The following is a 60,181-nucleotide window of genomic DNA, read 5'->3' as shown; positions in this document are numbered from 1 at the left end:
GCTCCTTGATATGCTGTCAGTTGTCCCCCCGCCGCCATTTCTGGTGCTGTGTCCTGTACCCGAAGGTAGCCGCAGAGTGAGACCTCCGCCCCGCTCTCCTGTCTGTTACTACCCCGCTGGCTCGGACTGAACGCGCCTGTTGCCCCGCCAACACAACTCTGGAGGCGTGGTCGTCGATCACGTCCATTGGTTGAAGCCGAGGCGCGTACCCAAGCACAACACCGCTGATTGGCTGGAGCGAGCCAGATGCCCGAGAGCGCCAGAAAACAAGCTTGAGCGGGTGATGCTGAGGTCTCCCCAGCACGGCACAGCACAGCACAGCACAGGGGGTCCACTCACCGGACAGCAGTGTTAGAGGACTGGAGGCGTAGGTTCGGGAGGACTACCCGCTTATTTCGAAGAGGGAAATTAGCTGCTATGTTGGTCTGAAGAAACCGCGCGCTAATACCGGACACAGAGCCGTACCGGGACATTTAATTTCTTCAAGAGCAGAAATGGTGAGGAATGGTGCTTTCCCTCCAGTGGTTTCCAGCTTACCGTAACACTTAGCTTATGATGGTCAGCTGAGCTAGGACTGTTAGCTAAATAACTAATTAAAAAAAAGACTTTAAACTACTGACGAGTAACCGCAGTATATTTATTCCCTTTCACAGGCCCAGCCACAGCCCATGTGTTAATTTGGATCAATTTGAGTGAATTTTCCGTTTGCATGTCACATGTTAGAATTAACGTAATTTATTAACGACATGTAAATATACACTAACCCCTCGACTCGCGACATCTCCTGCTATTGAGTATGCTAGCCACATCAAGGTTATGCTAGCAATAAACCAAACTGTTCCATAGGGAAGACTGGCTGTTAGCTATCTCGCAGACGTTAGCTTGCTAAGGGCTAGTTAGCAGATGTTCTTTGCGCCAAATTCAGCTGGCCACTAGTCTAAGTTTTCTGCACTGGCTGAAACTTCCCCGACTTCACCGTGCAACTCACTAAAATATCGGCCAGATAATCTGTTGTTGATTTTCTATACGTCTCTACTTTTTGGACTGCAGTTTTCCCAGATGGAAGTTGAATGCCTCTCATTGAAAGACCTCAAAAGTCCAAGGAAAAGTTTTACGGTGGAGTTGGAGGAGGATGGAGGCCAAACTGAACAAAAGGTGAGGTGGATTACTGCTTCATTTTAGGTGCGGTCTGAGCACTCTAACTGTTAGCAGGTTTGATATAATGCAACTGAAGGGGAGCTGCAGAGTCAGGCTAAAAAGAGGTTTCGACAGGTTTACGTGTTGTACTGGTGCTTTGTAATCTAACTTGTGCTCCAAAATTACCGATTTTAAGCCCTTGAATTTTACCCAGGGTGTATTTGTCTTTTAACACACAACTATGTCTATCACAGGAAAACATCTGGGCAGAGAGGAGGAGATCCACGCCACTGAAATCTGCTGAGTCCACTATCCCTCCATTGTTGATAAACAGAAAAGGTGCCACCCCTGACCTGGCCCACGTCACCCCCATCAAACACGCCGTCGTGCCTGAGCCCTGGACACCCACGGCCAATCTGAAGATGCTGATCAGTGCGGCGAGTCCAGACATTAGAGACCGAGAGATGAAAAAGGTGCTGTTCAGACCCATAGAGAATGAGAATGAAAAACCAGACAGTCCAGATACTGTGACGGAGGATATAGAGGTGGAAGACTCTTGTCAGGTAAGAAATGCGAAATGTTGGCATCTGCCAAAGAGGCTAAGAGCTGAACTACATTATCAAAAACCACAGTCTCTAAAATAGTAAATAAGGAATTAAATAAGTTCTCATTTAGTCCTTGAAGTCAAATTTGTGTGTGTGTGTGTTCTACTAGGGAGAATTCAATTAGATTGCAGTTATTGTTTATTGGTATGTTTAGGGAAATGCTCTCAAAGGAACCCAGAGTTTCCACAAGAGTAAACACACTTTATCCTCACTTTACTTACAATAGCAGCTTCTCTCTCAAGAGAGGGAGTTTCCAAAGTACAAATGAAATCCCTCAGTTATGCCTGTTAAAGTAATTTTGTATATAAGCGGCAGATGGAGCCCAATTCGCCCTGAGCTTGTGTGATACAGTTGTTTAATCCAACATGTGAAAGTTTTTCCAGCCTCAATATCTCTTTAGAGACTGTGATAATTAATTCTGTGAAATGTGTGTCCTTGAAGATATGTTACATGAAAGCAATTTAAGGGTCTGAGCTGGGATGTGTGTTACTTTACTGTAATCACGGATGATGGCGATGCAGAAGGTGGCACCAAAGCCCCCTTAGCCGATGTACATTTCTTTAAATTAGTGGCAAAACACTAGACGGAGAAATCGTAATCATTTATCTATTTATGAATGTCTCTGTTTGTCCAGTTTGAAGTTGTGGATGAAGAAGATGAGGCAGAGAAAAAGCCGAGCAGGAAGCAGAAGAGTCTGGGTCTACTATGCCAAAAGTTCCTAGCCCTCTACCCTGACTACCCACCGCCACACAGCCCCATCTGGATCTCACTGGACGAGGTGGCAACCAGTCTGGGTAGGAGCCAGTAATGTGGGGACAAAAGAGTTTTGACAGGGGAGGTCGATAACTGTGACTAGTCCCAGCTCATGCCTGTGTTGCTTTTGTAAACACCTAATGGGAGTGAGATGATAGTGGAAAGCAGCTAGTGTCCATTTCATGAGCATTATAAAGTCTTGATGTTATTGGATATAGGGGCGGTTGCTATGGAGACCTCTGTCAGTCAAACGTATATCATTCTGTATTTAAATGAACGGTGCGGCGCCGCAGTTATAACTTTCATTCGTTTTAATCAAAAAACTAACAATTTGGTGAGTTTCGATTGAAGTATTTTTCAAGAGTGTGTGATCATTTCTCTGTCCTCGCGCTCATTGTCAGGAGTGGAGCGGCGGCGTATCTACGACATCGTCAACGTGCTGGAGTCTCTAATGATTGTTGGCCGTATAGCCAAAAACAGCTACACCTGGTATGGACGTCAGCGGCTGGAGGACACGTTGGAGGAGCTGCAGCGAAGGGGCCGGCAGCAGGGCTACCACCTCCAGATGGAGCTGGCTGCTGAGACCAGGGAGGCCGGGCCGGGGTGCGAGGATGATGGAGGGGAGGGGGACGCTGGCAACGGTAATGGCCAGAGATATAAAACCTAGAAGTGAAGACTTTAGAGAGTTTAGAATTAAAAGCACTCTCCAACAGATGTGTCTCCTCTCTGCCGGGCCCCTTTCCCCTTATTTTCTTCTCCTTGCACCTTCAGTCTTTTCCATCAACTGCCCTAGTAGCCATGGTAAAGAAGCTAAAGGTTCATTGTTGCACTTATAGGATAAGAGGATCAGTTAAATTTCGTACGCGTAAAAATTAAATTGTAGGGTTCATTTTGCAAGCAGCTGCCACCAAGTTGACAAACAGCCTAATGATCATTCCCCTTCAACTGTAAACCTGCAGGAAGGAAGACGAGCCTCGTTTCCATGGCGACCCTACTCACTCACACACACAGACAGCTTTTCATTAAGAGGGTGTGTGTCTGTGTGTCTGTGTGTATTGACTTGGAAATGTGGCTGGATAATAGTGTCACTCATGACAAAGAGGTAGTTTACAAAGGTAAAGCCAGATGACGAGCTTTGATGTTCATTAAGTGGTTAACGTCTTGCTGCTATTGTTGTGGCTGGTTGAATGTGATGACCTCAGGTGATATAATAATACGTGTAATGGCTGCCATCACAGCTGAGCTGCAGGACGGCAAATACCTACAAAAGAAAAGGTGTTATTGAGGCGCCAGCCGCACATTGAAGCGTGTGTAATCTCATGGTTTGTGATCAGAAAATATTTTTTGGAACCATCTCACTTTAGCCGAGACCGAACACCAAGATGTCATCGCGAAAGACAACATGAAAGCTCCAAACTCAAATGGGTATTGCAATGTGGAAACTGATACCACAAATTGTGCTGATACTCAATTTCTTTAGATTTGAGGTGTCCGTTTGATGAATTTAAGGCTTTTGTTTTTCTCTGTAGTAATGTTCTGGAATGAATCTCCATTTTGACACATAATGATATTTAACATAAGCTCATTACAGCGTCTAACCTTTAGAAGAGGCTATGTGGTAAACCATTTTATTGTTCCTCAAAACATCAAATCTTTCTAATATTTAAAAAAAAAATGACCGAGCTCATAATTTCAGGCCTAATCTTGCAACCATTAAAGCTTTGAGCAGTCGGATAGTGATGTTTCAAATCTATATTGATGAAGTTGTAATTGCTGCCGCCGCTGTGCTGATTTGCCTGCGAAACAGGAAAATCAACATATGTGTTAGTTAACACCACATACGGTAGCATTTGCATTTCACAGCTAAAACTCTTACGTTTTACGAGTACGCAAATGCTGATGTCTGATGCAAGTACAAACTGCCTTCTTGAAGAGCTAGTCATGTCCATATTTTGTTTTTAGAGCTTATGTAATACCTTGACATTTTTGAAATCTTATTTCTTGTTTTGTAAAAAGTCAGAAAAATCAGATAGTAGAACCAATCTAGTCGTGAAGGGTAAGTTTGAGTAATTGGTATTTAAAGATGGCAGCCCATTACAAATGGAGAGGGAGCTCATTTTCTGCTATCTATTATTTATAATTCATTATTTTACTAGTTAAAATTCTATTGCTTGCTGCAATGACTCAGTTTCCGTGGTGGATTCCGGTTAATCTATACATGATGTACGGATTTCTTTGAACGCTAAAGAAGTTTGACTGATAACTCCTTTGCTAGTCTGACGTGCCGCATGTGCCCATGGTGTTTGCAGCTGGAGGCAACAGGAAAGACAAATCTCTGCGCATCATGAGCCAGAAGTTTGTCATGCTGTTCCTGGTGTCCAAAACTCAGACTGTTACTCTGGACGCAGCAGCAAAGATCCTCATCGAGGAGAGTCAGGACTCATCGAGTCACAGCAAGTATAAAAGTAAGAAGTCCAACACAACCGCAAACATTTTGTGTGTGTGTGCATTAAAGACAGTGAATGTCTTGATAACGTTAGCTATCCATGAGCTAAAATCTGACACAAGTAAGATGGTATGTTCCATTAAATGTTGAGACTTGCACTAGCCACAATGTTGGGCAAGAATCACATACCCTCTATATAAATAGTATGTTCAAGGAATTAGTCATTGTATGTCCTGTTATAGAAATCTTGGTTCCTTCCTTGGTTCTGTTAAAACTAAACATCCCTGTATCTTCAGCTAAGGTGCGGCGACTGTACGATATTGCCAATGTCCTGACCAGCCTGGGCCTCATAAAGAAGGTGCATGTCCGTGAGGAGAGGGGCAGGAAGCCGGCCTTCAAATGGCTCGGCCCGGTCGAATTCAACAACTCCGCAAAGGCCGGTAAGAATTAAAGACAAGTTTTGGTAACCATATTAAAATATAATATTTCTGAAGGTGAAGACACTATGAAGGACCCCTGGTGCTCACTTTAGTCACATCACTGTCATCCTGCTGTTTGGATAAAAAGGTCTACAAAATATCCGATTTATTGCTAATTTTCTTACATTATTGCTGTCATGCTAACTCAGACCTTATCCTATAGGGAATACTGTGAATGTGGCAGCCATTACTCCGCCTGAGGCCACACAGCCAATGGCAGGCCAGGACTTCAGGAAGGCCAAGATGGGACGTCACGCCTCCTTCAACATCACACCAACTTCTGTGGCTGTCCGACGGCAGATCAACTCTGCCCCAAGCAGCCCACAACGAGAAATAATGGGCAAGAGACACTGAATTTTTCAATTACGTCCATGTTTGCTTGTAGTCGGTTTAAAAAGAATAGTTTACAGTTGAACATTTGTATATTCCTGTTTAATAAACCATATTAATTCCTCACACCTCAGCTCTGCCAAATCAGCCTGTGGACTATTCCAGAAAGACTACAAGCAACAACGCCGTGTGTCGACTGCAGTTTGGAAACAGCTCTGAGTGAGTTAACTTTTAAGCCAGACTCGTCTTGGTTTACATTGATCTCATCCACCACAGATTAACTGCACACAAGTTTCCTAACGTACTACCAGTATAATTGAAGAGAAGCCACATCAGCTGCCTGTAACAAGGGTAAATGGTGCAGAAGATGTTGTAGATAATAAATATTGTATTATTTATTTGGGGCGGGGTGTGAGATACATAATATTTCATACTCGCAAGTGTTTTCATATCCAGACTGCTGTGAATATGAAGTTATTGTCTCCTATGATAGTACAGTTAGGTGCATAAGTATTTGGACAGTAAGACAATTTTTTTAATTTTACCTCTACACCACCACAATTGATTTGAAAGAAATCCATCAAGATCTTAAGGAATTGTAGACTTTTAGCTTTAATTCAAGGGGGTTGAGATCAGGTGACTGACTTGGCCATTGACAAATATTCCATTCTTTGCATTGAGAAGCTCTTGGGTTGCTTTCGCAGTCTGTTTCGGGTCATTATCCATCTGTACTGTGAGGCACCGTAATATCAGTTTTGCAGCATTTGGCTGAATCTGTTTAGATAGTTTAGAACTATACACTTCAGAATTCATCCTGCTGCTTCTATCAGCAGTCACATCATCAATAAACAGCGGTGACCCAGTTCCATTGGCAGCCATACATGTCCATGCCATAACACTACCTCCACCATGTTTGACAGATGATGTGGCTGCTTTGGATCATGAGCCGTTCCTGTCCTTCTCCACACTCTTCTCTTCCCATCATTCTGGTACAAGTTCATCTTGGTTTCATCTGTCCAAAGAATCTGGTCCCAGAACTGGGCAGTGTTTTTTTTTTTTTTGATGTTTTTTGGCAAAGTCTAATCTGACCTTTCTGTTCTTGGGTGTTACCATTGGTTTGAACCTTGTGGTAAATCTTCTGTGTTTACAGTCATGAAGGCGTCTCTTGATTGTAGACTTTGACAGTGATACACCTTCCTCCTCCAGAGTGATCTTGACCTTTCTAGATGTTGTGAAGGGTTTTTCTTCACCAAGGAAAAGAGTCTGTGATCGTCCACTTTAGTTGTCTTCTGTGGTCTTCCAGGCCTTGTTGTTGTTGCTGAGCTCACCAGTTAATTCCCTCTTGTTAAGAATGAACCACATTGTTGATTTGGCCACTCCTGAATTTTCTGCTCTGTCTGATAGGTTTTTGTTGTTTTTTCAGCCTAATGACGGCCTCCTTCATTTGTTTCAACACCTCTTTGAACCTTATATTGAGAGTTGCCATGAGCAGCTACCAAATACAAATTCAACACTTGGAATCAACTCCAGACCTTTTATCTGCTTAATTTGTCGTGAAATAATGAGGGAACAGGCCAAACCTGGACATGACACTGTCAGTAAATTGTCCAATTACTTTTGAGCCTTTTGAAAATGACGGACTAAGTATAAAAATGGCTGTAATTCCTAAACGGTTAATGTGATGTTTTTGTTAAACCCTTTGAAATTAAAGCTGAAAGTCTAAACTTCAATCACTTTTTTGATGGCTTCGTCTGAAATCCATTGTGGTGGTGCACAGAGGCAAAATTACATGGCCGTCCAAACACTTATGGACCTCACTGTGAATGTTGGCTTCCTCAGATACAGTACGCAGTGGTTCATGTTATTTCTATGGTTGCGGCTAAACACAGCTGCCCCAAGGCAGTGACTGTTAAGTATTTTTCGGGGGTTGAGATGAGTGTGGAAATAGTTTCTCAGACACAGCTGTCATTTGGCTGTTGGTTTTTAATCCACTTTCTGACTAATTCTGATCTTACAGTTCAGATGTGGTGGAAACACAAACAAGACTGCATGAAAGGGATTTTTCCCTCCTACTTCAGTCCCTGAGTTTAGTTCCTTTGATTATATTGTTCCTGGAACTATTTGGTCAAAGTGCTACTTGGCAAGTAATATATGAGACAGAGCTCAAGAGTCAGGGTTGCAGGAAGCTGTTGTGGTTTGAGACTAGAAAAAATGGGGACCCAAGCCCAGCCCACTGCAGTATTTTCTCTATTTAATGTAAGATGAATCTTGCTTCAGCTTGCGGATAAACAAATTCCACAACTGGCCGAAGCCCGTATTGTCCAATCAAGTCCAAACTGAGAGTTGAAGCTTTAATTCTAATAAAACTAAAAATTGAAAACTGGCTGATTTCTTGACTTTTCTTGTTTCTTTTCAGTAACCGTCCCAGTGCAGCACCGCAGACTCACACCCTCAGCAGAGGCAGCAGCAGCCAGCTGCCTCCGTCCTCCACCCAGTCCACCCCACTGGCACCTCCCTTCAACCCCGAGCACTTCTTCGCCTCTTCCTCCTCTCCCCACTGCTTGGCCTACCTGCCCAGCCTGTCTCAGCCCTCGGTGGTCATGCTGCACAGGGCGCTAGACAAGCCCGACCAGGTGCCTGAGGGTCAGGGGTCACCCAGGTTGGAGTCTGAGGAAGGCAGGAAGAGAAGGAGGGAAGAGAGAGAAGAGGAGGAGACGGTGTGGAAAAAGAAGGGAATGTCAGTGTTAGAGGAATGTGACAAGGTGAGGGGATATTTGATTTGTTTTGGTTTGCTGACATGTTTACCAGTTTTATAGAGAAAAATACACGTGATGAGTGTTTGATATCGTTCATCACTGTGTTCTTTTTGGTTAAGATTGACTGGGACCAACATAGAGATTGTGGTTCAGCGCAGTCATATGATTGCATGGATTCTTTTTCTGTGCAGTTTTGCGTTCACATCAGAAGATCCTGTTATCAATTCAGGCTATATTCATAGCTGACCATTAAATTAAAAATATGGAATACTACATGCTTGCGGATTAGGATAACTCATCCTTGGGTCAAATACAGACTTATATTAGTGACGTATAGGATATTTGATAATTGTAGAACTTTGGCAATTCATCAGACTACACAGTCCTAGTAACTGGAAAAGTCCCATTTTTCATGGCACGGTGGTCTGGTTAGATTAGAGAACAGACTATATCGGCTGCACTTTTACATCAGGAAAATGACTTGGGAGAAGTTAAGTCCAATGTTATTAGATGGGGAGAGTCTTCATAAGTGCAGTAATGCTAGTTGCTGAGCCATAAATTAAAATCCATTTTGATATCAGATGTTATTTCAGATGGATTTCAGAACCGGACAGTTTGTTTTCATCATCCAGTCCTGCTTAATTTACTCCCAGTGTTTGTTTTCCTTCCAGGTGAGAGCTGAACCTCACAGGGAAGCAGGGGAGTGTTCGCAGATGGGGACCACCAGGACGTCTCTGAAACACCCAGCAGGCCTCTCCAGAGCGTTGGATGAAAGTCTAGGTGCCAGCAACAGCAGTGAGCCCGCCCAGCCGTCACACTACCTCTATGTACCCAACCATGCAGGTACATACAGCGCTCTGAAAACTCTGTCTGAAATATATATATGGACTTTAATCTGCCCCCTTTTAAAAATCCTTTAATATGAAATTAGGAAAAGTACAGCTCGAGCACAAAGGAGCTCTTTGTCAACAGATTTAAAAAAAATTTCGAGGGAGTCGCTGCTGTAACAGTGTTGGCAATCCTTATGCAATAAAAAAAAAAATCAGACTGACACAATAATGCACATGAATGTCCGTGGGGACGGGTTCCTATGATCATGAAAACCCAGCAAGGAAGATTATTTAGAAATTGCAAAATACAGTATTAGTTACCTGTGGGAACATTCCTACCACATTCATCAATTTTGGAAATATTTAAAAGTAGTATGGGAGTAATCTGAACACTGCCGTCACTAGATAAGTGGCCTGGGTTTCGATGCCTCACGGGTTTCTCAAAATATAGAGTGTGAAGTCACAACTGACAACAGAGGATTGTTGTATAAAATAAATTCTGGTGTTTATGTCTTCACCATGTATGTTTAAACCTTATAAAACCTGAAAAGGTCTGGATTCCAATCAAAGAAATGGAATTCTACAGCAGTCAAACTAGTTTTCTTGGTCAAAGCGTTTTTAAAATGGTTGCCTGGACCCCCTCCCCCAGAGGGTCCTGAGAATAATCTAAAAGGTACGGTCAAAGGGAATAACAGAACAAAGAATTTGTTAGAGAAAAATAATGTTTTCTTTTTTATGAGTTTTCTCTCATTTCCGCGAAATACCGGATACTTTCACTACTTTGTGCATCCAAAAATCCTTCGAGTGATACAGTCTGACAAGACAGAATCCCTCTTTGGTTGACCTGCTCTCAGTCCATGTCCACACTAAGGCCGTAATCTGTGATGTGGGTTAAAGGTAGACGGTGCTTTGTTTTAGCAGCTCTCAAGACAAACAGTAGAACAGCAAGGTTTGCTCTGAAAACATGCAAAGGTTTAGGAATTGAGTTAAAAAGACATTACATGTACTGACCCTGGCTGCAAAAATCAATACAGATGCATCAGATGCAAATAAAGATACATAATTCTGAAGACTCACCAAATGCAGCTGCCGTCTTACATGACTCAGTATAGACTGAACTTCAGTGAGATGAGGAAAGGCATGTCTTCAGCTGGGATTATCTCCGGATGTCTGGCAGCCTATCAGGACACAAGCAATAATCAGTAATCAAATTACAGAGTAAATGATCAAGAGTGGAATGACATGACTGTCTTTACATAAGTAAAGATAATAAATGGACTCAGTAAATACTCGCCTAAGTGCATTCTGGTAAGAGGGAAGGACAAAGACACCTGTGTGTAATGCTGACGGGGGGTGCACTTCATTTCTGTCTCCCTGGCTCAGTACAGGTCAGGTGACTTCGACTTCCAACAAGTTTTAATCACTGTGTAGTCCAGAGATAAAGCAAAATAAAACCCACAGCACTTCCTACCATGTCTTCTCCAGGTCTGAACAGCCTCAACTTCTTCATTCCTGCTGGTCAGCCACCAGCCAGCCTAGCGCTTCCTCCCAGCGGCGTTCCCACCCTGGCCCTGCCCTACGTCCTGGTGCCCACCGCCGCCCTCTCCCACTACCCCCTGGTTGCCAGGGGTCTACAGCAGCAAGGCTCTGACGCCCACGCCAAACTCGGCTTCGGTCTGCCCGCCGTGATGTCGCCTGCCCACTTTACGGTGGGGGCAGCACCCTACAGCCTGGCGGCAGCCTCGGAGATCGGCTGGTCGCCGGCTCCGTCGCCGTCCACCCCGGAACAAAGCAGGGCGTGCGGGTCAGCGGCGGGCGCTCCACATTCGCCCTCGGGACCACGACAGACCGTCGGCATCAACACACCGGAGCCGCTGGTAAGAGTTTCAACGAGAACGTCGGCATAATCAGTAGGAAGCAGCGAGCATTTCATTATTGTGGTGAACAACGGGATGCAGGGCAAATGTTCCCCAGACTAACATCACCCTCTCCCTCCACAGACTCCACGCACTCCAAAGGACACCGCGGCATCCGCCTCTAAGGCCTTCTTCCAGACCCCAGGCGCTCTGGGAAATGTAGTCGGCGCTGTGCCAGCTGCCCGTAGAAGAGGCTCTGCACAGAGAAGACTGGATGTTGGCCACGCGCCGACCTGCTAGAGACCCGAGGAGCTGGAATAGGTGGCTGACGACACTCCTGTGACATTCAGGTGCTGGCCGTACAAGTGAAAAATATGGTTTCAAGCCACCTGTGCTTTTTTTAGTTGATTAATGAATGAATTAAGGGTTTCCCTCTGAAATGCAAGAATATACATTTTAGCAAAAGACTGTTTGCTTAGACCCGAAGCCAACTCCGTCCTAAAAGATGGAACCTTTCTGGAAAGCGGAGGTGACTGTAAATTTTCAGCAACTGGCGAGTGCCTCGTTTTGAAATGAAACTCTTCTGTTATTGGTTGTTCCGTTAACAGTGGTTCTTACTGTGCACTGGATTTCAGTGAGAGAGTAAGTGAAGCGGCATTGCCAATGTAGCAGTGCCCTCCTGTGGTGGGAGTCAGCCACTGCTGTGTTTTTCCATTTCATCATTTTTCCCTCTCAGATGTGATCAACCTACCTAACACCCATCACCTGTGTATTATAGCCCAATCGCTATTTATATTTTAGCTAATATATGTTGGTTACAGGGACTGTAATGGAACATTAACTTTTTTTTAGCACTAAGTATTTGATGAATGTACATCTAAATTGAAGTGATCGTCTTCAGTTGGCCCCTCCAGGTTTGTCACATTACCACGGTATGATAGGAAACGTAATAGCTGCTGATCACCGCTTCGCGTGGACAGTAGCCGAGTCCAGACGCTGCTGAGGGAAGAAAATCTCTCAGGCCCGAAATGTTTACAGCCGCCAGGGTATCTCAAGGAACAGTTCCTGGACTCGTCGATGCACAGCAGGTGCATTCATTTACTCATCAGGAAGACAGACGTTACCGGCGTTGAGTATGTTTTCACTGAGAATTTGCAACCGTACTGTCTTTATGGTTAAAAACGGAACCCTTTAGCTCTGTTACTGGCAACTGAAGGACACCGTGACATGGGACCATGCTCTCAGGTACTTGAATACTCGTGATTTTACTAGAAGTAGATTCTGTGGTGTCAGAGTAGTGTAAAGATTTTTATCCGTAACTTATCCAGGGAAAGTAGACTGAGCGTACATGCTGTCTTTTTTTCAGCAACACCATTCCACATTCGTACAGTCCAACACATCTGGGAGATTTCCAGATTTCCTGCTGCAGCTGGGGGGGGGGTGCGCGCCTTGCCGAGAGAAGAGCGATCTCTTTATCGCCAGATTTTCTCAGGTTGTGCAGGGATTTGCACAGACGATCCTCTGCTAATAGACCCGCTAACTTCCTTCCAGACAACGCGGCCTGAATATTGGTGCTATGTATGGGAGTCGTTCAGGAGAGCTTAGCTATGTCACACCAAAGGGTGCACAGGTAGTCCGCTCTGACCAGCGGACGTGTACTTATCAGTGTACAGTTTTTGTGTCTGTAATTATTTTTTGTCATCCACTATTTCCACAGGCAGAGTGTTAAATGCTGCTTCATTGTTTCTAAAATAATGGTAAATGCACTGTTAGGTGTAGTAGTTGTGTCTGCTGATCTAACTTTTACAAAAGTCGGGGCTGTTCCTTCACTCTGGCTCTGCTCTGTAGTTACGGGACACACTGGTTTTCCTCTGTACGACTTTCACAAACTTTGATTAAAGCGTATGATGCCGACTAGTTTTGTAATGTGTGCTCTCTGGTCTGTGGAATGTGAGACAGTATTTCAGGTATTACGTCAGCAAACGTTTACGAGCTCGATCCTAACTTTTCAGAGAGGTAAAAGGGGGTCGACTGCGTTGGTCTGAGTGGAAACCGTTTCATTGGCAGAGCTTTAAACAGACCAAATGTTGCCGTTTAGTTTTACACCACAGTAGAAAAAAATCCAGCTTGATGAGCCAAATGTTGACAGATGGCTGCAGTGTAACATTTTACCAATTTACAGATGCCAGCAATACTTCAGAGCGGCCCAGCGCTCAGACGGGAGCAAGCCACGCTAATGTGGTCAGATGACACTTCTTCTCTGACACAAGTCCTTTTGCTGCAAATTGCTTTGTGCGGTGAAGCAGGGTTGCTGACTAAACACTAATACATGAGATGAAACTGGTGATCATGGTGAGGCCACGGCGTTAGAGTGAACATTACAAAGTGACTCGCAGAAAGGTTGGAATGCAGTAAACTCATCAGTAAGCTGAGGTTAGCTTCTCACACACACACACACACACCATCCGTCGGAGGACACAAAGCTTTTACGTCAGCTCTAACAGTGAGCTGAGGGAGCTGCCAGTGGATGTGTTTGGCAATGCCGGGCATTTATAACACTTAACCTCAGCAGATGGGACGATTGACTTTGTATAGACAGACAGACAGTTCAGCCAAGTACCTGCCGTGGCCGAAAACCTCTTCAGTGACGGCTGCTGTCACCATGGTTACCATGTCTCCATTTCTACCATTGCTGCTCCTGCAGCTACCACTGCTAGCACATCCACGCTAATGCAACTAGCTAGCACTCTAAATGCTGCTGAAACAACCTTTACACAGACGCGAGACAAAGGAACCAACGTCCTGAAGTGTTTCGGTGAGACTCTGACCTCTGCTGGACAGAAGAACAACACTCCTCAAAAGATACTCTCATTTGGTGTGTGTGTGTGTGTGTGTGTGTGTGTGTGTGTGTGTGTGTGTGTGTGTGTGTGTGTGTGTGTGTGTGTGTGTGTGTGTGTGTGTGTGTGTGTGTTCGCACTTGGATATGTCTTGTTAGGTTTCACATCAACTTTATATTGAATGTCCTGAATTTATAGAACTCAGTGTTTAATGGAAGAAATGAAAACTTCAACAAAAAAAACCACCAGAAGTTTCTACCTTTGGGAGGACACTCAGTGACATAATGCATTCCCCAGTCCCTTACCCTAACCTGAACCCAGACCTGATTCTAACCTGAGCCCTAAAACCAAGTCTGAACCCTCAAACAGCCCTTTGAAGGTGTGAGGGCCGGACAAAATGTCCTCTCAGTAAGGTACGTAACTCCAACTAGTCCTCACAATGTATAGCCATACAAGTACGCGGACACAGAGACATACCTATGCCCGTATACTCCTGTACATGTACACGCAGAGTTGTGTCCCCTCAAAAAGGGACAAAGGTTGAAACAACAAATCAAAGGCCGGTAGAAAGAAGACAGATAAACTAGAGTAATAATACGAGCAGAGAAGAAGAAACCTCATCTGGTGTTTCGCTGGTGGTGGTGCAGAGCGCCGTCTAACACCTGGGTCCAAAATCTCCCATAGCTGTTCAGTGGGGTTGAGATCTGGTGACTGCGAAGGCCACAGCACGCGAGTCACATCACTTTCACACTGATCAAACCACTCGGTGACCCCTGTGTCCAGGAGAAATTCTCACATTTTTCTTTTTATATGCCACCTGTCAAAGTTAAAAATGTCAAAAAACAAACAAAGAAAAACAACAAACAACAATCATAGAGGCCGTTGTTCTGAATTATGGCCGCATTTACTTTACCTTTAGTGCATTTTGCCATTAATACTTGTGTACTTTTACTTTGCAGATCAAGCTTCTCCATAGAAAATGTACGAGGAGCAGGATAGTTCAGCCTCTGCCGCTTTGATTCTGACGGTGTTTTCAATGTGATGAGTTTCTGATGAGGGACACTACCTGCTAGTCCGGAGATAACCTGAGCGGGACACGCATTCATTCCCAAGTACAGATTTTATTTTTGGCATGTTTGGGCTTTTTTTTTTCCCCCCCAAACTGAAGCCAAAATCAAACCTGATTTTTAAGTTAAAGGGCAGGGAAACAGCTGCACCTCCACAGATGTATCACCAGGTTTCGAGACGATCAGCCATGTCATTCATACTGTGCCTAAAAAGCTGGAGCGTTCCTCTTTCCTTTGCAAAGGAGGCTATATTTAGGGAAACGCCAACATCTGAAGTTCTTATCTAATGGCTGTGAAATACAGAGATTCACAAATGAAAACCATTTAATTTTGTGAACCCAATAACCTTTGACAGAGCCATAACGCACCCCATCGTTATTCTAGAAGGGCAAACCTCTTTCTTTTCCCTCTTAATGCTCGACTATTTCCTCTCATTGAGTCGAGGCTCTACTCTGGGATTTCCTCACCTCAGGCCTCTGTATCCATATAAGGGCCAGAAGGCTGGCGGCTCTACCTGCTTCAGTCTGTTTTTAATTATCGCTGCTAGAAATTCTTTTTTGGTGACACTATGAGGCCTATTAAACCCCGGTGTGTTGCCAGATTTGTGAAGCTTTTCCTCAAAACAAAAAGAGAGGTTCAAACCGAGCAAAAGTTAGGACGAGTGCTCGTGAATAGCGTCACCGACACCTCCTCTTATTTGATGATTGTAGTTTTGGCCCAGCTCAGACGCATCGGCAGGTTTTCACTTCAGGTTCCACCACAGCAGCTCAAACGGCTTAAAGTCAGGAATGTGGACTCGGCCAGAAACACCGATTTTTAGCCGTGCCGGCAGCGTGGCTCGAGGGACGGCCGTGTCGGTTGGTCCGTCAGTCCACGACTTTGGTCCTCACCAAAGTATCTCGGCAACTATTGGATGGCTTGCTGTAAAATGCGGCACTGACGCTAGAGTCCCAGAGGATGAATCATCCTGGCTTTTTCCTCAGTGCCACCACAAGGATACAGTACCATTTTTGGGTTTAGTGAGAAATGAGCAGGCTGCCACTAAATCTGGTCCCTGGTGACTTTTCATCCAGCTTCCACCAGCAGGTCAAACTTCATCACTCATCCACCGAAGTATCTCTTGGTGTTAGCGAACAATTAACCATCAGATCCGGTTAATTGGTTGATATGTTTTCAAGACCTTTGTTCCTTTGACACAGTACAGAATTATTTTCTATTTCGGTTTCTGCCTATAGATGTCAACGGCATTCATTGTGACACATCTGCAATAGGAAGGATGATGAAATGATGTCTTGTTTTATGTCCAATGGCCCCATCTCATATATCTACCGTGTTTCAGCCGCTGTGCTCATGATCTGACCTTTAGTCACCAGTATCGGCCTGTCGTCGTCTCTTTGGATTCGAGTAACGCTGAGACTAACACGGTGGTCAGCCTGAAGACACCCAGTCTGAGATTACTGCTGAAAACCTGCAGCTCCTCGTACCTTTAAGACTTTCATGGGGCATAATTTGAGACCACCCTGCTTACAAGGGGTTATTTTTACAGTTTGGCCTTTTAATTAAATGTAATGAACCACATGAGTCTGCTCTCCGCGCCGCCATGTAGTTTCACTGCGGTGAGACCTGTAGTGATGCCACGAGGAAGGTCGTGAAACTAAAGGTCACGGGTTTCATACCCAGCAGAGTCTGTGTCTGAGCCCGCGTTTGCTCAGGTGACAGTAAAAGCTGATGTGTACACACTGAGCCTGTTTGCAAAATAAGCTCCTCGTTTTTCTTGAGCCGAGAACAGGGTTTGTATGATGCAGTACAACAGTTGTCCTCGGGCCCCAGAGCTGAAGACATTGGGCTACTACCAGGATGTGGTCTGTGGAGGATGTGAGGAGCGCTGGACTGGCGAGTGTTGCGTCGACGCAGCACCAGAGTCTCTCGGACTTTATCTGCAGTATCGACCCTGAACCCCTTCGGCTCGCGGCTCCGCTGGAGCCACTTTTCCCTTCTTGGGAGGCAACCATGAGCCGGCCATCAGTTAGTAGACTCTGTGTCCAGCAGGGGGCAGAATAACTGCAAGTCTGGACAGTCTAACATGGCTGTGCTGCACAGACAGACAGAGAGACACTGTCTTCACCTCTCCTCCCGTAGTCCTGTGTTTGACACACATCGAGCACCGGAAAGTTGCGCTGACTTCTCAGCACCCAGTCAGTCCCCAGCCCCGTTTTCCTCGTCAGCTCCTGCACCGACCGGTCCAACCACAGCAGCCGCCCAGAAAACGTGTCCTCCGGGTCCCTGAGTCATTCAGGCTGACCGGCCAAAACCCCGACGAGCTAAAAGAACTCCGAAAACAGTCGAACATTTCCATCACACCCGAAGTCACCGGTTCCACCGAGTCACCGCTGTCCCCTCTGGTATAGGAGACGTAGACCACATCTTCATCCTAGGGTTCCCTCCTCTACCTGTTCTCATCCGATCCGTTTTATAACCACTGACCGTGGGTCTGTTTCCACGGGAATATAGGAGGGTTTCTAACCATTTCCCCAGGTCACGTATCAGGTCAGAACCTGACTTGAGATTCTAGCTGCCCCCGGGATCCTGTTGCACGTAGGAACGAGTCAGAGTCCTCTTTCTGAGGCGCACCTTCGGTGCCAACAGTATTCTAACAATTCCGACAGCAAGTGAAGGCAGCAGCGCCCCCCCGAAGTCCCTCCCCCCGCGGAGCCAGGGAAGGTGCGGGGTATGTGGCAGTCCAGCGCCAGCGGAGTAGAAGTCCGGACGCAGGCAGGCAGGCAGGAGTCCCGTCCTTCCTCACATCTGGGCTGCAGCTGCTTTTTGAGGTAACTCCCTCACTCCGTCACGCGGACCTCAGCCCGGGCTGCGTTTAATCGCGTGAGTACGTCGCGTCGGTGCCCGCCGTCGTTGGGCTGAGAAGCGACAGCAGCTGCTGTCTCCGGTCACCGGGAAGGAACCTTTCAGCCCCAACACGGTCCACTTTACCGGTCTCACAGAAGCCTCCGGGGTGTGCGATAGGAACGGGCGAGCAGTGCGTGAGTCCTCTATGTCCGGCTGACGCGTGTTTACCGTCCCTCGCACGTTCACGGAGCCGCATATTATGGAGACGCGAACCCCGAGACGCTCGGTCAAACGGACTTTATGTATCAGTCGCCGCTGGTCGACGGGGAGCGGGAGCCACCGTCGAGGTTGGCGCGGTGTGGCGACGGCAGTCTTCGGGACAGAAGCAGGGACAGGGACAAAGACTCGGTCTTGAGATCGCAGGCGGACGCGCATTTAAAGGTTCAGCGAATCACCGCACGGGAGAGCCCGGCGGTGACGACCCGTCCTCAGCCTCGGCCCGGCGTCCGACCGCCACCCCAGAAGGGACGCGGGCGGCAGCAGAAATGTCGGTCTCTGTCCGGGTCAACCATCATTACCGAGCCGGAGACACTCGTCTGTCCTTCGCGGGACAACCGCCGACATCTCCGCCGGTCTGCGCGCGCCTCGTCACACCCGCCCCCCTGCAGGAGCGTGTTTGGGCTTGTGGTCCTGTCTCTAATCCAGCTGGGGGGAGGCCTCAGCCACCGCTAAGAGCTCGTCAATGTTCGTCTCCACGGGTCGATGTCACGGCCGGTGACACGCGAGGAGAGCCGCGCGTCCTCGAGTCTGTAACTGCAGACAGACGCACGTGAGAGTCAGGGAGTGCGCACCTGACTCACACGCGCGTCTGTAACAGCAGAGGTGACCTCGCGCTCACGCCGATTCCCTGCCGCTGGTGGTTGCGGGTCTCAGTTCCGACGCGCGCGACTCCTCTCAGCCCGGTTGCGCCCGGTAGAGCTGCCGCGGACGCAGAGGGGCGTCGCTGAAATGTTTCCCAGCCGTCCCTCCCTGGGGAACTGCTCCGTGTCCACAGTTCAGACGAGGACACGTCAGGCCGAGCAGAGGAGGGACGCAGTCTCATGTCTTCTCTCTGTCTCCTGCCAGGACCGCACGCGATGCCGAACTGGGGAGGAGGCAACAAATGCTCCGCGTGCCGTGGCACGGTGTACCACGCCGAGGAGGTGCAGTGTGACGGGAAGAGCTTCCACAAATGCTGCTTCCTCTGCAGTAAGTGTTGCTGTCTGGGCTCGGGCTGAGCGTGAGAGACAGCGTTTCTGGTTTTGCGTGACTTTGCCCATGAAGGACTTTCAAAGCACGGCACGCACTGTTGCATTGATTTCCCAGGCTCGGACCCAGGTTGTCCTCGGAGGGACAGTCCCCGCTTGTACACAAAGACCCGCCTAACAGATGCATCGGGAGGTTTTTCTAAAGTCTAGAAAAAAAGACGAACCGAAGACCAAGGCCTGACCCAGGTCGGGTGGTCCAATGAAGGGACACCGCTCAGATGCATTATGGGAAGGGTAGGATTCAGCTAAAAGCTAAGATTTCTCAGCCTCCGTCTCCCGTGAGTCCCGCGAGGTCATGCTAGGGATGCAGAGACACGCCGGACCAGCAGCTGAGCTCACCAAGCGGACCGGCCCTGGTCCGGGTGTGACTGAGTTGACGTCGGTGTAAAACTCCCCGTCTGAGCTCAGTTACACTCGCTGACGCAGGTCAGGGCGCCCCGGTCTCGCCGAGCCTCCAGGACCCGGGTGAACGGGACGTTACGTCCTCGCGTGACTTTGCAGAGCCCTGAGCTCCTGTCATGCGATGCTGCTGACGGACACTGGTCCGAAGACTCTCACCCCTCGTTGCGTATTATTGAGGGAAAGGTCTCAGGGAGCGCATCGACCCGCTCACTTTATTAGTATCTCTAATGGAGTCAAATGCGTCTCTCTGCTGTTCTGTCCCGGTCTCACGCTGCAACGCCCCCGAAAGGTCATTTACAGAGCGAGAGGAGCGGGCTCGCTGAACTCGGTTTCACCTCTCCCCGGCTCATCGGGCAGAGCTCGCGCTGGCATTTCTCCCACAGGCCGTCGGTTGTTAGGTTCACACTGCGTCGCTGTCAGTTTGCTGGACGAGTGGGCGGCCCGCGCCGCCCCCGAACTGTCCTCGCGCTCGTCGCCGAGGACGTCCCGGCGAAGGCCGCGCACGGAGAACGGGCGCTTTCGTGTGGCTGCTATCAAGAGAAGGCCAAAGCAACCTGAGCCACAAAAGGGCAGTTGTGTGCCCCCCCCTAGCAGTTCCTTTACAAAGGCTGCTCTGTTTCACACCCCCACGGAGGAGATGGTGAACCGCGGGACTTGGTGTCCCTGGTTCTCCTCCTCCCTTTCCTCCAGTTTCTCAGCCTGACATTCGCCACTCTTCATTTCTGCGCACGGTAGGCAGCCACTGACAGGAAGCCCCGTGGGACTCCACTTACTGCGGCTTTGCCTTCGCTGTCTGTTAATACTCGATGCGGTGGCAATGCAGAACTAACAGCGTTGCTATGGTGGAGGGGGACTGGAAATACTCAGAAACCTCAGAGAAACCAGCTGCAAACACAGGGGGTTGAGGAAGTATGAGGACTTAGGAGCCATTTGATTGGACCAACAGAAATCTTCTAACAAGCTCCCAGCTCTCCTTTTCAAAGTGTTGGCCACGAGATCAGAGAGACGTGAGTGGAGACATTTTTCCAGCCAGTCCTGTGAAATCGTAAACCGGTTTCAGATGGTCAGTGTGTGAAGGATTCGGCTGATCCCAACAACCAGCATTTGTGTTCAGTCTTCAGCAGCTGCTTGTTTTCTCAGAACGGGTTCTATAGTTAGTACGAACCTGCTAAACATGGCTCCTCCGACCGCTACCGATGGCGTGCTGACGTCAGGAAAACCAGTTGTGATGATTAAAATCTGTCCCGCTGCTGAATCCCTTCTCCTTCTCTGCACATTCATATGTTTGACCCTATAGACTTCCACTACGCCCACATGGAGCAAAAGGAATGTGACAAAGAAAAAAGAGAGAAGTAGTCGATGGCAGACAGAAAAAGATGAGGCTGGTTGTGTTTGAGATGGAACGGGAAGGATGGCAACTTCCCAAGCATCTTCTCCCTGGTAGCATTAAAGCTCCCGCCTCGGGTCACATCAACCAGATGTAGGCCTGGGACTGGAACAGCAGAACTTCTAAAGACCGGTCTTGCGGGGTCACTGCTGAAAAGAAGTTGAAGTGGCAGTTAAGACTCAAGGACTGAGACATGTTTGAGTGTCAGTGATGACTTGAGCCAGAAGGGTCAGTGGTTAAAACATTAGTGCCATTTCCAAAGAAAAAACGTTGGCAGCAAACGCAGATGTTCTTCAGAAAACCTTCCAGTTGTTATAATAATTTCAGGGCATCATCGTATTTCTTCCTGAACTAAGAGCAGATACCGATTTTTTTTTTTTCCTTTTCAGAGCAACTTTCTGATCAGAAGAAGATGCCCTACCTCTGTTGTTGCCTGTCAGCTGACTCCCTCTCTCTGTGTCCACAGTGGTCTGCAGGAAGGGCTTGGACAGCACCACACTGGCCATTCATGACCAGGAGATCTACTGCAAGTCATGCTACGGGAAGAAGTACGGGCCCAAAGGCTACGGCTACGGGCAGGGGGCGGGAACGCTCAACATGGACCGAGGAGAGCGGCTGGGGATCAAACCCGAGGAGTAAGCCGGGCCGGGCGTGGCATCGAGACGGGAAGAGTGTGGAGAAGGAAATCACAGATGATAGTCACAGATCCTGTCATGAAATCCAGCCTCACTCTATGTGCTGTCGTTGAGAGTTGTGTTGTGCTTCCCGTTTCTCACTTTGCTGCGCTTCATCGAGAGCTGTGTTGACTAAAGATGAGGTGGACTTTTAGCAGTGGAAACCTGGCGGTGCTGCCACTAATTGTGAAGCTACTTTACATTTGCTGTTCCGTAGCTTTGTCAATACAAAAGACGCCTCGAAGTCTGTAAAAAAAAAAAAAGGAACATTCATCCGACTTAATTGCGCAAGTGGCTGCAGCGAGGTTGACGAGGTCAGGGAGGTCAGTGGCGTCAATGTATAATGATGTTTGTAGGTTGTGGCAGGAGACTGACGGTGCTCTCGTCTCCAAACAGAATGATTTCACTCGGCTGAACTTGAAACAGTTCCCCAAGACTTCAACGAGAAAAAATTCAACACGATGAACACGAGTCAGCGGGTACATGTAGTAGTAGTGGACGGACGGCAGGTAGAGCCCCTCCCGGCAGAGACTGTCCACTTAACTAAATGCTTAAAGGGTTTGTCTCCGGAGCGGGACGATAAACTTGTACCAGGTCCTTGTTGGATTACTAGCATCGTCTAAATGGCTACAGCTTAGTACACTATTGATGCTCGCGCACCGGGCAGACGCCAGTTACCGTAAAGGTCGGTAGGACATTTGAGCTTGAGTCCTCCAGTTTAAAGATGTCAGGGCTTTTCTGTTCCGCACCGCCTGAAGCTCAGGGCTCAGAGAAACCTCGACGGGAATACTGGCGGCCTGCGTCTTGATCAAATCCAGCTTGGCTGCAGCCCTTCGCAGCTGGTCTGGTAGACCGTGCAGATCCAGGCGGAGGAAACTCAGAGTAACCATCTAAGAGTTTAATACATCAGCTAAGAGATCAGGATCATTGCCCTCCAGACTTCCAGCCTGCTGCAGAGGCGGTCGAATGGGACGGGGCTACTTCCTGGGCACTCAAAATCCAAAATTACACGCACATCTGAGACTTGAGGAGTGTTAGCCTGCACATTTGTAACCTTGTGGGCACCAAAAACAAACAGGGAAACACAGCCCCCCCCCCCAACGCACGTACCCAGAAGTCAGGTGATTATACTTTATGAAAGAGTTCATTATGTAACAGGCAGGATCCATCTCACCCTCCTCTCTGTCCTCGGCCACAAAGGGCCTCATTCAGGGGCCCCCGGGGCTGGCGGTCATCCTTCGATAGGCACCGCTCCCGGGCCCCAGGGCGCCCTACTCGCTCTCCCACCGCTGGCTGACGACAGAGAGAGAGAGAGCGGAGGAGCCGGCTGTGACCTGTTTGTCCTCTAAGAACATTCAGACAATAATGAGTCAAAGGTCGTCTCTGTAGATGTCACCGAAGCAAGAGTTCCTGTTTAACCAACGCTGGCACAGCTGAGGCACTGAGCTATTTCTGTAAATGATGTGAATGTTTTGGGTCATACTGCGCTCAGGATTTGTTTTTGGTTTTTACGAGAACAGGAGGTTCTGGTGCAGGAAGAACTTTGAAAAGAGTTACCAGTGTTTTCTAGGTTTTATTTTATTCTTGCGAGCTGTTGAACTTCCTTGGGCCTTAAAATGTTAATCACCATTTTTTTTGTTTCACCGCAGAGGAAAGTTTTGCTCCAAATAAGTTTCTCTAAAAGAGTATTATTACACAACAGTCAGTAAAATGTTTCATCTGACTTTAAGCACTTTTTAAAGTATCGCTTCAAGTATTCAAGTGACACAACAGGAATAGACTGGACAATCCCAACTATAAATACTGAATCATTCACTTAAAGCCAGATTGCTGGAAACCATTTCTCATGTCCTTATTTGTCCTTCCTTTCCCCAGGACACAGACTCACAGACCCACCACCAACCCCAACCCGTCCAAATTCGCCCAGAAGTTTGGAGGGTCGGAGAAATGCTCCCGGTGCGGGGACTCTGTCTATGCAGCTGAGAAGATCATGGGGGCAGGAAAGGTGAGAGTTTATCTGATGCATCTTCTCAAACCGCTATGATCAACGTTTTATTTTTTATACTAACAATGGATCAAGAATGTAAGCTCAAACGCAGGACACTGAATCATCCAATCAGCTCGCCTGACACGAAGGGCCACACGAGCCGTCGTTTAGATTTCGGCGGTGTGTGCGTCAGCTGCTCTGTGAGCCTCAGCGACCCACAGCTGCCCATAACACGCTTCTCCGCACATTTACGTGTAAGGGATGAAACCCAAAGAGAGATATAACCCTGAGTTCAGACTCACCGCTTTCATGGAGGACAACAGGCTGTAAAAAAGCCGGCGTCCGGCAGCGAACAGGGAAACCAACACGTTGTGTAAACCAGCTGCTGAACGCAGTGGAGCATTTAGCAGCTGAAGAGCCCGATATTTCCCTCAGGAGCTGGAGGAGACCAAATCTGAGCTAAAAGGAGAGCGAACTGTTGGCGAACACGTTTCCCACGCGTCAGTGTTGTGTTTACAGCTTCTTGGTGCAGTCTCAAGCAACCCAGTGAGAAAAGCCCATCACAACTTCCCACAGCCGAAGTCGGCTCCCTCAGATTACTGATTTGTGGCTTGATAAATGAATTAATTCAACTTTTTTGACGATTAATACCTGATGGTTGAATATTCAACAACTACTCATTATTTTGGGTCACGGTTGATATTTATCTTACGACATAATAAATACAGCTGCGTGAGCTGACAGTGAAGCCAGGAGGATGTGTTTGCAGTGTGAAAAACGCTCTTTGGACATAGTCTACACTGTCAGGCAGATTCAGATGTGACATCTGCCAAAGTATTAGCCAAGTCCACTACGTGGCTTTCACTTGTTCAGCCAAGTGGCGAAAATTACGACTCGTGGCTCGGGTGCGGATTCATGGGTTGTCATGACAACACTGGGAGAGACTCCACCAAGAGGCCGTGTGCCAAGGAATCTGATCGTACACCACAGATTTACAGAGTGTGTCCCTATGATTTAAGCTGCAGTGTGAACTTGATGGGATCATACTTGAAATTTCTAATGTGTAGTGTGCAATCAACTTTGTAGAACTATCATTACGTAGCGGTATAGCATCGACAGCCCAAACAGAAATCAGACCTCTAACCCAGGCTGTGTTGGTTCCTGTAACACCACAGGACCACAGTCTACATCACAATCCACGGCTAAAACCGGTTTGGCTGGATTGAACGTACGTGGTTTTTACAGTGCTGAACCGCATGCAGGAGGTTTGGTGTGGCCTCTCCTAATGAGAGAACACACATCCTGTTTCTATGCCTTACACCGCTCCATAAAGTTTGGACGGGATCTTCCTGACGGCTGACGCTACTCGTGTGAGGCTGCGTGGACACTGGGGTCCTGGCAGACGCTGTGGACGCTGCGGATTTGAAGTAGACGAGTCAGGGTAGAGGGATCTGTCAGCAGGATGTTTAGTTCTGAGGAACAAAGAGTGTCAGAGTAGCTGCTCACATGAAAACCGGTCCAGAGAGGAGCAAAGATGTGTGTACCGAGGATTTCTGTTTCCTCTGAAAAATGGGAGTGGACCGTTTCCTGTCGCTGTTGGCGCGTAGATTCACACACGAGCTGATTTATAGACGGTGACTTCATGGGGTGGGTAGCTGTTAATGTGTCTCCTAATGGGACGGAATCCATGTGAGGCTCCGCTCACTGGCTCAAGCAAAACCTGTAATGTTCTGTATAATGACGACACTGAGAGACGCCCCGGCTGTGGGGAAACTGAGCTGCTTTGATGGGAAACAATGAAGGAAAGATCCAAGAATCATCTGCAATTCTCAGCCGTAAAAAACTGCAAACTAAACAGCTTTTCTGTGGCAGGGTTTTGTTTTAACACTGTACAGGCCTAACAGTTTAAGGTAGATTTAGCTCAACAGCGTGAAGACAGACGTGACCTGCTGCCACTGTAAAATTAAAATTCTCTCTCTTCACAGCCGTGGCATAAGAACTGTTTCCGCTGTGCAAAGTGTGGCAAGAGCCTGGAGTCGACCACCCAGACTGAGAAAGACGGAGAAATCTACTGCAAAGGTGAGACGAAGCTAAGTATGTGTCGTGTTTCATTACAGCACAGCAGCCGAAAGCCTCTGTTGCAGCTTCCATTTCCTGACGGATTACTGTCATCGCTAAGGGTTCGCCGAGAGCCAGCAACAATACAGTGTAAAATAACATTTGCTTTAGCCAACACATGCATTGGCAAAACAAGAGCAGAACAAATCAACCATGCAACATCTGCTGCAGTGGGATCCAGCAGCAGCAGCAAGTTTTCTCATTGGAAACAGAAAAACATCCATTAACGCGGAATACATTCGGTCTGCTGTGTAATCACTGACATAATTAACAACAGAGAGACCAGACCATGTGACGCCTAAACTATATACCCATGAAAATGGTGCCGTTCATGTGGTGTGAAGGTGTGACCAGAACCAGCAGTAGCAACCAATCCCAAAAAATGTAACCTATTACGGATCCAAGAAGACAAGAGAGCTGAGAGCTGAGCAGGACGACACGAACGTGGAGCAACCGTGGTCTGATGGACTGAGAGGGTCGGGTACAGCGGGGGGCAGCAGGAATCGGGTTTGTTGGGCCTCCCCGCGTTCCCAAATCTCAAACCAGGAGGACTGGCGGCTCACCAAAACTCTAAAAACAAGTTAGGTGCGAGTCCATGCGACCTTTTTAGTGACGCGTGGCTTTAGGTATAAAAACGTTGGCGGGACATGAAATTTGTCGCATACGTTCGTGTTCCACAGAGGGTTTGGTTGCACCGACTGCGGTGATCCCTTAACTTTTCCTCTAGCGCCATCATCAGGTCAAGGTTTCAATTTGTCCGGTTCTCTGGTTTATGACCAAATACGTGCAAAGCTGTACATCGTGTATCATGCTGATTGGTAAGCGTTAGCATGCTAACACGCTAAACTTCAGTTGTGAACACGGCAAACATTACACCTGATCCACGTCAACATGATTTCACATAAAAAATGATGATGATAGCCAAGGGGACTTCTTCTCTTTTGCTAGCTCAACTAAGTTGCAAAAAAAGGGTGACAACTGACTCAGGTGAGGATTTGTGGATTGTCATAACATGCCTGCTAATGTGATCTTAAAAGGATGTTTTACTGAAAGTGAAGAAACCAAAAAGGCTCCACAGCATCGAGCAGTGAACAGCTCTTTAAACTAAGCCGCTATTGGCAGTTGGTGTTTTCATATCAGCCAGAACAAAACTGGATGGACCGGCTCTTACGCAACGATCCCATGACACTAAACACGTAGAGGCCGTTGTTCTTCCCTCCATCCTGAAAGACACCGGCCTTGTCCAGCTAACAGAGCTGCTCACTGTCCTCTAGACCCCAGTGGGCACAAACATCTGCAGTCAGGCCTCCACAGTGAGTTCTCTCTCCTCTTCAGCACAATGGGACAGGATGGCTCGGCGAAAGAGAAGACATACACACACACACTGGCGGACACAAGGACAGACAAACACACACACACACACACAAAGGCATCAGCAGATGGATGTTTGCTGAACGTCACAGCGAAACCTTGCACTGATGAGCGGGAATGTTGCATCTGGTCTCTAAAGCCAAACAGGCCAAACTCTGCTGCTATCAGTCAGCGGCTTTGTCTCAGAAGGCTCGCTGTCCTCTAAGAGACATCCTGACGGCCTGAGCAGCAGCTCATGACGGACAGCAGACCTGTGACGTCACATTTGCAAAAGAAAGCTAAAGCAACATCAAGTCAGAAATTCTGCACCTACCAGTCTGACCAGAACCTGAGCCGTGAGCTCACTGTGAGATAAACAGATCTGAGCTGGGAAACTGGTTTTCTGCCCCCAGCTACTGCCATGTAAAGGACCCGCACGCACGCGCTGACACACTGACTCTCGCTCACACACGCACGGTGTTTTCTACTCCGGCTGGTGAGACCTCTGCTCAGGTCGAAGGTGGACACGGGAGGTGCCGGAGAATGTCGTCGTTGTCGTCGTCAGGCCTTTTTCCCAGAAGACATTCCGACATGACAGTAAAATGAACGACGGCTGAATCCCACGCAGCTGCCTCAGGTCCAGGGTCCTGGTGTCGGGGACGCTGGCTCACTGTCGCAGCGTCAGGACTCAGTGGGACACCTGTAGGAAACAGGCCATTGGCAGCAGACTGTGGTTGCGCTGAGTAACTAAAGGGACATTTCAACCAAAGCGCAGTAGCCAGGACCTGGAAACCTTTCTATCCATCAAGGTAGGATTAGTATTACTATTCCAGCTGCAGCTCACCTCATCACACTGGAACTCAGGGGTAATGGGTTTGTGGTGCTCCACAGGCCAAAATCAAACGGACATTCAACATCTGTAAAACTCTACAGCGGCCTCTCGTTCCAAATGTTAGTTGGAGGGAGAAGCTGCTGTCATCAAAACGAGACGTTACAGAACTGGTTTAGGAACAATGAAACCTCGCGTTAATCCTTTCCCCTCTCTCTCGCTCTCCACAGCGTGTTACGCCAAGAACTTCGGGCCCAAGGGGTTCGGTTATGGCCAGGGAGCTGGCGCCCTGGTTCACGCTCAGTGATGGCTCAGCCTGACCACCTGTATACATTCCTCTGTCCCACATGAACGTCAGCTTTTTCCGCCTCTTTACTTGTGTTTTCTACCTTAAATGTTCTGATCCTGAAACAGGTGCCGACGATACGAATAAACACATTTACAAACCAAAGCACTCGCTCACATTTGACTGAATTTTATTATTAAAGCCATTAAAACTGAACCATGCCCATATGTTTACATCTGAAGCTGAGTTACAGTGATGTCTGAAGGTGGGCAGAGAGGCACTGGAGATGATTATGTGCTTGATCTTTTTTTTCTTTTCCTTTTATTATCCCACATGGTGAGGTGAGAGGGGAGACACAACAGGCTGCTGGAAGAACTAGTGAGGACTGAAATGGCTTTGAATTCTTGTCCTGGATGAGCTGGGAGCGCTGAACTCTGCCTTAGAGAAACTCAAGTCCACGTTTACCTCCTGTCACTAAAAGGCATTATTAGAACACAAGTGGCTGGTTACCGGTGGCACGTTCTGCTGATATATGACATCTAACAGCCAGAGTCATGATGTTTGACCTTTGAAGCTCACGAAACGTAGCTGCTGTGTGTTGTCTTTTGTAGGGCAGTGACATCAGTGGTTAGCAAGTTGGGGTGGGGGTGGGGGTGGGGGTAGAATGACGACATAACCGTCCCCTTCTGATGATGCAAACACGAGGCCCAAAAGTTTTCGGAGGCCTTAATATAATATAACCTCCCTCTATCCTTAAAACTATTGCAAAAACGAAACCGTTTGGCGTCTGCCTTAGTTCTCTAGTGTCTTTGCTTTACAATTTGTACATCCAGTGGTATAACAAACCCAGCGATATATAACAGAAATAAAAATAAAAAAAACAAACAAAACCGACAAAAAAACAAAACCAAAACAACCCTTTAGGATGACTACAGAGTCCACAAGCATGGAACATTCAAATATATTACAAACTTGCACAGGAGGGCCCGACTGGAGATCTGGCGACCTGAAAGACAACTTCCACTAAACACACTGGATTGGAGAGAAACAAACTAATAGAAAAGAGACAAATGAACGTAATGCAGAAAAGTACTTGCAAATACTTAACATTCACTATATACAGACACGTGGCTTGCCGGGCGGTCGCCGTGGTGATGACGATGGGGTGGGATTGACGCGGCGGGGGCGGCGAGAGCCCAGCTGTCCCAAGCATCGTACATGCAGTGGAGTTTCTTGGCAGGGAGGAATTCAGGGTTAAAATGCCTATAGACAGCAGTGACAGACATCACTAAAAGCTACAGTCATACACTTGGAGTATAGTCACTAGATTTTCTTCTGCTTGGTTGGAAGAAATCCCCCAAACTCAAAAAAAAAAAGAAAAAAAGAAAAAGATCCAGGAGCACCTTCAACTAACACTGATGGAAAAAGAAAAAAAAAAAAAAAAAATAGTTACAGAGAAAGATAATCTTTATGTACAGATGCACATTCTTTACACTTGTCCATCCTGCTGCTGCTGCCGCTGCGCCGACTGCGTGGGGGTCCAGACAGGAAGTGATTGAAGGCGGCCATGTCTGACGGGCCCCTCGTCCTCCTCACTGTAAACAAAGGAAGCGGCGCCGCTGGGCCCTTCTGTTCAGTAACGGCCGAAGCAAAAATAACTACAAAAAAAAGGATCAGTGCAATGTTGTAGGCAGACAAAAGACAAACAAAACAATTAAGACTTTACAGCTTCTCGAGAAAAACACACATGGAATGAACCTTTCACGTAAAGTCGTCTGTCCTGTGGCGCTCTCTCTCTCTTAAACTCATCTCTGCTGTTAATAAATACACTCGCTGTACCTGTCTATAGAGTTTCATGGTAAAATTCCGGGCTTCCATGTTCAACAGCTACAGGTACTTCTTTCATATTTTTTCTCATAAAACCTACTCAGCTAAAATGGTGTGAAATGTAAAAACGATGGCGCTAGAAGATAGTTACTTTTTCTATAAATAGTTTTAAAATAAATATACCTGTATCACATTGTCTGTAGGATATCTTCTGTCACCTTTACATTGATTTGCCACTGAAGAAGTCCCAATTCCCGCATTTAATCCTGCTTGACACTGCACAACAAACATGTCAGATGATTTCTTAGCGCCCCCCCCCCCAAATAAAAAACAAACAAAACAAAAAAAACACAAACACTCGTGTATCTCCTAAAATTTCGTCTTCAGCGGATGCAGCTCTATTTCAGCAGGTGAGAAGTGGGACTTCTCCAGCGGCTCCACCTGTAACCCAACTGATAAGTTCAACAATGTTGGCAAATCCTCATCAGCTCCATGCAAAATTCATCATGGTGCAAAAGCAAGACCTTAAAAAGTCATTCCCTTATCTCTGTCATACTCAGAAAACAAAATCATGGTTTAAAAAAAAGAAGAAATAACAACTTTCCTTTAGCTTGCACGGCCACCACAGTTAATTATCACAGGAACGGCAGAGTTCCTGAACCAATCAAAAAAAATAAAAATAAAAAATACATACAGGGCACATCAACAGGGACACCATAAATAAGGATATAAAGTGGGAAGGGAAAGAATGATACTGCCACTTCACGGCGCTGCTGTCTCCGCAGTGTCAAACAGAAGAGCTTTTATTTCGTAATTCCTCGCGTCCACCGGCCTCTCTCCTCTCCGTTCCTGCCTGGCAGCAACGCACCGTCCAAAGGGCCCGGGAGAAGAGACGAGGTGGAGGGGCTGGGTAGCAGTGTAGGTACAGTAATGAATTCGGATGCTGTAGAATAGTAGTAGTAGTAGTAGTAGTAATAGTAGTAGAGTTGGTGGTGAGGGCAGAGAGGGGGGTGTAGCTGTGGTGTTGCCCTGTAACAGCATGCTAGTCCTGGCTGACTTTTTTTTTCCTAAGTCTTTTGATCGGTGAGGGAGAGATGGTCCAAAAAAGCAAGCGCTCCCCAGAACAGCATCGCTCCGATATGAACGTCGGGGGGAGAAGGGAGGGAGGGGGCGATCCTTCCGAACTCGACACTCGACTTCCCCCTGCTCCCCCCCCTCCCCCTTCCTCTTCATCCTCCTCTACACCAGCTGGTACCCCGAGCCAGACGTCTGGTCGTACTCTATTGTGTACTGCGTGGTCCAGTCCACCGTCACGGGCCGGATCAGACCACAGCAGCGGATCTCGAAGAAATCTATGAGGTTTCGGACGCAGCCGTGGCTGTAGAGAGACAGAGAGAGAGGAAGGTGGGAGGCATCGGTCAGAAGGGAACAGCGTCACCGCTCTACATTATAAAAATATAGCGTTCCACATCTGCAAAAACAACTGACGGCACCATTGCGGACGTTTGGTTTACATAATACAGACTGTGTTGTGTCATTTCCTGTGGGCTGTCTAACAGAAAAGAGACACGGTCATCTGGGCCTAAAGGTAACTTGCGCAGCTTTTGGCCACCGGCAGCTACAGAGCAACATTTTTACAACTGGGTCCCGACTTTCATTGCAAACACGACTTAAGATACTCGTTAAAATATTAGAAACTGATTGTAAACATCAATTTGAAGTCTTTATAAGAAAACTGCAGGGCACCTTTAACAGACCCACCTGAGTGAAATAAACAACCAACGCCTGCTCGGCCCTGCGGTTCTCTGTATCACCTGGCCTCACTCTAAGGACCACGGCAGTTTGTCGCACATCTCTGACAGGTTATATACCCCAAATGCATTATCGGTATCCTTTAGGAAGGCTCTATTTCATCCTGATCAAGTCCTAAACCTGCGAAATACCGAGGAACGACTGGAGGTTTCAATTCTCCTCTGGACGCTTGAAGCAGCAGGGTTTCCATCAGAGTTTTGTAGCAAGGTGCAGGTGTACAACGTTGTCCAAGATTCAGACAACATCCACCCACATCATAAAAATGTATTCACTTTTAAGAAAGAAAGCATTGACCTTTGACCATACGTGTCATTTCCCACAGAAAATGCCACATATTGAATGAGCGTGGCTGTTGTTTAGGCTTTTATCCAGGAGCTAAATTAATCGCGATACACGACGCCTCAGGATCTGGACGCTTGCCCGCGCTGCTTCTCCTGCTGGAGACACCGAGCAGCCACGGGCACGAAAAGAGGTCAACACAGTAAGTTTGGAAATGAATACATTCACGCAATCAATGTCTTCAAGGGAAGGGTCATCTGAAATTCAGAAACGCCCAAGAGAAAGATTCTCTCACTTAGCTTACTTTCTTTAAACTGGCATTTTACAAAAATTCAACAGCAGCGGCTCAGAAACAGTGTTTCCCATTACTCTGGATAATCCAGAGAGCAAGCTGTCAGTGGTTGTCACAGGGACTAGTTCCTCTGCAGAAACAGGGACACTCAGCTCTTAAATACTTTAAATGCAAGTTGTTTTTTTTAAACACTGTGAGCAACGCAAATGAAACTCTGTTCGCCTCCACTGTGCTGAGGTAGAGGAAATCTCAGCGGCCGATAGTTCAGAAAGCTCGGCGCATAAACCCAAAGACTCTGCATGGTTCGATAATGCTGGTGCTACACGAGAGCGTGTGTTGCTTTTTCCCTCATTTGGGTGAACCGACCGTCTAATGTTCTCACTGCGGCCCTGCTGAGCTCTCTGTAGTAAACACATAACGGGATCATTTACTTGAATGGGCTTTCGATGGACGTGGCTGTGACTTTAAAGTGCTTGTATCTCCGAGCGTTCATCCTCTCGTTGGTGGTGATTCCTAGAGCGGCAATCTAGGAGAGGCAGAAGCAAAGAGGTCAGCCAACAGTTCACAGAAATGTCAGAGTAACAGATGGAAATATCTACCGAAATTCAAACAGATACAGATACGGCTACTGTCACCAGTTTCAGGTAACTAGACTCAGCCAGCTGAGAGTGTAAAAAGTCAATTCAGACCTGGTAGAGCTGACACATGATGAGCACGGCCACCCACATGAAGTGGAAGACGCTGTTGAGGAACATCCAGAACATCCAAGGGGAGCAGGAGGCGATCTGGGTCAGATAGAGCCAGAAACCATCCTTGGAGTAACTGGTGGTACAGTGGATCCTCCAGTCTGAGGGCAAAGAAGATGACGTGAAGAAGGCAGTAGAGAAACAGAAAGACCGCAGTGCGGGACTGGGCCAATAAATGAGAAAAGGCCTTTCTGACTCACAGGAGATGCAGCCGTACATCATCCAGCAGATCATGCAAAGCAGGAAGAACAGATAACCCATGAAGTAGCGGTGATTCCCACTTCCTGCAGACGGAAAGAAACACGTCATATTCTATTCTCGTCACCTCCGTTGGTCGCGAGAAAATGTTTGAAGAAATCAAGAAGTCACTGGGATGAGTGGGTGAATTCCTGGACAAACAGGTGACACCGCTCTTCAACCGGAGTCCAAAATCACCACCAGCCAACTTCTCTGCCGAGCAGCGGCTGCTCAGGCTGCCCACAAGCAACGGGTCGGACATTTTTCCAGCCTCCACAGAGACTGTAAGAAGCTACAGGCTGCAGAGAAGGGAAGACATGTCCGAACCCTGAGAGGGCTTTTCCTCAGGTTCACGTCAGCTACAATCTTTATTGAGTAGTGAGAGGAACACGGTTTAGACGGGCCCTGAACTATAACTAGCCTAAGCCTCTCCAGCCATGCTAGCAGCTCTGTGAGGCTGCACTTGGGCAGAACGGTGCTTTGAGCTAAACGCCAACATGCTAATGTTTAACAGGTTTTACCACGTTCAGTTTGCTCACCATTTTAGTTTGGCCAGTGTCAGTCTGGAGCGGTGGGCAGATGGACGGGCGGACAAGCAGACACTGCCATCCACAGAGCCACAGCGCTAGCACGGCTAAAAAGACTCGTGCAGTGGAGTCACTATTTAATGAACACAGTCATGCAGATGTGAGCAAATCAAAGAGCTTAAGAGCCCGAGGGATGAGAGGAAAAAACGGCTGACCTGACAGGGTGGCCGGGTGTCACGTTTACATTTTCTCTGCCTCCTAGCGCTGAGCTTGAGATCAGTTTTAACAAAGAACGTGCCGTCCATTGCTCCATTAAAATACAACTGTGGTGTCGATTCGACGGTATAAACAGGCGTGACAAGGAAACACAACTCTAGGATGTTATCTGTCTAGAGACAGTCCTGTTGATTTAAACAGACAGGAAGCATACTTTGCCAGAGCACCTGCTATAAATTTACAGTACAAAGAAAGCCAGAACTGCACCATAAACTACTGTGCTTTGAATCTTTTTACGGCCCCTGGTCTCGACAGCCATGAGGCGGGACTCGTTGTTTGTTCAGACAGTTTCCTCACTTTTGAAGCTTCATCCTGGCCACCTGCTTTCAAACTGGAAGCGCTACGAGCCCCCTGCACCTCTTCCTTCCCCCACCGTCTCCAGTCTGCAGACGACAAGCCTCCGCGCACACACCTACGTCTTTCTAAAGGCTGCTTCACTTTATTTCCCTCTTCGTTTCGTGAACCTCGTTGTCAAAGCCTCCTCCGCTGTGTTGAGGTTCTGTCGTTACTCGTCATGTTGGCTGTTTCTCATTTTTCCAGGTTGTTTAGTTTGAAATGTTTTTTTTATGAGTCACTTGAAGCTTTTATGTCCTAAACGTTGTATTTTACAGTCAACCAGATCTACTTGTTTTGTGTTGGATCATGATATTTTATTCCCTCAACTCAGCATGTGTCTCCGCTGTGTACCGGAGCCAGATTAAAGTTAGAGCAGAGCCTTTGGTGAGGACACCTGCTGCTTCTTAGAGCGGAATCTGGAGCTAATGAATCACAATAAAAAGCCACAACTTTCAATCTGGGGAGGATAACTATGAGCAGCTGCTTGTTGGGAAGTGCGTGTGTTGCTGCTGTTGCCGACATCCTCGTAAATCTGCGGCGTTGTTGACGTACCGACACAGTTCCCCACCCAGGGACAGTGGTGGTCGAACTTGGCGATGCAGCGGTTGCAAACGGCGCAGTGTTTGGACCTGATGGGCTTCCGTATCTGTTAAGAAACACAGACAAGGAATGTTTCCAATAAAATGTCTTATTATTAACATTATTCTCTGTGTGCATCATCAATTTCCGTGGAAGCAAGGAGACAGACTTTACCAAACAGGTGCTGCAGAATATGCTCAGATCCAGGCTGCCCGTCTCTGCCAGCTCCACAATCGTCTGGAGGACGGAAACAAGAAACAAAAGCAGGGTTTAAAAAAAGCAGACAGAGACATGGCAGAAAAATGAATGAACAACTGAGAAATTCATCTCGCCGAGGTCTATTTGGCACCGCAACAAAAGAACTACTGACAGTGAACAAAGCTGAAGCTAGGATTTCCATCCGAATGATCACACTGGAAACTTGGCTGATTCACGGCGAACTGGGACCGAGGCCACTATGGGCTTTACAGTTGAACTCACAAGTGAGAAATTTGTTCCTCTTTAATCAGCCTGCATTTACAACTTGTGTCTGTGCAAATAAACTAAAGATACAAAAGTCCTCATCTCCACCAATGTCACAGGAAAACGAGAGGTGGAAGGGGACCCTCTGCAGCGAGGGGAAGCCTTTGATCTGGGGCGGCTGACCAGCCGGAACTGCGGTGAGTCCTGCGCCGCGCTAACAATGCAGGGTAAATTTAGCTCTTCAGCGGTCGCAGGGCGGAGAATCGGGGCCTGCTAAGAGGCAGAGTCACTGTTGTCCTCCATTAGAGCGTGATAATGAGGGACAGAGCAGAGAGGGACGGCGACTCTGGGCAGCCAGCCACTGAAAAGGTTCACAGCCGAGGTAACATCACATGTGATATTAGAAAACAATGTGGAAAAAAATGTGTACATGTCCAAAAAGCATGTGCTGCAAGTAGTAACTACAACCATACTCATTACAGTGACATATACCACAGAGATAAACACTGGGAGTGGAAAAGTGTTTCAAGAGTAATAGGGAACATCAAACAAGGCAGAATGATCACAAATGAGGGATTAGACAGCATCTTTAACACAATGTTGCTTGTAATTTTACCTTTTTCTTCTGCTCCTCTGATGCTTTTATGATTCCTGGGTCAGACTTCCAAGATTTTCCAAAGTTGTAGAATAGAGCCAGGGTGTTTATCAGGAAGGGCACGTGGACAGTGGCGAAAGGCAGATGTACAGTGAGGTTAAGGAAGTTGGTGGACCAACGGCTTTTTCTGCAACATTTTTGTCTGTTACTTTAACCACAATCAACTCCTACTCATTTCAATCACAGTACTACTACTACTGGACTGATGACATCAGCAAGCAACTTCATTTCGGTTCATGACACTACAGCTGCATCGAAACACATCATTTAAAGCTGCAGTGGTGTTTACAGGTGGTAGTGTAACCGGCTGCTGGCCGGAGCTTCACATTCATTGCACTGATATGTCAGCGGTGTGAAACTTCAAGTATAAATGTCCTTCCTTTAACCTTTACCTCTCATGTTGAATATGTTGCATGTCATTTAAAAAGAAATCATTTCTCTCAGGTTCCTGTCTGTTTCTACAAAGAATTTTCTCATCAGCAGAAGCTGATAAGCTGCTTTACTGCAAATTTCTCACTATTAATATTCAGCTGATGTCAGCCAGAAATGACATGAACAAGAAAAACGGTGTCTTTCTGCAGGACAAACACTTGGTTCTAGAAACACTTTTTGAAGTAATGCCCATGAAAATTGTTTCCTGTATATTTACTACAATGACGTCAGTCGGAGCCAGATATTCTATTCCTAGCATCATGATGAACGGACAGACTGGGACAAAGGGACCAGCTGCGTCAACTCGATTCACCCAGTCAAGGAGGGATCTTTTCAGCCTGTCACAACAGGTCATCACGACTTCCTTCCGCGAATACACACAAGAGACCGTAAACCTGCCCGCTTTTATAGAGGACAGGCTGTTCACGCATGTAGATTCTTTGTTGAACGACTAACAGCACAAACAGCCTGGTTGTGTGAAGGAGTTTCACGGTGAAAGTGTAAATGTACGAGAGAAAGTGGGGGGAAAAAAAAGAAGAATGCGTGCTCACACTACTGGGCTACTACCGGTGCCCAAAGAGCCCTGGTTTAAGTTCGTAAATGTATTTCAACATACAAGACAGACACACTGTTCCTAACTGAATCAAAAGAAGCCGTGGGATCAACAGTCTTGTGTATAACCATGGAGCGATGAGAGTATGCGGTGACATTTGTGGACCGGCCTGGTACAAGCGGAGTCGGTCCTGCAGGTGTGCATGAGTCAGCTGAATCCCAGAGGAAACCAGCCAAGGGACACGGAGAGACCGTGAGAGCGTCAGCACTTAACTAGTGCTACTGTGTGACTGACACTTTTGATTAGGAAAACAAAACTATGAGCCAATCATCCCGATAGATCACAGGGACTGAAAATAGTAGAAATGGGGAATAATCTCAGATGTCAAAATAAAAGCGTTGCATGTGAAAGTGTGTGGTCAAACATTCTGTATCAAGACACTACTGCATGTTGAAAGGTCACAAGTTTCAGTGGGGGGCAGTAAATGACGAGTCGTTGTCTTTAAATTAAACAAATGTCTAATTTAAAATGCCTTCTTCTGGGTAAAGGTGGTTTTACTATGTCCGTGTTGATAAATTGTTTAAGGGCACTCCACCAATTGTACATGTGCCTTTCACGAGTCCACCAACATTATGGATGTGCACTGCTAAATCGCCTGAGTACTCTCTCAAGAAAAGATCTGAGGATGGAAGCTGGAGAACCACAAAGCTTCAATTGGTGGCAGATGTGATGCCTCAATGTGTCTGGATCATATTCCAAGCTTAAAATGAAACACCTGCACTGTTACTAATACAAGGTTAATATGTGTATGCCCAAAATACTTATGAAAGCTAAGTGAATCTCACAGGTTTTCTCAATGTGAGAAACCATCTGGAAACAAATTTCAGAAACAAACAAGACAACAATCGGGCGTTTTGAGCTAAAGGCTAACAACACCATCCTAACATGCTCACAATGACATTGCTAACATGCTGATGTTTAGCAGGTGTACTGTTTACCATGCTCACCATCTCAGTTTAGCTTGTTAGCATGCTAACATCCGCTACAGAGCACTAAACACAGTGCAGCTGAGGCCGATGGGAATGTCATTGGTTTTGGAGGTATAAACCGGGTCATCCTCTGAATCAAATGGCTGGGTGTAGCTTCACAAATGAGCTGCTCTTCTACTGAGCTGTAACGACTGCAGTTTGCATTAGTGGGCACAGTGATTCTCCACAGTTGACACTGCACAGTTGATGTGAACACCAGCCACCAAAGAGTCCACCAACAACCCCAACAGATGATACTAAAATCCTCTGAAGGTCTGTTGGGAAATCTTTTACTAGTAGCTGTGAGACTGTCTGTAGAGACACACCAGAGGCTTAGAAGTAACATGCCCCAACAACAACTGTGGTATGTTGGTGAGAATGAACCCATAGCTTTTGTGGTCATCCCTGCAGCATAGTTAGGATTTCATTTATAAGCACTTTCTTCACACTGCCAGAGTCAGAGAGGCCTCTACAAGTCCCTTCAGACCACATGAAGTCATTCATTTTCATAAAGAACTGGGTGTTGACAATACACCCAGTCTGTGAAATACTCTCTGGAGTACCTCATTGGTCTAATGGAGTTGCCCAGGTAGTCCCAGTGTTTGATGCAACTCCTCAGACAAATGGGTTTCAGTGCTTCTTCAGAGAGAGTTCGTCAGCCCCCTCCCTCTGGCACCCATTTATCTCTCGAGGGGCTGTGCTGAGGCGTATTTGACAGGAATTGGCCACAGCAGAGGTCAAGCAAAAGGGTCAAAGGCAGATTTATCCCAGTGGTGTGTGAAGATAATAAAGTTTAAGAAGTTATACTGATAGAGTCCAAAGCCCACGGTTTTTATGGTTTCTACAAAACAGTCTAAGTCTTTTTTCGTCGGTTTTCCAACGTCGTCCTTCTGTTATTTTCAAACGTTTCCCTGCTGGAAATGCATTTATGAGCAAAGTCTTCCCTCCTTTTGCTTCTGAGAAATGAGGAAAATATGATCTGGGCCGGGAAAGACAAAAACTACCCTCACACAGCTCAACCCTTGTCATTTGATCTGACTTCAAACACAGGCCCGAGGAGGATAATGAGCTCACAATATCAGAAATGGCAGACCAAACATTTGAACCTGGAAGGCAGAACAAAGATGTAAAAAACACTTCAACTACTGCCTGAAAGAGTTGACCAGGAATGTTTAGTAACTAACAGCATGAGTGGGCCTCTGTCCTTCTACACTGCACTAGCTCCTTGCATATTAGATATCATTCAATGAAAAGGTCAGCCAAACAGTAGAACCTGAAAAGAAAATGTCTCCTTTCATATTGGACAATATAATCAGGACAGGACACTTTAAACCAGATGTTGGAAACTTTTAGCCCTTGACACAAAGGAAAGGCTTATATATTCATCATCATCATCATCATCATCTACAAATCCAAGTTCAATAGAGGTTCACTAGAACTGCAAGCACGTACCAAATGGGTAACCTAACCAGCAACCCACGCTGGGCCTCAGCCCAGAGTTTATGTAATCAGGCCCTGAATGGTCAGACGGCGTAGACGGATTCTTTGCAGTCTCCTCAGCGTAAAATGAGGAGACAGCAAAGGCGGACATTAGAGGAGGTCAAAGGCATCACTATGCTTCAACTGGACTGCTGTCAGATGGTGAAATGTGCCTGAAACCCCCACACTTTTTCTACGTGGGATTTGGGAAAGGGGGGGCTGCATCCCACAGTTTTTGTTTGGAAATGTCTGAAACCGACAACGATGCCCACTTCACGCGGCGATTAGCCAGAGACAGCCAGTGAAAACTGTGGCAGGGCCTGAACTTCCTTATCAGGCTCCTGTTTTTTATTCTTCACACAACTACTTCTTTCATTTTTCTGTGTGTACAACTAAGCAGAGCTGCAACAATTACCCGACTGATCGATTAGTCGACTGAAAGAAAATGAATCTGCAACTATTTTGATAATTGCTCGGCCATGTTTCAGGCAGAAATGCTGCTTCCAAAATGTGATGATTGGCCGCTTTTCCCTGTCATAGATGAGAGTTCATGAAATATCTTTGATGGAAGGACAAATCAAACAATCTTCCGACGTCACACCTTTGGGCTGTGAGAAGTTCTCACAGGTGTTTTTCCCCTACTTTGAAATTTCATAGACTAAACAAGAAAAAATTCAGTAGATTAATAGTTTTGACGGTGAAACCACGTGCAACACTATGAACGCCTCACAGGAAAGAGTCTGAAAAGTCTGTGCTGTTCCATCCATATTCAAATGATTATTCCATTTTGCTCTCCAGGGCTGTTCAGTGTGTGGCCGTTCAGAACAGCTATTAACGCTTGCCTTCAGGCACGGTCGTACAACACATCACACTTCCAAGCACAGCTGGACCTTCACTGGACATTTGTTCTTGTGGGCCGATCAAAACGATGCTTGTGGGGAAAACCTGGATGTGGCTCCTGGTGTTGCTACGCAACAGCGTGAACAGTCACACTTATTTGTTAACTTTAAATTTATTATCAACTTCCAGTTAAAATAAGCACAAAATGCACTTCATATGCAGACCACAAGATTGGCATGAATGTACGCAATTAGAAAATGTGCTGCCACCACTGTGAACTAATTTGTATGCATTTAGACAACTGGACAAGAACCAAATATCCACCTAACACCCCTAAATGAAAGATTGAACATTACAACAGACAGCCCACGGCTGCAGCCCTGTAGGAGAAAAGCTAAGCTCCCTGTGCTGTCAGGAACATGAAACAGCATGTCTCTGAACTGAAGAGGCAGGAGAGAGACACCATTACTGGGAAATGATTCATGGCAGATATACAGACTTAATGACAGCCTCGATAGCTGGAGGGCAAAAGAGAAGCCTGAAAGAACTTGTTTTTCCCAAGCAAACGTCTTCACACAAGAACGGACACGTCTGCAGTCAAAGGGTTAACTTTCCACGTGGTAAATGATCCATGTACGAACAAACATTTGACAGCGCACAGGATGTCATGTCACCAAACCTTTGCTCTTTGAAGATGAACGCACGCGAGAAAACCTGGCTGGTCGACAGCATGTGTGTCCTTCCGTCAATATAATGTTGATGAAAAACAGCAGCATTTCAGAATAACTGAGAAGATCTTTAGAGCACAGTTTTCTTTTTAAGCTGAGGGCAAAGACATCTAACTCTCCTTCCCATTAGTCGAGCACTGAGGCCTACAATTAAATGTCTTCCACAAACGAGAACTCCCCGCTCACCTCCTGCAATTAGCAGCTTCCGGACAGAAAGGCAATCCTTCCCTGAACAAAGAGGTACGTGATAGCAGCCAAGCTGAGGCCAACAGAAACTCTTTGGATTCGCTCTGTTGGGTTTCACCCAGCAGCTGTACAACACTTCACTCCCCGCTCATATTAGTAACACGCAGCGGACACGAAACATGAAGCAGCATGTTCATTTAATAACATTTTTACTTCTACATTATTCACAGTATGACCCAACAGCTCGTGGCACTTTACGCTTGCATTTGCTTAACTTCATTTCCGTCAACTCCTTCTGCTCTTAAACCATAAACCTTTCTCCTTCCCTTCTCCTTTAATCCACTTAAATTGGCCTGTAACTCAATCTAACTTAGGGTCCAGTCTGCATCACAAGTACTTTTCCGTGCAATCTTTGTCTTGTGCATGTTCTAATAAGAATAAATAGCCCATTTTAATGAACGTGGGTCAGAGCTGCAAGGCCTTGAATTGTTGTCTTTTCTCCAGTAAAGAGACAGTGTGTGCCAGGTCTCGAAACTGTCGTTCTACTTCACACACAGGTGGATTGTGGGTGAAAAAAAATAAATTAAATGTGACTATAGGTGGACACCAAAGCCCATCTGTCAATCTGGGTGGCTGGAGAGAGGTACAGAGGACCAAACTATAACTTGACTCGTGGCTTAATGTTGCACTTAATGAAGGGGAAAGGGTCACTGCTCAGTAAAATCCTCGGCATCACTTGGGATTTACAGATTGTTGAAAATCTGAAAGGTTAGTGCTTGATCCCAGAATCAGCCAAATTGTTTTGAGCAAAACACTGAATCCTTAACTTCCCTCACACCGCACGCCCCTCAGGATAAGACCCTTCAAGTATAAACCAAATGCCAAAACTGTGAATTATTCGATTCAATGTCATTCATCCATCACACGGATGGTGTAGCGTTTGCCATGATGCAAAGCAGGAACACAATTATTTACTCTTTAAACTGGGAAATTTCATTTTTGTACACAAAAACATTTGCAAAAAAATTTATAGTGCCCAGTTTTCTATCTGAGATCATCTAAGAATAAGATGGCTGGTGTCCCTTAGTAAGTAGGTGGCAGATGGTGGGTGGATTTTGTTACCTGTGAATAGCTGTTTCCCCATTTCCAGTCTTTATGCTAAGCTAAGCTAACTGGCTGCATGCAGTAGCTTCGTTTTTACTGCACAGCCATTAGAGCGGTATCGATCCTCTGTTCTAACCCTCGGCGTGAAAGCAAATAATTGAATTCTCCAAAATGTCAAAAACAAAACCAAGAGTGATGCAGTCCAAGACAGCAAAGGATATCATTCCAGAACCAGTAGAACCAGGTGGTGTACATCCAGAACTTGGTGGCCAGGTAGATTCCCAGAGGGAGAGCGCTGTGCATGGAGTGGTCGAAGAAAGCCCTGCTCAGAAAGAGAAGACAAGAGAAGAGAGGAAGAATGTCGCCGTTTCTTAAAATGGCCTCATCTGTTAAAAATCTGCCCTTGTCTCATTGCTGCACTGCATTTCCTGTCAATCAAATTGTATGAACTGTACTGAGACTAAGATCTGCTCACAAGGGCCCCCAGCATGCTGACACAACCTGACTGTGACACTGTCACTGTCACTGTTGAATGAATATTGCTTTAACGGGTATCACTCCCACTATGGACACTCGGCTCGTAACCTATGTACATTGAGGCATTCTTCCTGCGGATGTGACACCCGCTCACCCGCTGGCACATGCAGACAGATGCAAACCTAAGGCTCTGAACACTGCAGTCAGAGAGCAGCAAAAATACACCAGACCGGGACCTGATGACATACTGCAGCGGGACTCAACAGCACCCATGTCCACTATTCTTTCCACCCAGGAAAAATTCCAAGAATGTCAGTAATTATAAAGCTAACGCACCGGTTAATGCGTGTTATTGTAGTCACACAGCCAACAGCAGTGACAACAAACTGTACCAGCAGAACCAGATGGCAGCAGTGATGGGGTTTAAGCAAGGGGCATAGCGTGTGTGTGTGTGTGTGTGTGTGCATTTGAGGGAGATGGAAGAAGAGAATGAGTGTTAGCCAAGGCATGATGTTGACAATTACACGTGTCTTTACACGTAAGAATATTAGTACGTACAGTTAATGTCTTGGCTCAACAGTGTGTGTGTGTATTCTGAAAACTATGCCCAGTAAATTCCTTAGTTTATATTTCGTGTGTGCAGGTGTCAAGACATCTACATCTATACCTACAAATCTAACAAATACTCAGCGTCTTACACTGCAGGTAAATCATATTTACGATTCTATACAACAACATATATCTTTACAACAACATTGAAGATATACCCTGATGTGTGTTTTATGACATTCCGCCCTCATCACTGCTACTAATTTTCAAGAAAAGACACATCAATTAAACATACAGCTCTGCTACAACATGTAAGTAATCTAATGTGCAGCTTTTATTTAAGCAGCATCTTACTATGTGTGAGGTTTAAGTAGTTATGAAATTCATGCACTCTGATGATGGTACCTGTAGACTGAAAAACTAAAACAAAAAAATCCGACAAAAACCAGCCTATGACCAAATGGACAGTATCAACTAATTAAGCATTTAGATGAAAAGAGAAAAAAAAAAAAAAAAAAAAAAATCAAAAATTCTGGATATACTTCCACAGACTATGTAGGACACGGCGCACACGGCACACTGTGAGGTGTGTGTACTTATGTGATCGAGACGTACTTGGAGAGGAACTGCACGGCGACCCAGACGCCGGCATACATGATGCCCTTGATCAGCCACGAGTCGATATCCAGGTCAGCGATGAAACCAACAAGCCAGATGACCACGAAGGGCGTTCCCAGCATCACCTTCTGCCTAAACTCCTGCAGAGGGAGAAGGTGGCGGGATAAGTAATGGAGAGAGACAGGTGGATATAGATACGAGATGGAAAGGAGGAGATTGGTGGGAAAAAGATATGGATAGACAGACATGAAGATTTACAGGAGACAGACGTAAGTTGGGCAGAGGAAGGAAGAAAGATCAAAAGAGAGATGAAACGGGACAGAAAAGGCAGAAATAGAAAATACAGATGAGACTTGGGCCAGGAGGAGGGAGTCCCACTGAGGCTTTGGTTGCTAGAAAGGGCTTTAAAATCGGTTACAAAAGCCGAAATGTGATCAATAATTCATGTCAGTCGTGGCCTAAGTGTGTACATCCAGTACTGGTCTATGAACTACATTATGTATTTGGAGTAGTTTCTATTTGAAGCCGGAGTGCAGGCAGCAGTTTCTTTAGAATAGAATAGAGTGAGAATGGTTCACGGATAAAAAACAACTTTAGCCATTATTACAACTGACAACACACAATAACTTGCAGACACAGTAAAGATATATACACTTTCTGATCATGTCAAAATGCCTGTATATACAGAGTGAGGTGTGTCAGCCCTGAACAGGGAACATTGAATTTTTACTTTATTTGAATCAAGCATGATGTCTTTTTATTGCCCTGTGTTGCTTTACACATGTGGGCTCTTTTAAGCTGTGGAGACATAAAGAGGAAAGCAGGAAGCAGCAGTCTAGGAAGGTTAGGTGTATTTCACAATTCAACGGACGGCCTAGGAAGCTCTATTCACAACAGCACCGGGCCTGACACTAGGGATCTGGATTAAAACTGAGACAAACCTCAGACCTCAATGTGATGCAAATAATGGTCTACAATCTACTGAATCTATAAACACACTGACACACTGCCATCAGTTTTATGTAGAGAATGGGCATCCATATTTTTTGAGCAAACTTTCTGTCTCATTCTAAAATGTACCTTCATTAACTAATAATGTCCCAGCAGACCAGTGGAGAGACAGCAACACATTTACGCTGAGCTGAGACTTGAGTGAGTTTTAAGTTGCATCAATAACGGGTTTATGTATGCATGGTTCTAGAAAAATTAAAATCAAAATCAACATAGAAACAAACATAAAGAAAAAACTGCGCATCTACTGCCAGGGTGGGAAATTACCGGCCACAGAAGCTGATATGTTTGGCCTCTATCACCCGCTCTGTCAGGCAACCGAGTAAATATCCGAACATCCGTATTCCAGTATTCAAGTTCAATCGAGGTCAGCATTTGAACAGAAGATGTCCGTTATCATCGGGATGCATGTGAATCACCACCCGCGGCGGTTGGACTAGACAGTAAAAAGGTTGACTTCCTGCTTTGTTCCAACAGCGGTCACACTGTTAAATACTAAAGGTCATTTACGAACCTTCTCCTTCCTGTCAGACTGTCTGATCGGGACCATGGGAAGCAGTAAACGGCTGACAAAGCGACGGGTCTAAACAAAAAGGTAATCGCTACCCCAGGGCGTGCTGTGGCACTGCAGCAGCACAGAAGCTCAACCTGGACAAGCTGGTCTGAGCACGTCTGTTTTACCCGAGACGGGAAAAGAGAAGTCGCCCAGTGAACTACGAGACAGCCAGACTTGATCCCACTGAAGGGACTCGCAATTTAATGTGTCTCTCTAACATTTCAGTTCTCAGCAGTTACTCTGTGACTTCCTGCCACACTCTTCTGATATATAATGTAATGTATTTTAGCGTGTGCGTGCATGTACCTTGTCCATCTTCAGTCTCTTCAGGTAGGACGGGCTGTCATAGCCTTTGGCCTGCCGCGCTTCCTGTAAGTGATTGATCATCCAAACGTTCTTCCTTTGCTTGGCAAGATCGAGCGGCGTCTCCCCCTGAAAAACAACAGAGGACCAGCCTGTACACATCCACCGTCACAAAACTCTCGAAACTCTGGATACGTCTCCACCATTCTTAGTGACAGCCTCATTTGTTGACATGAATTTTATCATTATGAAACAATTCCTATGGCAGTTACTGGTTTGTGAGGACAGTGGACAGCGCAGTGCATTACCTTGATGTTCTGTGCGTCAACGTTAGCGTTGGCGTCCAGCAGCAGGCTGATGACGGTGGTGTTGCCGGCCAGCACGGCCCAGTGCAGCGCTGTGTTCTTGTGATATTTGTCACCCAGGTTGACGGAGACGTTGAAGGTTAGCAGCAGCCGGGTGGGATCCACACTATCACGCAGAAGCAGAAATCAAATCAAGCTGAGTTTAAACCTACCTGACAAACAGGTTGTCACGACACGTCGTAGAAAACAAGAAGATGAAACAGTACGAAATAGGAACAGCAGAGTTGTAGAAGGTCAAACGGATTCAAATCTGGTTTCGTATTTAATACGTTCCAACCATTTTCCCTCGGTTTTCAGAGTAACTATACGTTTTTTACATCAGTTTTAAGATACTAATAATATCAGCAACGATCAAAACTTTAAGCAAGAACAACAACAGAATTCAGTGCAACGATACTTTAATTACTCTTTAGGGTTAACTCAGTAACATTAATAAAGAAACAACAGTAACAGTTCTTATCACTGGTTGCTCGTAATACTGCTCATGTACAAGTTGTTACACATTCTTCACTCGGGGTAAAGAAATCCAGCTAACCAACTAAATTCATGTCTGGGTTCAACAATGGACGTTTGTGATCACGTATAACACACAAAAGCAACACTTTTTAAGTGCTACAAAGACAATAATGTCATATGAAAACTATCCACTACATTTTTTGTGTATCAGAATTTATTTTTTTCCTTTCCTTTTCATATAACCTAATAACCTTTCTCCTTTCTTAATCGTGCTACACCTCTACTTTACACTGCTAATGACATAATTACCCCTCATGGATCAATACATGATCCAGAGAAATGATCCCTGAGAAAAACTGCTTATCAGGGAATATTCACATGAAGCTGAGCAATACCAGTTCGTCTACTGAGTTACGACTCACTTCTACATGACAAGCTTGTGTGTGTGGCTGCAGTCAGCAGAAACATGCCCAGTAGATATGTGGGGTTCAATGTCTAAATGTTGAAGTCTTTCAAGGCTCCAAAATCTTCATACAAGGTTAAAATTTATTCGAGCTTTAGTTGAGTTTAAGATTTCTCGTCAAGGCAGGCCGGGCCAAAACAGCAGCTATTTGAAGCTATATCTGCAACTGTAACATACACACCTGTGTGTCCTGTAAGCCGCCCACATCAGAGGAGTCATGCCGTTCTGATCCATCATATCCACGTCCTGTTACACAGCAAAGGTACAGTAAGAAACTGAAGTAGCCGAGGAACCAGTGAGAGGTGACGGGAGGACAAGAGAGGCAAGAGGGCTCCCCCTGATGGAGAGCACTGGTACAAGGTTCTGTCAAAACACAAGACTTGTCCCCGAGTCTTACAAAACCCAGATGACACCGACACAAACAGGAACGTTGGAGATCATAACACAGTTGAGGAAAGTCTGTCGTTTTCTGTAAAGCACTTTGTCCCCACTACAGTTTTTCTAAATATCCAGGTGGACCACACTAATGCAGAAGAGATTTCCTGTCAGACAACCACATTTGCTGTCGTGAGAAGGAACATTTTTAACATTATTTTGGCACCTACTGACAAACGAGACTAAGCTTTAGCTTTAGCCCTGCATCGTCTTTCATACCTGTCCTTTGGCAATAAGGTAGGCCACGATGGAGGTGTGGCCGAACTGGGCGGCCAGATGGACGCAGCTGCAGCCCTCGCCATCGATCAAAGACGGGTCTGCGCCATATTTCATGAGCTGCACCACCATGGATAGATGGCCTTGTCTGGGAGAGAGAGAGAGTAAGAAACATACAAAACAAGCTGATAAAATGCAGGAACAAATACCTCCACTCTTTTAGAGGTTTGGTCTGAAGAAAGCCAAAGCCTTTCCAGCTTGAACACCAGCATTAAGGCTGAGTGGGTGACGACTGGTAAACTCAACAGTCCAAAGATCAGGGTCTTATATTCTCTCTCTGCTATTAAGCTGTTACATCTGCACCTGGAATGATGCATCCTCATATGCTGGTACAATACTGAGAGACCGATTCCCGATTTCATCAGGTTTTCAAACTGTTTTTTTTTTTTTTTTTTTTTTTTTTTATTTAAAAATCGCTAAACCCTTCTACAGCAACCCCCCCATGGACAATAAAGATTTGAAAGGAAACTGGCTCCAGGGTGACACAGGACTCCTGTGTGTTTGTGTAGCAGCGATGGTGCGGATGCCTGTTGTCAATCAAACCTATCAATAATTCAGGAGGAGAGGGCTTGATGCAGTTGTGGATATCGTGTGACCTGCCCCATTCCCACCAGTTTACAGCACGACTGAGTGATCATTACAAAGAGGAAGAAGGAAATAAATCACCTTCAAAAAATCAAGACGAGATGGAGGAACTACTCGTAAAGCAACAGTGTTGACATCAGTCAACAAGAAATTGGCAACAAAGGAGAAGATGACGGTGAACAGGTTAGGATTAAGTTCATGAATGTATGGTTTGGTCGGACGGGTTTAGAATGAGACACTGAGGAGAGGACGGCCTGATCCCCTCAGGCATTGTGGCCTTGGTTTTTGGACACAACTGACCTTGCCATGCTTGAAAAGTACAATAAAAAAATCCTAAAGTTTACTGGCAACTGGAAAGGGGAAGCTACAGTAGGTGTCTCTTAGATTCAGTTACTCTCTGTTTTAACTGTGGACCAGCAAAAGAAATGTGAAAGAATGAAAAGAAGCATTTCAATGCAATAGTCCGAACAAAAATGACATGTAGACATGTACAATGCCAGGTCTCTGCGGGTGAAATCAACCAAATGGTAGACACGTTATCGGCGGCGAGTTTCTTACCTGGTGGCCCAGTGCAGAGGTGTGGAGTTCAGGTCTCCTCCCAGCTGGTCAACTATGGCTCCCTTTGATATGTAGTACCTGCACATACAAACCCAGACAAATCAGACAAAACTTTATACTGGATCTACCCAAGAATCAGACCCCTTTTTTGTTAATGTAATCTAATCTAATCTAGGTGTGGTCTGTAAAACTAGTGTAAACTTCATAAAATGTTTTTGGATGAGGAAATGAAGCAGTAGAAGGATGTCACACATGCAGAGACCTGGCAAACAAACTGCTAAGAGAGAAACACTGGATATCTAATAGGCAACAATACCAAGCCACAAACATCTTACACAAAACAAATCCCCCTCTTTTTTACCTGAAAATCACCAAAACCATGCCTACTGATCTGTGCTGTTATCAGCTGGTCCAACCATAAACTTCAACCTCAGAAAAAAGGTCAATTCCACAAAAAAGACACACATTTCACTTGTATACATTTCGTAATTTCACACCATATATAAATGTCTGCCACCACAAACGAATTAAAAATTTTTGCAGATAACCGATAATGCTGTAACTTTCATGGCAGACAATAAATAATGAATGCCCAGGAGTCTTGTACTGCATTCAAATCACACTGCTCTGAAATGAAGTGGGAACAAATTAAATGTCATGTTACACAGATGGGAGACAAAGTAAAGACTGGAAAAATGAATAAAGAATACTAAAAAATGCAAGCGTGTCCATACGGAGCGAGAGGCTTGCAGGCTGGTTTGATGAAAAGGAAAATGATGTGAATGCTATACTACGTATCCATCTGTACATCATTTAAATATTCAAACTTCTGAAAATCATTCATTCAAATTAATCAGTGGTGGTTAAAAACACTCAGGCTGAACATAGAGTGTGTGTGTGTAGAGTTGAAGACTATCTTGCCAACTGTGACCAAATGCAGCAGTCATTAGAGAAGCGTACAGGAGGCGCTGGAGAGGGTCAGACACTGGCAGCAGTATTTACAGAGGAGAACATGATGTTGTCGTCCACGTCTTAATGCGGCCGTTAGTGTTAAACCTACATTCACTGAGCGCCCTGTCTCAAGATAGGTCACCTAAATGGGTGGCTAGAAACAGGTCACCTCTTTTCCTCTGATAGGGTAAAGAGCAAAAAAGTCAAAAACAGGAAGCTGCACTAGAAAAGCTGTGCAGGCAAATTAAATAGTGGCAAAAAAATGGCGTCAATCAGCAGCTGCATTTAGTTTTGGATACGTATTATTTATCTTCACCTTTACTGACGACTGACCAGTACAACCAAACCTATTTCCAGCCAGTCCTCGGATTCGGACTCACAACCGTCCAACCACAACCTCTGACCTACTGCCCCCCTCAACCTCATACAGGATCTAGGAGACTCACTTGACCAAGTCTATCCTGTTGTTGATGGCGGCCCAGTGGAGGAGGGTTACATTTTCTTTGTCTGGCTGCCGAACGTCAAAGCCCGCCTCCACCAACTCCCTGCAGCGCTCGAATATGCCGTACCTGAGGAAGAGGGGCAGAGGGGGATTAAAGGCTCCTCACCGACAAATACGTGTGCAAACACAGATAAACACTGGGTTAAATAAATACAAGCTAGACACGCTGACAAAATGCACACATACACAAAACAAACAGATACTCAGACCCAAACGAGACGCCAACACTGCGTGTCTCCAGGTAGATATTCCCACCCTCAAATCAAAACAACATTCTTCTGTTGTTGTCAAATGTAACAACCAGTCAGACAAAGATTTTGTTGACTTTTCCATTTCTCTTCTTCCCACCCATAAATTCTCTCACCATTTTCCTACTACTTCTTTAGCACAGACTGAATCAGAAAACCACAACCTAAAACACAGTGGTGTTAGTTCCAGATTTAAAACTTATGGGATCTCAATAACACAAAGAACATGCTGCCCCCCCAGTAAGGATGACGGCTCCCACTAGGACGATAAATAACTAGTAAACAACGCCCACCTCCCTGTGACAAGACAGTGTCAAGTATGACAACAACACGCACACGCACACATTATCAACTCACTGTGTGGCTTTGACAATGTCCCAGGTGCTGTAGTCGTCCACGTGGTTTTTACGGCTGACATTCTCACTGTAGCCGTGGTTGTAATGACTCTGGGGTTTGATTTCCTGAAAAGGAAGAGGGAGGACAGAAGAAAGGGAAACACAGGCATAAAGTCAGCATCATCATCAGCATTGTGCTGGAACAAACCAAAATACACTGACAGGTTGGGTGGGGTTTGCTGCTTTTCTTTGCCACATGGCAGCAAATTTTATGTTTTAAGGTTTTAGACCGTTAGTCAGAGAAAATAAGCTCATTCAAGACATTACCATGGCCTCTGAGAAATTTTAAGTCAGTCATTTTGTCCCTATATTTTAACAGAAAACAATTACTCAATTAAATGAGAAAATAAATTGACAGATTAATCAATAATGACAATCTTAGTTTTGCCCTAAATATAGCCAGTGATATTAAGGGGACAAGTACCAAAGTAATAACAGTACACAGTATACAGGCAAAATCTATGACAGTGGACAAAAATAAATAAAAGTTCAATTCATCCCCTGCAAAATTAAGTGTTAAATACTGGGTTAAACACTGGGCTGACATACTGAAACACCTCTTTAAAAGATACTGCACAAAGCGACCTCTTACTGATTTTGACATGGCCTTGTCCACTCAGTTGTCAAAATGCAATAGCTGCAGCTGACAGCAGCGCGATACACAGAGCCACACATGACAAGAGGGGAAAATGTGGGGTAAAACTTAGAAGCCTTGCAAACCCACGTAGGTGTTTTCAATTCATCTGGCTGATTAGATCTCTAGTCAGGCTGAGGTTGAGTGGAGCTACACAGGAAATGACATCAGATCACAAAAGACTATAAACCTATTCCTGCCTGCAAATGCAACACAACTAGCACGAGAGTGAGGCTGTGGTCAGTCAAGCGCAATCTGTACATAGGGACATACCTACGCAGTCCTGAGAAGAAGTTCAACATTAGACAAGACCCCTGTGTGGGTGTGTAGGGGCTTTAAGTTACACAGACCTTTTTCACAGCTGACATTTTGACAAACACAGGGGTGACTTTTACCATTAATAATTGTTGTATTATACTGCGATAATCGGTGGAAAGGAGCCATCTTTGATGTAATTAGTACCACCTGTGCACTTCCTGCTATGACAAGTCAAAATGTCTGCTGTGAAAAAGCTCTATGACTTTGTTGCATCTGGAAAGAAAGTAAGAAGCGTGCTCCAATACTCATGAGGATATCAAGATTTGGTTAGTAAGATTTCATCAGAGAGCAAAAATATTGCGCAAGATGGACAGGCATCATCCTACCGGTGACACAGACACACAGTGCCTTGCTCCCGAACACTTAGACCTTCATATAAATAGCTGATAAGGCAGCGGGAGAGGGATAAAGACTGGCTTGTCGTATCCTGCTGCTGCTGCTGCTGCTGAAGATCTAATCTGACACACAGATGTGGCGACTGTGCTACTCACATTCGATTAGCCTCCATAGTAACACCACAGAAACCACAATTAGCCTCCATCACAGGGGAAAAGGGCTGCATCTGGTAAACACAGGGCCCCCACGCTGGCTTCAGCTATTCTGACTCTTGACTTTGTGAACGGGAAATGACTCTTGTAAACTGGGTTAAATCTCTTCTACATTCGAGCGACAGAGAAACACACTCAACTGAATTAGTTCTATTTACTAAAACCACCCGAAATAATTCTTGTATCAAATTTAAAGTCAAAGCTGAGATATTGATGCCTGAATGGACATCGACCTTGAATTTAAAAGACTGTGGTATTCCAGCTACATCACCACCTGGAAAGGCTTGGTGTTTTGGTTAACTTTCAAGCAGGCCTTCGAGCCACTTTGGCTGTGCTGCTGCCCGCATTCTTAAAACGTTGAGGAATAATGAGGCAGCCTCTGGGGGCCGAGGACATGGCAGGCTTACGCAGAGCTGCTGGGAAGCCTGAGGCAAGAGCTCGGGGGCACAGAGGCCGCAAGCGGTGCCATCTTGCCTCAGAGTCTAGCTTGGGCCTCCCTACAGTGCTGGGGGGATATGCTGAGCCAGCATCTCTGCCACCAGGGGGAATGGTGGTGGAGAAAAAAGATGGAGATGGTGCATTGGAAAAACTAACACATACAGGTTTTTTTTTAGCTCTCGCCAGGGCTGAGCAATTTGAGGACAATTTTTTTGTCCAATTTTGTAAATGCAATTAAAATTAGGATTGTTTTCCACAAATTAAACTACAAGTGTATGGAGTACTATTTCCTCTGCCTAAGAGCAGCAGAGCTGCTAGCATCCTCACCACTGTCCCCGGATTGCGTGCGTTATTTTGACCTGACATTCAGACGTTTTGGGTCAACGTCTGACCATCTTTGGTTTTAGAGGGATTCATAACACTTGCTGGAAAGCTTTTATCGCACTTAACGTAACGAGTTGTCAACCTGTCTCACCTCTCGCACACTGATCCGAAAAGAAATTTTGATTACCACAAGGCCCAGTTGTGGTAATCAAAATAAACTGTTTGGTAAGTCAAGTCTGACACCTACATTGTTGATGTAAAAAAGACTTGCCACTCCGTTGATCTTTTATTAAAGCGCTTCCTCTTCCGTAAAGCCATCTTGGACCAGACGTGTCTGTACAGACACTGGCATGCAGAGCATATTAACCACACAACAGCCAAGATTTCCTCTGGTTTTTTTTTTGCCAACTCACAGAACTAATGCACATTAGCTACAGCTTAGTAATTCTGTCAGTGACAGTTGTCATCCTAGCTGCTAGCTAATCTGAAAACAACAGTTGCAGACTTAAAGGTGCCCCATGGAGTTTTCTAGTAAACAAACAGAAGGTATGTTTACATTCAGTGTAAACATAACCTTTCACCCAAAACCCGCTGTGTCTCCTTTGGGTTTAACAAGCGTAATGAGTGCATTTCCTTCATTGTAAAACATTTGCAAACCTTCAGTGGCAATTGCTGCCTTTTTTGGTGTTTTTTTCACCACCTGTAGCTCAACGCAATAGTTTGACTCCACTGACAAAAGACAAACAAAACAGGGACCCGCTGAGAGAAAAACTGCTCCATAGCGCTACTAGAGGTCAAAAACTCCACAGGGCACCTTTAAACTTTGACTGGTTGCAGCTTTTCAAGAAACTGATGCTGATGTAACTTTTAAATATAATTACAACTCCTGTGATTTGAACATTTCAAATTTTTTTCAAACTGTGATTTCGATATAAAATACAATAAATTGTTTAGCCTAACACTGTAATAATACGGGTTAAACTCTGATTATCTGTACCATTACATACTATAAAAATACATTCAAACAATCCTCCCAGTATCTTCTTTACAACTCCTGCCTGAGTTATGTGGTCTCTCGATATTCTGTGTTCACAAGAAATTATGTGAAATTACTGAAGCGACACACAACTGAAATATGGTTTTCCTTGTGGCTTTAAATAAATAAAGCCACATTAGAATCATGACCAACATTTTGTGCCATGTCTGGAGATATATAGAGCGATCTGATGTTACGGCAGACCTCAAAATCCACCTCTAAATGACAACCCTACATTTGAGCCAACGTGTCACAGTAAAATAAGTAAAATACATGAAACAAAATCTGTCATACAAATCCAACCTCTCCACAAATTTACTGAAAGTTACAGAAAACTGATGCATTTACTTTAACAGCAGAATGATCTTTAATTCTTAAATCCCAAACATCAGTAAACGTCAATGGTAAGGAAAAAAGGTGCTTTAAATTACAATCACAATACAGGGGAGAAATGAGAAGCTCCGAGCAGCAGAGAGGGGATTTCATTTTAGAGAGTAAATTAGATTGAGGAGGATGAAGCAGGAGAGTGTGACACAGGAGATATGAAGGTGACCAGCTTGTATTTTTATTCCTGTAATTTGAAATGTGTCAAGGCTGCTCTGAGGCGTTTGTACTTTTCACTGCCAAGTTCTGGTCATTTTACAAATCCATACGATTTGTTTCACCTACCCCATGTGCTGTTCAGACCAGTTTAGCTGCCAGAGAAAAGAGGGGGTGGGTGAGAGCCACTCGGTCATGAACGTGACTTTGCTGAGCTTTTTTCTTCCGACAGGCTGACAAACAGAAACCCCTGGAAAAAGTGGAACTTGGAGCCTCTTCCTTCATCTGGATATTCAGTTGAGGGAAAGCGCTTGCTTCATTCGGCAGGGAAACTGATTTCCTTTCAGTGGAGGGCCAGTGGGAAGAGGGTTGGCTCTAAACCCTCAGACACCAGATGTTAAGTAACTTTCTCCATCTCAGCCTTCCATGGAGATAGCCTCTGACCCCTTGTCAATCCCGACAGCCCCGGTCCCTCTCTTCAATTCCTCCTGCCATCTCAAAAGCTGATGGTGGCATTTCTAACTGTAGTGATAATTGCAATCTGTTTTCTCACCTCTTAATTATGTACTTGCTCACTGGAAGTACATACAGCAACTGGTGAGATGGCAGTGCTGATATTATCAATGAAACACATTATCCATTTCATGCTAACCATTGATTTTAGATTGGAGCTTGATCTGTTCACTAAGGCAGCAGGCCTGGCTTTTGTCAATGGGGTGGTCAGTGGGACATATGGCAACCACTCCTTGGGGGGGTCACATGCCCTGAGCTAAAAATTGTTAGACAGCACTGCTCCTGAAAATGAATGTTTACTGGGTTACAGTAGAAAGTAGAAATTCAAGAACAGTAAGGTTGTGACCAATTCTCAGTTTGAGACCAACATCTAGATTTTCATCAGGAAAATATACAACAAAAAACTGTTTTTTCCCTGCATCTGCAATGACTACTTTGCTGATACTAAATTGCAGTTATTGTGTTCCTCTGCTTACTGGCTGTAGCCATTGCTCACAGTCAGATTCAGTCTGAAATTAGAGCCATTTCGAGGGACTAATTCAATATTCAAGGCACAGTTTACATCAGTGGATCGGGAGGATGCAGAGGGGAAACACTTGTTTAAGGAAATAATGGGAATGCTCTGAGAAAACAGAATGCGTGTTTTCCAATTTGCAGCACAACAGAGAATGAAATCAAGTGACTGACCATGTCCCCTAGCCACGTGTGCCTTCTAAGCAGGAAATCTTAAACTGGTTCAAAGAAAAAGAAAAATCTGCATGGCCCTTCTGAGCGTGCAACTAAAGTTCCGATGCTCTAATTCAGGTGCCTCATGCATTCAGCCTCACTCTACGCTCTCTACAATCTACGAGATGACCCAGATTCCAAGCAGCACCCTGCTGAAAAGAGGGGCAACTTTAAGCCAAGCCTGTGTAGGCACACAGAGAAAATAAACTTAATTCATGATGAAGCTACTGCCGTCAGACAAACTTCCTCAATACGACAGGTAGATGTGTAGCCAAAAGGTCATATTGTGAATGCTCCGATACAGTGATTTAAAGAGGTTATGGCACCTTTCTGTGCCACACAGAGGAAGCATGATATATATCATACAAGAGGACATGATAGAAGAAAACCAATATTCTGTTTTAATGTATAGAGGACCGGGTGCACAAGTACAGTCGGTATAGTAGGTATTTGGACAGTGAGACAATTTTCGTAATTTTGCCTCCGTACATCACCACAATGGATTTGAAACAAAGCCATCAAGCTGTGACCGAAGTGAAGACTTGCACCTTTAATTCAAGATGTTTGACAAAAATAAAACCATTGATTACATTTGAGCATCTGAAAATGAGGGACTATGTATAAAAATGGGTGTCATTCCTATACGGTTAATATAATATTTCTTTTAAACCTAACTGTATTTAATCAAAATAACAGAAAGACCATTTACCTTGTGTATTAAAAGAATTTCAGATTTGCATTTTATTCATTTAGGAGAAGTTGTTATCTAGAAACACTGAAATGTGTGTATTCGTAGTCTTCAGAACACCCTGCAAATTTTGACTCAAGTCAGCTTAGACTGCCTTGAAATAAACCTTGACAGAGTCATCAACTGTAGTTGCATACGCCCAATTGCCAAATCGTTACTGTACGGTTCAGCTCTGTCAACACCATCGCTCTCTCAGGCTCTCATTATTTTCAGACAAGTCTGGTTGCAGGTTAAATGACATTTGTGTGTTGATAATAAGATAAAAATCCAATTATCATTACCTGCATTGAACCTAGGTATGGAGGGCTGGTTGATGACAAACTCAACTGACTCCAGATCAACCGTCAGTGTTGGTATAACCCAACTGTTGTGTATCCAAAGTGATATTAAGTTTCACTGCAGCATGTAAGGGAGACAAGGGTCTCATCATCTCCAAAAGAAACAAGGCTTAATCTCTAGTCATAAGCAAAACCTTACTGAATAATGAGTTGGAGGATGACATTACAAACCGCTGTCTTCCTTTGTCTAGTCTGAGCCTTCCCTCCTTTGTGCAGACCAAAACAAAACTGACAAGAAGACAGGATTAACATACAGTACGTGTTTTCACAAATGGAGCTGTTGTGGTTAATTTGAGCACATTTTCCTATTATGGGATTATGTATGAACGCGGAGCCAGTACCGAAATGGAAGCAAATTTATTTTGTGGCAATGTGACCGCTCAGGATGTGGCAACATCATTAGTGAAGTTTCATACTGGCATAATGTGTGAACAGGACTATCACATTCAGGGCTTGAATTAAACCTTTTGGATCCGCAGCCAGTAGGACTACTAGATTTTGAAGACATGCTCACCTTGCAATAGCTAAAAGCAGATGATTAATCACTACATCCAGTTCAGCCTGTTTTCCACTAGGTACATGAACTCATTCACCAGCATCTTGGGGACCGAATGGACACTAAAGACATGAATCATGTGTAATGCACACTGCCAGCCCGAAGGAAAACTAGCTGTGATCTGAACTGCTGATGCAAAAATCAACAAGCAAAACAGGATTCCTGAGAGAACAGTAAGTCAACTGTCACCGAAGCAAACTACTGTACGTATCAAAAGTTCCTCTGTATCATCAGATTACCTGCCAACAGAGAATGATAACAACTAAAAAGCAGGCTATGGAGTTAAGGCCTATTAAGCTTCATCTGGCAGTGGTAGCTATAGTCTATACCATGAAATAAAAACAATAAAAATGGGTGACTTGGGCTTAAATAGGCCGTAACAAAGAGAAGAACACAAAAGCAAACAGGTCCCTCTCAGGTTAGCTTGTCTGGTAAGCTAACAATGTTGAATCATTTTAGCTACAATTTCAAGAATTATTTCTTCAGACATTATCGGGTAAATATGGCAGACATTGCCCCTGTGGCTATTTAAACAACTAATGTGTTTATGTTGATTCCGCGTATTTTAAATCCAAACATGAGGAAACGTTTACAACGACATTAGATGACAGAAACAACAAATGCTAAATGACAAGCTGACTGACAATCCCGACCAGTGGACCTGCTGTAGGAATCTGACCAAGAAACGAATATGGTTTTCAAGAAAAAAGGGTGGATTTTTAGTCACACTGGCGGCTGTTAACATGGACTCGTTTCAGGGGACCGGACACCACAGCCCGATGTACGCTTACACATTTGACACCGGTTTTCATCATCGCAACTAAGCCAGCCAGCGCTGCCAGTTTAGCCTTAAAGCTAACATCGGGTGAAGGATTAACCATCAACGTTACCGTTTCCATTACAGACCTAGTCACACTGCTTACAGCCTCGTATACTGGCTGCACGGCGCCGCCGCCGCAGAAAGCACCACCGAGCTTAACGGTAACATTAACACGAACATCTGCCTAGCGTCCGCTGCCTATGCCGCAGGAGGAGGGGGCCAGCCTTAGCACCTTTAGCATCGTTAGCTGCCTGCCACCCCCCACCGGTGGTTTTGCAGGGGGCATCGGAGTTTATTAAAAAAAAGAAAGCACGGCAAAACCACGCAAACACCCACACGCAGACCGGTGTAATACGATTTGCGTAGGTTCATAAGAGCGTGCGACGGCGTGAAGTCCAAGGACCATACCTCGGGATGGAGAATAGGGACGCAGCCAGCTTCTTTCTCATATTCCTCCATAGCGTCGGCCATCTTGGTGGTGGTGTTCGCTGAGCATTGTGGGAAACAAGAGGCTGCGTAAGGGGGGAAACAAACAGAGGAGGAGAGGAGCTGTCAAAAACCCAGAGGAAGGACTGGCCTCATCACACAGGAGGTGACATTATCACACCGTGTGACCAGCGGGGTCTCGTATACAGCAAAAGACAGATGCTAAAGAATACACTTACTAAGGAGTCTTGTCTCCAATGCCGGCTCCAAGCTCTGCCGTCGGAGGAGCCTACTGGATGGCTCTACGGGCTAAGAGGATATGGGAAAGACCTGTTCCCCAGACTTCCTACAGCCTCCTGTGCCACGACCTTAAAACCTGCGTTACCAGGCGCCCCATTACAAGACACGCCGCCGATGATGGTTTCCTCATAGTACGGGAAACAAAACGAGCCTCTCCTCGGCCAAGTCCGTGTCCCAAGCAGTGCCGGTAGCCGTCACTGACACTACCCAGTCAATAACTAACCGTTTAACAGTTTGTCTGTAATTAGTTTCTCTTGTTGAAATATGTTGCTCCCACTGCATGCGTTTCTGTCACATCTGGAAAGCCTCAGAGCAACTGTATGAGGGTTCACTATGCATATTCATACAGCTGCTATACCGATACACGAGTATGACTACCCCATGTATACTTATACAATATGCATAGCACACAGTGTACTGCGTGTGCTATTCATATTGTATAAATGAACATGCTGTACTACGTACGCATACAGCGTGTTCCTGCATGTGGGTATTAAGTTTGAGACTGAA

General features: G+C 45.6%; 3 protein-coding genes across 9 annotated transcripts; 2 read left to right on the top strand and 1 right to left on the bottom strand.

Moving 5' to 3' along the window:
- The first annotated feature begins 279 nt into the window (after nucleotides 1-279).
- e2f7 (E2F transcription factor 7) lies at nucleotides 280-13,092 on the top strand. Of its 2 annotated transcripts, XR_005708483.1 has the most exons (14): nucleotides 280-497; nucleotides 1,051-1,155; nucleotides 1,392-1,700; nucleotides 2,377-2,536; nucleotides 2,897-3,136; nucleotides 4,805-4,960; nucleotides 5,238-5,381; nucleotides 5,584-5,760; nucleotides 5,885-5,969; nucleotides 8,167-8,512; nucleotides 9,178-9,349; nucleotides 10,822-11,213; nucleotides 11,337-11,542; nucleotides 12,559-13,092. XR_005708483.1 is itself a non-coding variant. In XM_040140831.1 (13 exons), exons 1-13 carry the CDS (start codon nucleotides 495-497, stop codon nucleotides 11,490-11,492), a joined length of 2,445 nt encoding a protein of 814 aa, XP_039996765.1. In that variant the 5' UTR covers nucleotides 280-494; the 3' UTR covers nucleotides 11,493-13,092. The 2 variants fall into 2 exon arrangements, 1 of the variants encoding a protein (XP_039996765.1); XM_040140831.1 differs by having other exon boundaries at nucleotides 11,337-13,092.
- A 4,699-nt stretch (nucleotides 13,093-17,791) lies between these two features.
- csrp2 (cysteine and glycine-rich protein 2) lies at nucleotides 17,792-28,464 on the top strand. 4 transcript variants are annotated; one of them, XM_040146037.1, is made up of 6 exons: nucleotides 17,792-17,924; nucleotides 19,066-19,188; nucleotides 21,503-21,671; nucleotides 23,586-23,715; nucleotides 25,683-25,776; nucleotides 28,225-28,463. In XM_040146037.1, exons 2-6 carry the CDS (start codon nucleotides 19,077-19,079, stop codon nucleotides 28,299-28,301), a joined length of 582 nt encoding a protein of 193 aa, XP_040001971.1. In that variant the 5' UTR covers nucleotides 17,792-17,924; nucleotides 19,066-19,076; the 3' UTR covers nucleotides 28,302-28,463. The 4 variants fall into 4 exon arrangements, with proteins under 4 accessions (XP_040001971.1, XP_040001979.1, XP_040001989.1 ...); XM_040146045.1 differs by lacking the exon at nucleotides 17,792-17,924 and adding an exon at nucleotides 18,011-18,130 and having other exon boundaries at nucleotides 28,225-28,464; XM_040146055.1 differs by lacking the exon at nucleotides 17,792-17,924 and adding an exon at nucleotides 18,012-18,134 and having other exon boundaries at nucleotides 28,225-28,464.
- On the bottom strand, nucleotides 28,454-59,528 carry zdhhc17 (zinc finger DHHC-type palmitoyltransferase 17). Of its 3 annotated transcripts, none has more exons than XM_040145997.1 (17): nucleotides 59,354-59,528; nucleotides 51,369-51,472; nucleotides 50,708-50,830; nucleotides 49,311-49,388; nucleotides 48,111-48,255; nucleotides 47,638-47,702; nucleotides 46,481-46,643; nucleotides 46,176-46,301; nucleotides 44,300-44,442; nucleotides 42,880-42,980; nucleotides 36,270-36,394; nucleotides 35,366-35,428; nucleotides 35,165-35,258; nucleotides 33,437-33,520; nucleotides 33,180-33,337; nucleotides 32,922-33,016; nucleotides 28,454-31,485 (listed from the first exon to the last, which is right to left on the bottom strand). In XM_040145997.1, the coding sequence occupies exons 1-17, from the start codon at nucleotides 59,414-59,416 to the stop codon at nucleotides 31,347-31,349; spliced, it is 1,869 nt and encodes a 622-aa protein (XP_040001931.1). In that variant the 5' UTR covers nucleotides 59,417-59,528; the 3' UTR covers nucleotides 28,454-31,346. The 3 variants fall into 3 exon arrangements, with proteins under 3 accessions (XP_040001931.1, XP_040001949.1, XP_040001939.1); XM_040146015.1 differs by lacking the exon at nucleotides 59,354-59,528 and adding an exon at nucleotides 59,016-59,187; XM_040146005.1 differs by lacking the exon at nucleotides 59,354-59,528 and adding an exon at nucleotides 51,999-52,100.
- Between the last annotated feature and the right edge of the window lie 653 nt (nucleotides 59,529-60,181).

Source organism: Xiphias gladius, chromosome 2 (genome assembly GCF_016859285.1).
Source record: "Xiphias gladius isolate SHS-SW01 ecotype Sanya breed wild chromosome 2, ASM1685928v1, whole genome shotgun sequence".
NCBI classification, from domain to species: domain Eukaryota; kingdom Metazoa; phylum Chordata; class Actinopteri; order Istiophoriformes; family Xiphiidae; genus Xiphias; species Xiphias gladius.
This window is presented reverse-complemented; position numbering and strand designations above follow the sequence as displayed.

Coding starts and splice junctions, on each gene's coding strand:
- e2f7 (XM_040140831.1), top strand. Junction 2,537..2,896: donor CGAGGTGGCAACCAGTCTGG/GTAGGAGCCAGT, acceptor GCTCATTGTCAG/GAGTGGAGCGGCGGCGTATC. Junction 5,970..8,166: donor CAGTTTGGAAACAGCTCTGA/GTGAGTTAACTT, acceptor GTTTCTTTTCAG/TAACCGTCCCAGTGCAGCAC.
- csrp2 (XM_040146027.1), top strand. CDS start 19,041: ATGTCTTCTCTCTGTCTCCTGCCAGGACCGCACGCGATGCCGAACTGG. Junction 19,189..21,502: donor CAAATGCTGCTTCCTCTGCA/GTAAGTGTTGCT, acceptor CTGTGTCCACAG/TGGTCTGCAGGAAGGGCTTG. Junction 23,716..25,682: donor AGATCATGGGGGCAGGAAAG/GTGAGAGTTTAT, acceptor CTCTCTTCACAG/CCGTGGCATAAGAACTGTTT.
- zdhhc17 (XM_040145997.1), bottom strand. CDS start 59,416: ATGGCCGACGCTATGGAGGAATATGAGAAAGAAGCTGGCTGCGTCCCT. Junction 49,389..50,707: donor AACAGGATAGACTTGGTCAA/GTGAGTCTCCTA, acceptor TTGTATGTGCAG/GTACTACATATCAAAGGGAG. Junction 44,443..46,175: donor AGAGACTGAAGATGGACAAG/GTACATGCACGC, acceptor CTCCCTCTGCAG/GAGTTTAGGCAGAAGGTGAT.